Source organism: Psammomys obesus, unplaced genomic scaffold (genome assembly GCF_907164565.1).
Source record: "Psammomys obesus unplaced genomic scaffold, mPsaObe1.curated_primary_1811, whole genome shotgun sequence".
NCBI lineage: Eukaryota > Metazoa > Chordata > Mammalia > Rodentia > Muridae > Psammomys > Psammomys obesus.
In genome coordinates, this window is record NW_026592890.1 from 25,846,373 (window position 1) to 25,918,004 (window position 71,632).

Sequence of the window (71,632 nt, forward strand, 5' to 3'; positions counted from 1 at the left end):
TTTAAGTCACTGCTGCGGGTGGGGACCTCCAAGAGAACTTTCTTTAAGAGCTAAGAAGTCTGAAGCACACGAACCAGCGAGGTAACCTTCTTTCAGTTAATGATCGCTCTGCCAGCCCTCCAGGCTTTTCAGCGGTTGGCCTACCCAGCAGACTGGTTGGAGATGACAATGAGACTCATTTCTCAGGAAAGCAGGACTCGAGAGCACAGCAGGAATCCAGGTTTTCCGTCTTTAATAATAGGTATAATGTGAATACAATACAGCTTTTCAAACGATTTCCAACGTACTTACATATCTATTATCCTATCTTGGAGGACCCGCAGTCAGCTCCCCTTTAAAGTCAGCATCATTACAGACTTGTGCTGGTACCCCTTTAATCATTCTAGCTAGTGCTGCCCAGGGCCTTGCTGCTTAGTAAGATGTAGCTTTGGGGAAAGAAGGCTGTCTCCAGGTGCCCTGACTGCTCTCTGAATCTCCTTTGGCTTCTCTCTGACCTTGCTAAGAAAACAAACTATGCTGATCAGCATTCCCGAAAGACTCTCTGAAAGTTTTAGCCTTAAAAACTTGTATTATTAACATTTCATAAGGCTTTGATTTCAAACTGTAAGATTTTGTTGTTAGAATTTACTATTAGATTTCTTGGGGGGCGGGGAAGGTGTGGATTCAAAATTGGTCTGCTGAGATGGCTCAGCAGATGAAAGCACTTGCCATCACGCCTCATGACCCAAGTTTGACCCCCAGAACCCTTGATGAAAAGAGAGAACAAATTCCAAAAAGCTGTCTGACTTCCACATATACATGGCTATATCACACGCACAAATAATAAAAATAAAAACTTGAAAGTATGCAAAGCCACCATAAATATTCCTTAACCATAGGATACAAAGCTATATGAAAGCACAAGGAAGGAAGGAAGGAAGGCTTTTTGAGTATTTACCGCATACAGGCAGAACTGTAGCTGCTCTCTTTCCTTCGTCTAATCTTATTCCGACAACCTCCCTGGGCATCAGTTCTGTTTCTTCCTGTAGTTGGCTGCTACCAAGTAATGGAACATGCTTAAGGTCATATTTCATGTAAGAGATCCAAACCTAAGTGTGCCTGATTGATACTATACCACACACAAGAACCATGTGACAGCGTGGCACAGATTGGCTTGGCAGTGTTGCTAGCCCCATACTGTGTCTCGGGAACTTGGACAATACCAGTATTCATTCAGAGAATTTCTTTACCCATCCTGGCAAGTCACCATTCTCCGCTTTCTTGCTTGTTTGTATATTTAGCCAAGAGGCTCAGCTGCAAATTTCCCATACCCTAAGTAGAGTGCAGAAATTCACTTGCTTTGTCCTAGCTATGCCAGCACCAGGCAGGGTTCCGCTGGCCCTGCTGTGATGCCTCTTTTCTCGCCTTCCTACCTGCAGCAGGCAGTGTCAGCTGGCCCTTCCCCAGACATGAGCTGGGCTGCTCTTTAGAGAGGTGTGATGGATGGCCCTCGGGCTGTGTTGTCATTTATTGGTTGAATATGTACGTTCTGCAGTGCTGTTACATACTTTCCCCATTTCTTACATTCTGTCTTTTAATCTCTTATCTCATTTTCATGGTGATTTATAGGAGCCTTGAATACAATAATCTAAAAAGTGTGTGTGGGAAGGAATGGATCTTCTATTTACTAGGAAAATATATATATATATATATATATATATATATATATATATATATATATATATATATATATACATTCACCTGCTTCTTTGAAGATTTAACTCAGAAACTGATCATCAGTGAAAGGTTACATGAAGGTCAGAGGCAAGAGACCAACTTCTTAACCTAAAGAGCTTTTCCCACCCTGATGCCTTACCTCCCCAGCTGCATTTTATGTCGTTGCAGAACAAGAATGTGTTTCTTCTCTTTATGTGTATACTGCCTGCACACAGTAGGCATTGAGTGAGTAGTTGGAGATCCAGTGTTTTCCTTTTCCTCTTTCTCTCTCTTTTTTTTTTTTTTTTTTTTTTTTTGAGACAGGGTTTCTCTATATAGCCTTGGCCGATGTGGACTCGCTTTGTAGACCAGGCTGGCCTCCAACTCACAGGATCTGATCCACCTGCCTCTGCCTCCCTGAGTGCTGGGATTACAGGTGTGTGCCATTCAGCCAGCTAGGATTCCTTTCTTTCTTTCTTTCTTTTTCTTTCTTTCTTTCTTTCTTTCTTTCTTTCTTTCTTTCTTTCTTTCTTTTTCTTTCTTTCTCTTTCTCTCTTTCTTTCTCTTTCTCTCTCTTTCCCTTCCTTCCTTTTTCCTTCCTTCCTTCCTTCCTTCCTTCCTTCCTTCCTTCCTTCCTTCCTTCCTTTCTTTTCTGAGTCAGGGTTTCTCTGTGTAGTCTTGGCTGTCTTGGACTCACTTTGTAGACCAAGGTGACCCAAACTCACAGAGCTCTGCCTGCTTCTACCTCCCTGAGTGCTGAGATTACCCACGTGTGCCGCCACTCCGGCCCAGTGTTGGCTTCTTTTTTTTTTTTTTCAATTTCTTTTTTTTTATTAATTACACTTTATTCATTTTGTATCCCCCATAAGCACCTCCCTCCTCCCCTCCCGATCCCACCCTCCCTCCCGTTTCTGCATGCATGCCCCTCCCCAAGTCCACTGATAGGGGAGGTTCTCCTCTCCTTTCTGATCTTAGTCTATCAGTTCTCGTCAAAAGTGGCTGCAATGTCCTCTTCTGTGGCCTGGTAGGGCTGCTCCCCCCTCAGGCGGAGGTGATCAAAGAGCAGGCCAATCAGATTATCTGCTGAACTCCCTTTCGAATGGCAATTTCACTAGAAAAGATGGCATGAGAGGACTGGGAGGATCTACTCAACACTAGTGTGTCTGAGGCTCTGATTCACGTGTCTTTTCAGAGAATAATGCATGAGATATTGGTACCCAAAGACTCAGTTTGGGATCTTAAATTTTAAAAATCTGGATGTGGAGATGCTCTGCTCACATGGTTTGGGACACACAGCTCAAGCTCACTTCCCAGTATCCCCTGAAGCATTCAGATGCTAGCCTTGGTCAGTAAACAGCTGCCCACAGACACAGGAGATGCCCCAGATACTCTTCTTACTGACACAGATCTTGGGTTTTTCCTTTATACAAGGCTGCTTAAGGCTCATAGATCCTTGGTTTGGTTTGCAGGAATGTCATTCACAGAGGAAATGACTGAATGGCTTCACTTGGGAAACCTTGTAAATGAGATGCACAACTACTTTTTTAAACAAGATAGAGAAAACATATCTTTCTCTGATGACTAAGGACATTATTTATAAAACTAGTCAAGTGTTAGGAGAGCTACGATGTTATTGGGAACACTGCTTGCTTGCTTGCTTGCTTGCTATGTTTTAAGACAGAGTTTTGCTCTGTAGCCCAGGTTGGCCTTGAACGCACTGTTGTAGGGGTTTAATGCCTAACACTGTAACTTGAGTCAGTTCTTAAGTCAGCCATGCTTCTCTCATTGGGGTTCAAGGTCAGGTAATGTGTAAAAGGCCAGCCAAAGCATCCCCTCAGGCTGAGAGCTGGCTGGCCAAAGAAGTTATCCTCACATCAACTATTGTAGGAGCCACTGAGAATGAGCACCTTGTTTTAAAGGTCTATTTGAAACTACAGTGGGAGAAATTTATTTCTAGTCACAAAAGAAAACGCTGAGAATATTATTTTACTTTATGGTAGCCTGAGCCTTATAAAAATTAAATCTAAGCTTCCATAGTTTTTAGCTTGGGAGATTTTTATAAAACCTCCATATTTGTGTATATTTAAGACTCAAAGAATCTACTACTTTGGAACGTACTAGAGAGGGATTTTAAACCAGGGAAACATAAGTTCTCTTGGGTTTCTGAGTAAACAAACTGTGGATAACACCAGATTGGAGAGTAAAATCAGTTAGTCCCTGAACTCAAGGAATCTTGACAGACAAAAAAACGCAAGATACTAAAACCAAACACACTTCTTTGGCCACAGACAACAAGCCTTTGACTAATGCCAATGTGCGATCCAGATCACACACTGTTGTACCCAGATGAACTCAGACCCGGCAGCTTTCTCCTTAAAGCATTGCCTGAGAGGGGGCAAAGGCTAGGCAGGTACCTGAGGCCCAGCTGCTGCTCTGTGGCGAGGCTGGCAGCCAAGCTTATGCCCAGCCTTTCCCAAAGCGGTCCTTTGATAACACTGATTACATTTCCCTCACTAGAGCCTGGGGCTGATTGAGCAACAGCCAACTTCTCTGGGTAACAAAGAGGAGGGGAAAGTAATCCAAACACAGGTTTTATTATAAAATCCAGGGAGTGAGAGAAGTATGTTTATTCTGTAAGATAGCACACCTGCTCAGGCCCGGGAGGCTCATTTCCATCAGTTGCCATGGCAAACTCGTTATACTTCAGGGCCATGTGGCTTTGTCTCCTTTTGAAATCTGGTCCTTGTCCTACCTTCCCTAACAACTCTAACACAATGACATGGAAGCCTGCGACAGCATAATTGATTTTTCCTTCTCTCTATCAGCAGTTCACATTTGTCCGGCACAGGCCTGAGTCTGCCGTCTCCTTTGAACTCCTTGCTAAACATGAAGGCATGCTTCGGAAAGCTATCCTCATTACCATTCCAGGTCTCTCTCTTTCCTGTCAGCAATAACAAAGCCTGCATCAATGGCCTCCTTCCTCCCTGCTTTACAGAGTGGCTCAGTTCCACGTTTTGCTGCTGATCCAGGTGCCCAGGCAAACAACTCTGGACTAAGAAGCATGCAGGAGAGAGTAAAAATAGAACAGCAGCTTGGATGCATACCAGAGCAGCTACTTCATCTCCACGAGCTTTGAACACTAAGCCTAATGGGATCCATCAGGCAGGAGTCCTCTCTCTCACTCACCTTCTCCCTCTCTTCCTCCCTCCCTTCTCTCCCCAGCTGCCTTCTTCCATCCTAGTGAAGGGAGCACAGGGAGGTCAGGCGTGGGACAAGAAAGACTTGTCCTAGCGGTTTCAGCTTACAAACCCTGAGAGATCTGGGGGCCCTGATTACGCCCTCCTGGCAAGAGCTTCTAGAAAAGAGTGAACAGGTCCAGAACTCATCACTTCTGCCAGGCCACGCCGGCCCATGCTTCTCATTGTTTAGCAAAGTGTCAACGCTTCCTAAACCATCCAAATAAATGTGACCTAAAACCACACCCAGAAGTTCCCTGAGAAGGTAAATACAGAAGTCAGCTGCTCCAGCATCCCTCCTGCGGGTCCCACCTGCTTGGCCTGAAGCTGTCTCTGAGCAAATCGGCAGTCACACCCCGAGGGACACTGACACCCACAGTGATCTACTCAACGCTGCTCTGGGAATCTGAAAGCATCTCTCAAGGAACAAAAAAACAAAACAAAACGGACGGGTTGGTATAAAGTTAGGAACATGCTGTGCTGCTTAGACACGGGTCTCCCAGAATGCTAACTATTCTGATTGAGTTCTTCGGTGCTGTTTATGCCTCATGGTGAACTGTACTGTTCCTGCAGCCAGCCCCGCCCAGAGCAGACCCAGACATTTCTCATTTCTCCAAGCACCACCTTTGTGCCATCAGAAGGCTGCAAGAAGAAGCATTTTCACAGTATTTAAAGAATAAAACCTTTTTTGTACACTATTGATGTTTTGGAGTTTGGGGCACGGGCATGTGCAAACACACACACACACACACACACACACACACACACTTTGAAAGAACTTGATCTAATCGCAGATTTTTGTCTGGTAGCTTCAGGAAGGTTCTGAGGCTTTTTTCAGCTGGCCTAGGGTCCACATAAAACCACTGCAAACTAAACATGCCAACCCGCTTCAGGAAGAGCCGTACTCCATATCATCACAGCAGTAATTAGTTCCCCGAAGAGATTCTCCCAGCACAAGTTGTGATATGATCATTTACTCTCCCAGCCACCAGAGGATGGAGGCGATCTTCCCTCAGGGCCCCCCTGTTGAGGAGGCTCTGTTTACTTCAGGGAGGAACTCTGTCATTGTCCGTAAGTCTCCCACTAAAACCCAGAAACTTCCACAGGCTCACCAGCCTTGACGCTGGAGCAGTGGGGTTGCCGCCCTGGAGTGAACTTGGACAAGTCACAGGTTTTTTGGATCCTGCCTCCTTCCTGCATGAAACAAAGCCGCAGTGTCCCTTTCAGACTGAAAATTCCATGACAGAACTAAATTACTTGAAAATGTTATTATGTTGCTGCTTTTCCTTTCTTTTTGTTGTTGTTGTTGTTGGGTTGTCTCATATAGAGCCTTCCGTGCCGAAAAATAGCACAAGATTCTCTGTGATGAGAGATGGAGCTGCTTTGTGGCATTTTCCCCAGGTTAATCTACCTTCTCATTTCATCTGCTACTAGGAGAGGGTCTCCCAGATTCTACTAGGTACATTAAAGAGAAACAGAACGATCCTGTGGTTTGAAAGGCTCTTTCTGCATCATTTCAATGATCACAGGACTTGGCAACCCATTTGGCAAAGGTGGTGGTGACAAAGTGGATATGGTGGTTGATGGAGGAAAAATGCTCTTGGCAAAACATCCCGAAATAAGGATGGAAATTGCAAAATGGAGAACTTGTGTCCCCTGTTGAGTTGACTCGGAAAAACTCAAGTCATCGCAGGGGTGATTTTCTTGAGGGGAAAGAAGGTAGAGAGTATATACAGCAATGATTCTTCTGATCACTGAGCTGACAAAAAATAGTCCAGCACTTGATTGTAGCCCTGTGCTAAGACATCTTTGAACTGTATAGAAGTTAAAATAGACAGGCCAGTATTTTGAAGCCAGTCACTGAAATGAAAATCAGCCACTAAATATCAAAAACAATCTAAAAATCTATAACCATTACACCTGTCCCCACACCAGTTTATGTATAACGAACATCACGGGGCCACAAGGTTATTTTTACCAAGTCAGCCCCATCCTTTTCCTACCCTCAAAATCTCTGCAAATGGATACACAAGGAGCAGGAGAATGTTTAAATAAACTAGGTGTTAATCTGAGGATCAGTGTTCTAAAATAATTGTAAAAATTCTTTTGCTAGTGGTGGTTGTCAGATTTCATAGACACTTCAGAGCCATGTTGTCACGTCTGTAGGTGAGCAAACACACACACACATACACACACTTTGAGGGGGTTGGTTGTTTGGCTGGCTTACATTTTGTTTGCTTTGCGACCACTGCTACCAACTGTAACACTTTAGGGATTGTATGTGGCATGGGAAGGACTTTTCTTTTAATCACTTGGGATAGGAAGAATAGAAGGAACCAGTGGCTGAAGGCTTTGGAAAAGTCTTTGAAGGGGGAGGAGGGTTAATAACATTACATTCTAAATCTTTGCAAACTGGAAACATTTCAAGGAAACAATTGCTGGGCTATTTCTGCAGGTGTAGGATCCTCAGTAATGGCCTCACCTAACCCAAAACAATAATGAAGAGAGAAAAAAGATGAAGTTTGTGCTTGGAATGTTTTCCAGGAACTCAGAGTTGGCCAAACAAGAAAATTCTATTAGGTCTCAAATGCCACAGAAGTAATTATTATTTCCATAACATCATACAAAATGAGTACTTAAATTATGCTAGTTTTTTAAAAGCATTTACTCAGTGGTACAGTAGATCAAACTGTACTCTAATTCATTAGCAACTTTTCTTATTTGTAGTTAAAAAGTATCTTTTTCTAGAGTGACATTTGAGGGCTAACTATCTTACAACAAAGTTGAAACTTGTTTACCAAGTTAGGCACAGAAAGGAAGCAATAGCTCCCATCGCCCAAGCATCTTATTATTGACCTAGTGGGCTGTAAAGCATCTTCGTCCTTGTAAAACAAATTAAAGGCCAGCCTGGGCTAAGCAGTTATAGGGCTGCCTGAACTGCACAATAATACTCTTTTCTAAATAAATTAGCAAAACCCATTAAGGTATATTCATTGTTATTTTGAGTCAGTTAATTTTTGTTTTTTAAAAGCTGGTTAAATTTTAAGAAAGAAAATATAGTATGGTGTGGTGATTTGAACAAGAATGGCTCCAAATTCATATATTTGAATGTCTGGTTCTCAGTTAGTGAACCGTTCTGGAAGGATTAGGAAGTGTGAGCTTGTTGAAGGAGGCGTGTCACTGCAGGTGGGCTTTGAGGTTTCCAAGACAGGTCCAGTCTCCTCTCTCTCTGCCTCCATCTTGCGGATAAGATGTAAGCTCTCAGCTTCTTACTACACCGGCACCCTGGTGCCTTCCTGCTGCCAAATATCCTGCCAAGGTAATCACAACTGTAATCCAAAACTGTAGCAAGCCCCCAATAAAATGCTTTCTTTTAAACACAGCCTTGGTTGTAGTGACCAGTAACTACGACACTGGGTATGTTGGTGTCTATCTCTCATCTCAGCACTTGGAAGGCCAAGACAGGAGAATCTATGTAAGTTCAAGGCTGTCCTACCACATATATTGAGTTCTGGGAAAGCCAGAACTACACAGTGAGACCCTGCCTCCAAAAAGCAAAACAAAACAGAGATAAAAAGTAAAATTAAATTTATCCCCTGAGAGATGTGATAGTAAAAACTAAAAACCCAGTTACTTCTCAAAAGAAAATTTAGAGTTTAGGTTCCACATTTCAGATCTTCTAGGTTCATTGGGAACACCTTGGTCCTATAATTTTACAAGTCCCCCCAAAGGGAAAAGGCTTGCTTTAGTCACAGTGCTGCTTAGGACTAGGACAAAGATGAGAAAACTAGACCACAGCTCTGCTGTGTGTGACACATTCCCTGCTACTTCCTACCTGTACTCACACATTTGACGTGAATGGCCAGACCTTGTTCTCTTCCTTCAGTGCTGCGAGCTGAATCCTGGACTTGCTACATGCTAAGTTTTCTACCACTGAGCTACACTCCCTGCCCAATTAGACTGTTTACAACCAGGATTGTTTTGTTAAAACCTCAACTGCCAGAGTAAACCTTTCATTATTACATTGTAAGGACGTTTAACTTTCTGGCTTTCATCTTTTACTACAGAGAAATCTGTCACATTTATCTAATACTATATCTAAGCAGCTTTGTCCATGTCCCAGAGCTGCCCATTTCAATATAAGTTAATATGTCTGTGTCCACTGAGAGAAATGAACCACGTTCTTACAAAGAATTTTATTATTTGAGCACGAATCAGAGTGGTCTAAGGACACACAGCATCTGGCCAGCTCACAGCAGTGAGTTGGAGAATGTGAGAGGAGAGGAGAATGTTTGTGGTCATAGGCGTTTGCTGCCATCCCTTGTAGTGGCCACTTACTAACGTACTGGAGGCCCAGCATGAACAATTCAGACTCAGGCGGACATGGCCACTTGTGTGCACGTGTCTCTCTCTCTCTCTCTCTCTCTCTCTCTCTCTGTGTGTGTGTGTGTGTGTGTGTGTGTGTGTGTTTAAGGCAGGAAATACAGAGCAGAGCAGCCAATGTGTTAGGAGGCAGAGAACCCTGTAGAAGAGGTGTTCTGGGGCCTGAATGCCCCCTACGAGACACTGAAACAGGCCTGAGTGCCAGCAACCAGCCTCAGCCAGAAGAATGTTGTGCGGACAGGCACTGGGGCACTGAGCTGGAGATGGCTGGTGTCACAAGGGTACCACCTGAAGGGTGGGCAGGGGGCCGAGGGGAGGAGCCACATACTCTTCCTCTCGGAGCAGCCGCAGCAGGATGTTTTTCTTATTCTTGGGCCAGCTGTACACATGAGTGTTCTGCAGCCAGGTAGGTACATGCTCCTGCGGAAGAGAGGACAGGAACACATCACGGGAGAGAAGCCTGGACTCCAGATTCAGGGCTCAGTTCCGAACAGCTCTGGCTCGCCCTTCCGAGGCGTTCCCAGCAGGCTGTCTTGGGAGCTGCTGTTTTGCTTTTGGAGGGTTTAACATGCAAAGCACTTTTGGCTTCGGGTGCAAGCTGTGTATGTCATTATGGAAACCACATGTGCGCGGCGTTTTCTGTCAGTCTCCCAGGCTACCTGCCCTTTGCATGTGAACGTGCTTTTCACCACCCTCACATGAAAGGGGTAGGACAGAGGTCACACTGAATGATGGGGATTCCCCTGTGGCTTTGGGGGAAGGATGCCAGGGTTGTGGGCTTAATCTAATTCCTGCTTCTTTCACTCCAACCTCAGGTCTGGCCTGAAGTGCAAGGAGCAGATCTCAGAGCTGGAGTTCCACAGGCCAGTTCCAGCCTCCCTCAGGACTGCCCTCGTGGAGGACACGTTGTGGTGGGGAGTGAAGAGGAGGCTTAGGACACATCTCACAGTGGTGGAAATTGCTGAGCATGTTCAAAAGCAACAAGATCACAGTGGCTAGAGCAAAGCAAGTAAGAATGAGCAGGTGAGGAGGGCCAGAATTCAAGGGGGTGTATCAGTGAAGACCACTGGAAGGTCTTTGCTTTCATTTTGTGATGAGCTGCCTTGGAGACTATAGCACCAGTTTAGAGCCAGCACTCATGCTGAGTGCAGAAGATATTCAAGGAAAGGGACACAACTGTCTTGAGGAGTCAAAAATCTCACGTGGAGGCAAAAATCAGCATAAACTATTTTCCGGGTAATATTATAGCAAGTAGCTAGCATGTCCCAAGCTCTGGAAATAAGAAGACTGTCAAGTGGAATTAAAAAACAAACAAACAAACAATAGTAAACCCAAATATGTATGCATGATCCAGTGATTCTAAGCAATTGATACATACATACTTACATACATATACATATTACTGATTCAAAGTACTGTAAGTAACTAAAGGTCTTAGGGGGAAAGGGACGATGATTTACATAAGCATGAGAGGAAGAAGAACCTTACAGGCTAGAGAAGTTGTAAGAATACAAGGATAAGCAAGAGTTCACTAGGCCAATATGTGTGGAAGGGCATTTTAAGGAGAAGGAATAGAGGGGCAAAGATACCTAGACAGAAAGAACATGAATGAGACTTGCTGACATGGCCCATTTATGACCAAAGCACAGGGCAGCAGATGATACGAAAGGAGAATGAGTTGGTGGACACAGTCCTGTTCCAAAGAGCCTAATGGGTCATGTCAAGGGAGGTAACTGATGTCTTGAAGTCAGTGAGAAATGTGGGAGATACAGATTGGAGTTCTTTCATAGCAAAAAGATGGCTAATATAGGCTCCCAGATGCTATGGGGAGACCAGTAAAGAGACTCGATTAGTCAATGACTACATTTAATCCCTGGACAAGCTAGGGCCAGTGAGGATGAGGGGTCCTTTCATACACATTGTGTGCTGTCCAACCCTGTAGGCCCCACTCCCATGCACTGGGCTCTCCTTCACCAGGGCCAGAGGTTTCAGTGCAGTCCTAACATCTAGGAATCCCCCAGAAGGAGGCTGCGCCTATGCTCAGAGTGCTCCGGTCTGGGTCTCAGGCTGTTTACTTAGCTGCTGTCTTCCTTTTGCCAGGCCTGGAACATGTTCCCTGATGGCTTGGCTTGCATTCTCCAAAGCTGTCAGCATGCCCTTTGGAATATGATAAAAACCCTCATGTGAATCCCAGCAAGATTCACTTAGAGAGCCGTGTGGATTCGGTGCCTGTACTTTACAAATGTGAGGACTGAACTGTGTGCAGCAAAATCTTTATGTGGAGCAGAAAGCAAAGTGCCCGTGCTTTGGTTCTAACAGGTGAGAGGTAAGAAGCTTCAGACAATAAATGCTCTCATGTTCTTGAGTATTTCAGTGTTTGATCCGCAGTTGCTGATGCTGTTTCGAGAGGCATTGAGGTATGGTGAGGCTGGAGGAAGCATGTTACATGAGCCAGCTCTGAAGTTTCCAACGCCACACGCCCTCTGCTTCCTTGTCGTCATTCGGGATGTGAGCCGTCGGCTGTTTCCAGCTCTAGATGCCATGCCTGCCTGTGGCCACACCTCCCCACCATGACAGTGATGGATCTTACCCTCTGGAGCCATATTCCCCAAATAAACCCTTCTATAAGTTGCCTTGCTCATAGTGTTTTATCAGTCATAGAAGACTAATTACGCATAAGCCGTTCGTTTGTGTGGGCAGACTGAGCAATTAGGACAGGCACGGTCCTGCCAGATAACACTTGCAGACCTTTCCAGACCTTACTGCCCAGCTCAGTGTGCCACCTGTTGATCTTTCTGGTATCACTGGTATCTCTGAGGGCTATCAAAGAGCTGAGAAAAAATTTCAACCTAATGTCCCAGGTAGCCATCAAACCAGATTTGAAAAACAACAACACAATTATTTGAGGATTCTTGTTTGTTTACCTTCTTGGCATTTGGGAAGAGCACAGGGATGAATCTGAAATTCATGCTTCCTTGATTTATGAACTCAATCTGCATCTAAAACCAAGCAAATATGAAGACTTAATTCAGGAACCAAGATAAGAAATTGATGTGCCAACAATACTAACAGCCCACATGGCAATTTTATTCTGGGTTGTTTATTTGAGAGCCCTATTATAATTTTAAACTCTCCCCGTTACACACTCTGCCATTTTTCTTGTGTAGACCACTATGATAGTTATCATTGGGTGTGAACTTGACTATATCTAGAATTAACTAAAAACTAAAAATGAGTGGGCACATCCATGAGGGATTTTTGCTTATTTACATCATTCAAAATGGGAAAGTCCATTTCTAATCCAGATCTTTGGGGTGGGTGGGAAGACACACCTTTAATTGAGATCTTTTGAAATGGGAAGACCACCTCTAATCTGGGCCACCTTCTGCTGAAAACCTATGTAAATGGAAAAAGAAAGCCTCTCCCTAGCACATCCATTCCTTCACTAGGCTGGAGCCTGCTTCTTCAGGAGTCCACTGTATACTGAAGGCTAGTAAGACATCTGGCTTCCTGGCTTGAATAACTGCTGAATTCTTGAACCTTCCATTGGTAGACAGCCATTGTTGGACTAGCTGGACCAGAGCCTTTAAGCCATTCTAATAAATTCCCTTTCTCTCTCTCATACATGCATACATACGTACACACACACACACACACACACACACAAATATATATATATATATATATATATATATATATATATATAGAGAGAGAGAGAGAGAGAGAGAGAGAGATGGATTGTCACTAGGATATGAGCCCTCAGTTCCGCTTCCAGCTCTAGATGCCATGCCTGCCTGTGGCCACACCTTGCTGTCATGATGATGATAGATCTTATCCCTCTGGAATCACAATCACAAGCCAAAATAAAATCTGCCATATCCATATATTATATATTATATTATGGAGAGAGCTCTGTTCCTTTAGAGAACACTGAGTAATATAGCCACTTACTAAAGACCTATTAAAAATCACCTTCTGGGGACCAGAAAGGTGGCTTAGCAGGACAGGTGCTTGCTGCCATGCCCAACAACCTAATTTTTACCCCTGGAGCCCACATGGCAGGAGAGAACTGAGTCCTGCAAGTTCTCCTCTGACCTCCATAAATTCATTTTCGTACATGCATGTGCCTGTGCATACACGCATGTACGTGTGTGCGTGCACACACAGATACACACAACACATTCATGAGAATTTTAAGTTATATTCTGGCCTGGACCCTGAATTTCTTCGTTGATTGCTTGGTTTGTTTGTTTGTTTGTTTGTTTGTTTGTTTGAGGCAGAGGCTCACATGTAGCCTAGACTAGCCTGAAATTCACTATGTAGCCCTCGTTGGCTTTGAACTCACAACAGTCTTTTGTCAGCCTCCTGGGTGCTAACTTTGAGTTTTAAAGATTAGGAGTGTGCAGAGGCTGGCTCACCTCGGTTCCCTATGTGTCCCTCTCCCAATTCTGTAGTCAGTGACCTTATATTGTCAGCTTTCAGTTGCTAAGTGTGAGAGTACTAATAACATGGAAATGGGTAAAGTGCTAACACCTAGGATTATTTGTTTGTTTGTTTAGCATTGAACCGCTGATACAATTAAGACACTCTTCCCAGAGCTATTGATCTAGTGAGCACGCAGGAAGGAAAATTACTAGCCAGAGAACAGCATGAAGCTTGTGAGCAATTGTGGGAGCTCGGAATTGGGCCTTTCTGTTCTGCATCAGGGAGTTTGAAGGACAGTAGCAGGAGGGGATCCCAGGGCATGAAGAAGGTTCTGGCCAGGTAGAAGAAAGTGAGGAGAAAGCAAGGGCAGAGAGAGCGTGAGCGCCCGGAGATGAGGAAGGGCATTAGTACGACGGGAGCCACCTAGCAATCCTCTTCTTCTGGAACACAGTTGGGCTTGGCAGTGGGGCTAGGAGGTCCACCATGAAGAGCCCACCCTGTCAGTTTTCACACTCTGCTCCCCAAGAGGACTTAGCTACAAGAACCCTATCAAAATCAGAATTTTCAGTGTCAGGAGTGTTAAAGGTTTCCAAATCCCAAGAGCAGCATGGAACTTTCAGGCATCTGAGGACAAGGAGAATAAAGAATTATGTTTCCTGAGCAATTTCATTCTCTCATTGATTTTTAGAACAGAAGCTTTTGTTGTGCATAAAAATAAAAACAAGAAGAAAGTGAATGTGAAGACACAGACAACTCTCTCTCCAACACCCACTCTCACAGATTCACACAACACATATCCGCCACAGGGCCATCTCCCTTCAAAACAGAAAACAACACCAAAAGCATGTGCCACATTGACTGGAGTACTGTGCACTTCAAGTACCAGCCATGCCATAGCAAAGTAAGCACCTGCAGGAAGGGTATGGGGATCTTCCAAGGTCCTGTGTTCAATTCCCAGCACCCACATGGTGGCTCACAACCATCTATAGTGAGATCTGGTGCCCTCTTCTGGTGTGCAGGCACACATGCAGGTAGAACACTGTATACATAATAAATCTTAAAAAAAATAGTCTCCAAGTGGGTTCCCTAGTAAGGGTAACAGGAGCTGTATCTGACATGAACTCAGTGGCTGGCTCTTTGATCACCTCCCCCGAGGGGGGCGCAGCCTTGCTAGGCCACAGAGGAAGACAATGCATCCAGTTTTGATGAGAGCTGATAGGCTAGGGTCAGAGGGAAGGGGAGGAAGAAGACCTCACCTATCAGTGGACTTGGAGAGGGGCATGGGAGGAGAAGAGGAAAGGAGGGTAGGACTGGGAGGGGTCGAGGGAGGGGGCTACAGCTGGGATACAAAGTGAATAAATTGTAATAAATAAAAAAAGAAATTAAAAAACTGTAAGCAAGCCACAATTAAATGCTTTCTTTCATTAAAAGGGGCTGGGTTTCGTTCCTGTCTTCAAGGGCACTGTGTACTCTATGATTTGTCCACTAGGCTCCCTGGTCTGTCAAGGACTAGCCCTCGGCAGTGTGTTTTTATTTTCTCTCATACTTCTTTCAGATACTGCCTTTCTAATGATGCAGTTTGATTTGTGTTGTAATTACTCATTGGTGCCTGGAGGAGGCCAGGAAGTCACCCTGGGGATATTGGGATACTGATGGCACAGCCAGTCCCTCCTATGATGGGGAAGAGCCAAAGCCATTAGGGCCAGGAGACCAAATTTGGGGACCACATGGTCATTAGGTTGAACTCTGTGTATTACTGGCTAGCCTTGCCATACACCAGCATAACTAAACAAGTTTCCTCCAGGAACTGGTAGGGACCTGGAGTCCTTCCCAAGTACCAGCTGCTTGCTCCTGGGACTGGCAGGTTCTTAGAGATGTAAACAGAATGTCAGTGTTCTGGGAATGTGCAGACATGATACAGACAGCACCCAGAGCCAGTTCTGACCTTTACAGGTCAGCTTATTTCTAGGAGTAGTTTTCAGAACCCTGACCACAGGCTAGCACTGAGTAAGACTGGACCTGAGGCAGACTTAGCTCCACCCTTGAATCTTACAACCTTGCCTCAGCTTCTGCTTTGGGTTGTAAACTCAAACAAGTGGTCCACATTTGGTGGAGGGGGTGACAGAGTTGAAGACTCGGTTGACGAGGACGATGCTTACACACCCGCTCTGCCCTCCTCCTGTGCTCTGGACTCGCAGGATGGATGGCATTTAACTTTGCTTCCTCTGAGGTAAAGGTGGCCTGACGCTACCTGCCTGCTTCCTGCCCTGTGCTGCTGACTTAGTCTAAGTATCTGGGCCACTTCCAGAGATACATTATGCCACGTCCTCATGCAGGATGAGAACCAAGTTGGGCTATGAGTTCAAGTCCAGTGACTTCCTTCTCTTTTCCAAATCTCAGAATCCTTGGTAAATAAACAAGCCAGAGAAAGCAGCTCTAGATTGAGACGCTCAGGGCCAGTCCCACCCAGACGTATAGTTACCTATTAGGCATTCCAGAGGGTGGAAAGTCACAGGGCTATTCTGACTTCCTAGTTAAACAGAAATGGTCTCCGTGGTGTCTCTCAGCCCACAAAGGACACGAAGATAGATAGGCCATAAAACTGCTAGTTCTAAAGCTGGGTGGTATTTTCCTTTAGATGCTGAGCAAGTTTGATTTCTTCTAAGTTTTCCACATGGTTTAAGTTTAACCAGGCCCCATGGTACAGGTTTGACAGTAAAATGCTGCCCACCCATCAAAAACTAAGAACAATCTCTTTGGTTAAATATTTTCTGTGTGCCAAATACTTCAGACATGACCTCATTTATCTTCAGAGCCCTGTACGTAGTAGTGATCTATTTTATGAACAGGATCGCAAAAGGGCAAGATTTAAGTACTTGGGCCATGGTCCCATAGCCAGCCCTTAGGAAGCTCTACTGGTATGACAGAGGTGGCCTCCTTACACTGCATGTTGCTCTTCTGGAAAAGCAAGGGATAGAATATAACAGCTACAGTAACCCACTCACCTCGCCACTCACTCTTCTGTCCTCCTAAGGCCTCACACTTGTTGGTAAACAGCTAAGCGAACAGAGCTCTACTTTCTGTATCCAAGAAAGAGTGGGGTTTCTCTCAGAGTATACAGAGCCATAGCCAAAGTAACCTCCTCACATGGGAGGCCTGAGAGTCTTTCCGTAGCATCCTGTCACCTTGAATGAAGAAGCAGCCTCCCTAAGAGAGGCTGCCTGTCCTGTGGGAGCAGCCAGGCACTGTGGTCCGCTCACCACTCACCAGTCGATGAATGTACTTCGTGTGTAAGCCATGCTCATCGTCGTCCAGCTGCGGCTCAGCGCCTTCCACATCCTGTTTGTATTTGGGGCTGATTGCTACGATTATCATCACTGTCTTCTGTAATGAGAAGGAGAAAAGCATGTTTATGGGAGTGGGAAGTGTGGTTCATTTGGTGAAGACCAGCTGGAAACTGGCCAGCAGGACCATGAGCCGCCCCTGACCTGCCAGTGGGTATAGAGCCAGGGCCCCTCTCTTTGAAAGCAAAAGGCACCAGCCCCCATACAGGCATGCTGTCATCTTCAACCCCCCCCCCCCATGGCCTCTATGCCCAGCACCCAACAAACACGCAGAGCAAGCAGCTCTGAGAGGAACTCTCCCATCTTCCACAACCTTCCCTAATAAACTTCTAATGAAAGCCTAAATCACTGAATCTGCATGGAGGCAGAAAGGCATCGCTGCCGCAGGAAGAGTGCCCTTCCTCCCTGCTGCCTGATGGGAGCTGTCAGTCACTGTGCTCCTCCGCTGCCCTGCTTTTCCTGTGCACATTAGCACAGGCAGCAGGAGCAGACCCTTCAGCACAAAGCCAACACCAGGCTGCAGACAAAAGGAAAGCGGCAAAACCCCAGCCTGCTGAGACTCCCACCCCCAACCCACTCCTGCCCAGCGAAGCACCTGGACCTGGACATGCTGGCAGCAATCAATTTCTATCTTGTTAAAGCACAAAGTGTCCCAGTGGCTAGTATAGATCCTGTCTGTGGAAAACGAATCACAGGGCTGCAAGTGGGTGCCCTGGGGTGGCATACTCTGTAGCTTGTAAGCCTGCCCAGAAACCTCTTTAGCCCAGTCCTACAAAACACTTGGAAAGGCCTCCAATTCAGCTGGATTCTGCTGCCCCCACCTTCATTTCCTCCTTCCCTATTCTGGTCTAGAAATTGTTTGCGCTGATTGTTATCAACCACCTGTGTCTGGTTTGACCGTTATTTCCTGCCTCTGCATGTCCAGGAGGGCGACCCCATCCTTCCTTTCCAAGTCTCTGCATAGCTTCCAACAAGAGAGGCTTTGTCCACACTTCCTCGGGCTCAGACTCTGGGAGAGTATCAGTGTTTCTTCTGTGAAACAGCTTCACAGGCTGATTGTTTTTCTCACCAGCACACATCCTCAGAATCTTGGAATATACTTACATCTCGAAGGTAGCGCTCCATCCATTTAATGATATCGATACCTCGGATTCTATCCTCAAATATATCAATCTACAAGAAAAGGATGTGAGGAAGGGCTCTTAATGAGAGCTCAAGAAAACACGAGAAGTTGCATACACTTGCAACCCTAAAACTAGTGCTCTCTATAAGGAGGAACACGTGAGTCCAAACAATGAAACACGAGTTTGTGAAATACGCCCATTTAAACATTCATAGATATTGAAGTATGTAATATCCATAATTAGGATATAGTGGTTCATTTCAAAATGTGTCTGCAGCTACACAATAATTATGTGTTCAAAAATATGAAAGACACAGTATATCACTAAATTGGATACATCCACAGAGGCTGAAACAGTACATTTATGTACCCATAATTTAAAAAAAATTGAAAGGCAGATTCTGGAACTTTAGTGGATATGTTGGGTGCAAATGCTGAGAAACAACTCTGGTTAGTCGGGTCATGATGGCGGTATTATGCCCAGCTTCAATTATACACTTCAAAAGCGTTGTACGAAACTTGGATGAAAGCCAAGGAACAAAATGACTTAGCTAGTGGGGTGGGGTTAAGGATGAAAGTCAAGGAGAACTCTAAGACGCAGATTAGTATTATTAGATAATACTCCTTCAGGTACTGGAAATGCAAAAACATCAAATCACGTGTCTTATAGAAAGCCAAATCAATCTCTCTCTCTTCCTCTCCCCCCTTCTCTCTCTCCTGGAAGAGTGTGTGTGTGTGTGTTATGTACACAAGGCACCCCTGACTGGAAGAGGGAATGTATTACACACTAGAGTAAAGGTCTTTGGGGGACGGTTTGCTTTATTAGCCTCACTATACCCATATTAATTATCCTAGTGTTACCCTGCTGACCGTCTCAGCTATTCATCAAGCATCCTGAATGAGCTACTATCTTTTCCCCACATGCTCGCTCTACTTCACTTCTCACATTAGTTCTCTTGTGCCCTAACAACACAGCATAAGCCCCTCTGCTCTGTAAGTCACACTGACTTCCTTTTCACCTCACCTAACTCTCACACATTATGGCCACTAGTAGCAACAACACATTATAAAATTCTTTCCTTTACTCCATGTGTCATTTATGACCTCCTTGTCCTCCTAACGTGCTTCTAAGCTCCCTATAGAAAAAGGTTGTGTGTTTACCTAACTGTCCCACCTATAGGGTACACAATACAAAACTCAATGTATTCTTTTACTGATAACATTAAAAATGGAACAGCTTTCCTCTGGGTTGGATTTTTGTTTTCAGACAAGGTCTCACTATTGCCCTCGCTGGTCTGGAACTCACGATGTAGACCAGGCTGGCCTTGAACTCTCAGAGAGCCACCTGCCTCTGCCTCTGGAGTGTTCGAACTAAAGACATGTACCCCTGAACCCAGCTTGCTTTTGTTTTAGTATGTTAACATCCAGCATGGTGGCATGTGTCTTCTATTCCAGGGCCCGGAAAGCCGATGCAGGAGTTTTGAGAGTTTGTGGCTGTTATGTTTTACACTGAAAAAATGTCTCAAGTAGTTAAAAAAAAAAAATCAACCAACCAAACAAAACAAGATAGAAGGTATGTGCTGGTCAAAGACTGCACCCACTCTGTGATGGTGTCAGTAACATTTCCATTTCAGAGTAAAGATAGGCAGCTCTGGTTGTACTCCTGCCTCTGCCAATTTCCACCTAGAGGACTGTGCTTATGAGAACTTACTGGCAACGTAGAAAAGCATGACGTCACCATGCCAGAGATGGTCGCTATTATCCATCATGGAAGCTGTTCCTGTGCTACAGACACAGACATTCTGGGAGGCGTCTGCTTCTCTAGATCCCCATCAGAGTCTACTGTACCTGTCATGACAAGCTTTCCACACTGCTGTTGTTAGGAGCTGAACTGTGTCCCTAGAATGCATATGTTAGCTGGAGGTGGTGGCTAACACTTTAATCTCACCCCTTGAGAGGCTGATGTAGGGGGTTGTCAGTTTGGGCAAGAAAGTGAGACCCTGTCTCAAAAAAGAAAATAAGAATTAATGTATTGAAGCTTTCTCATTACCTCATAATGTGACTGGACTTGGGATGGGGGCCCCTCAGAAGATAGTGAGCCCTACTCCCATAGGTTGGTGTTCATAGAAGAAGAGAGAGTTGGTACACAGCTCTGCGCATACACATGGGAGGGACCATTTGAGGATTGAGAGAGGATGGATATCTCAAGCCAAGAAGAGAGGATTGTGGATAAAACCAACCCTGTTTCAACCGTGTTCTTGACCTTCCGGCCTCTAGAACTGTTGAAAATGAGCTTCTGCTGAAGCCACCTTAGCTGAGTATTTTATGGCTGACTTACACAGCTACGCTCTTCAGGATACAGGCAACATCTCCCTGTCCCTGTCCCTTTAGTAACTATGTCCTGCTAGTGGCAGGGCATGACACTATTCCCTAAGAATTTCCTAAAACCGACCCAAACCTTTATGCTGTTTTTGTTGTTTTAATTAAACCCCCTTATGTGACTCATTGTTTCGTTTTACTAAGAGGATCTCACTGTGTCGATTGTAACACACAGCTGTTAATAAACATAGGCTTCTATAAGTAAGGGTCCAGCGCACATTTAAATTCCCCCTGAACTGCCTCTGACCATGGGTTTTTTTTAAAGGTTAAAAACTACTGTCCAGGGCCAGTCAGAATCCGTGTTTATATTGGGAGAGGAGGAAAAAGTAAGATCTTGTGTGTTGCTTCGTGTCTCATAATTTGATTTTTATGTCAAAGTTGCCCCAGTACTGTCTTATTCTGGAAATGAGAAAGTGAAATGTTAGTCTATAGATCTGTGAAGCTGGATTATATAAATTGTAGGCATCTTAAAAAAAATTAAGTATTTCCATTTTTAAATGTATTATGGGGGGTGGGAAACTCAACTAAAAACTATTAAACAACCAGGCAGTGGTGGCGCATGCTTTTAACTCAGGAGACAGAGGCAGGCGGATCTCTGTGAATTTAAGGTCAGTCTGGTCTACAGAGTAAGTTCAGGGTAACCAGGGCTACACAGAGAAACCCTGTCTGGATAAACCAAACCAACCAGACAGACAAAAAAGTAAACCAAACAAACAAACAAAACAAAACAACCCCCCAAACCAATGCTAAGCAACTTTTTTACTTCCCTCTAACCTTTACTGACTCTTCACTCCTCTCTGGCATTCACTGCTGCTGACGGCCAAGGAGAGGCCTCTGGGAAGGAAGCAATCTCAATGTTTGAGGAGAGCCAGTCTTCCCAGGAGCAACCAGTGATATTTTGTTTATCCTAAGGAAGGATGTGCATGGCCCTAAGCTGCACTGTTTCAGGGCTTGGCAGGGAGACAGAAAGATTATGTGCTTGAGAATTTGGGGGCCAAGATGACAGGGAACCTACAGGAGTGAATCAGGGCCATCTCTCCTCAACCTAGACTCGGCCATGTTTTCTCTGTCCATACTCTTCACTCCTGAAGCAAGCTGTAGAAGGGCAGCTCTGGGCAGTGGGAGCCCAGGTTTCTACTTCAAACCTTGTAACCCAGTACAGAACAGGAGGGTCTGGTTTAGTGCACAGCTAGTTGGTGAGCTTCCAGCTTCCTGTGTCACAGGTTACATATTGTTGGGTATGGGGGGTATGGCTGGTGGGACAGGGTAAAGGGAGAGAGTGCAGCCAAGGCCAGGCCTTTCCTTCAGTTAGGACCAGCCAGACCAAAGGTGGGAATTGCCTCTATTATGGGCTTTTAGAGAAAAAAAATGTTGGAGACTTTGGCTAGTTTACAATGTGGAGGAATACTTGCTCTAGCCTTGACTCCCAGCACCAAATAAATAAATAAACAGATAGATAGAAAACAATTATCCAAATCCATAAGCATTTAGTTCATAATTACATAAATAGTAAAACATTGCTTAAAGCATCAACAACTATTTATACTTTTTCTTCATCATCATTATCATTGTGTTCAATTGAACTGTTCAGTTTTCTCTTTGAATAAAATACTTACTGCAGTTTGGAAGCCATTCACCAGCAAAAAGTTCACAAATTTCACCACCTCCATGGCTGTGTCCATAGAATAAGTGATAAAGACTTTCCCTAAGAGAAAATGTTCATAGTTGTTGAAATTAATCAAATTATTCTATTCTACACCGCAGTTCTAAGTAGTACGAGTTGCCTTATGTGTTGAGGGTGGTCCCCTTTGTGTTGTGATGTGGATTGCTCTCATCTGTGACAAAGGCTGGGACCTTTCCAAGAGAGTGCAGACTGTCCACAGTGAACAGAAGACAGAGGGATAGAGTAACGGCAGTCTGAGACAGGCCTCAGGGGTCCTGGAACACCACGTGAGATGTTAAACCATCTACCACCCACAGTCGGCATGTCCTTTCAGCCCAAGCCACTGCCTCGTTTCTTAGAGACACTTGGCCCTGTGCCCAAGGAAAATACTCTCACAGCAGGCTAAGAAGCTCAGGCTTGCTAAGGGGCCACCCAGCAGTGTCTGCCTTTGATCTCGTGATGCTCTCTGCTGCCCTGAACTCTTGTCTGACAAGACCAAGTAGGGGGTGAGGGAGTAAGTGTTTCCTTGCCCCGCCCCTCCCCCACATGGACTCATTTTGGAGAAAGGTCAGGAAGCAGGCGTAGACTGATGCCCAGATCAGAAATGTTGGTGCAACTTCAGCAGTTTAAAGGGGAGACAGTGCCTCAGGGCAATTCAGCGGTGCAGGCTCCCTCTTTCCTCCGTGAGCCAGCATGGAGCCATAGACAGGACCATTTGGGCAGGCTTTCCCTACCCAGCCAGAGCCGCAGTTTCCTCAGACTAAATAAAGTATGGGGGAAATTACTTCGCTGGCAGTTTGCTGTAGTAGATTCATCTCTACATGTTGCCTTTTAGTCTGGAGTGAACCAGTGAAAGCTCAAGAAACCCTGAGGCAGAGGAGATAGAAAGAGATGCCGAAGAGAAGATGAGTTGGTGTTTATCTGTGCTCAGATTCCTCAGAATGGAAGCACAGGTCTCACATGGAAGCGTGTGCACTGTGTGATGGTGGAAGGAACCAAGCCATCAGGCATGTGGGTGGGGCTTGATCCTTTCCCACCTCCATATGTACTAATTTTACGACTCCCTTCCCAGACCACAGTAAGATGACAGAAGGCTGGGACCGTACTCCATGTCTTTTTTTTTTTTTTTTTTTTTTTTTTTTAATTGAAGTGTATAAGATTTTAAGATGCTCAGGAACAAAACTTTTGCATGAAAACTATAGTGATCATTGCCATAGAGATCCTTCAGAGCTGTAGGTGACTTCAATAGAGATTCAAAAGAAGCAATCAGCAAAGCAAGGGCCTCAGGTTCGGTTCCGAGTGTCCCAGATCATTCTCTAGCCTCTCCAGCCAACAGTGGGCCTCTCTAGCCAACAATTCCTAAGTAGTGACTGGTTTCTTAAGGCTTCCAAAGCTAAGACTCTTAGCTGGCCTCACTCTCAGAACATCCTGGTGTTGTGTCAACATTTCTGGATCTAGCAGCAAAATGTGGGAAACGAATCACCACCTGACATCCAATGAGCTATTTCTTTAAATAAAAGGCTTAAGTTTGCATTGGGATGTGAAGCAGTGTGAGGAACGTAAGGTGTTTTTTTGTTTGTTTGTTTGTTTGTTTTTGTTTTTGTTTTTCAAACAAGACCGCTCACTCCTACAGAAAATGACCTTGCTCTTGATGGCTGCTGCTAATTAACAATGAGACACTAGTTTTCTACCGGCACCACATGAGCATCCCATCCATCTAGCGGGGGCACATCACTGAAGAGCATCACTTAGATGAGCAAAGAAGGGAGGGGGCTGGTTGTTGTTTCCAATTTGTTAAGGGAAATCCAGTGGTAAAGCAGTTCGGGAGCATTGCTTGTGAGGTTAGGATCATGGCAAACACTAAGAAATGGCTGGGTATTTTTAAAGCAAAAAGGGAAAAGGTAAATTCTCTAACTGAGATTTTGGATGTAGTTACTAAGCAAACTCTCAAAGCATAAAACCCGAGAGGAAGAAACCACATTGCAAACAACTTACGTAATTCCTCTGGCAAATTGCTGGTTTTCAGAGTTCCTCTGGCTAAGGGGTTGCTTGGGGGTCTAGGCACAGCTGGTGGGGAGGCAGCCCAGGGACCTTGTGGTCTCAGCTCTGCAGAATGGTCCAAGGACTGGTCAGGAGCTTCAGCTCCATTAGATGTTGGGTGGTAGAGCTGGTCCCTGCAAGGGAGTTTTTATCTTCATTACAAAGGCAAACTCTGGGGAGACAGAAAGACCTTACAAACTGTGGGACCACACCAATGTGTGATCTCCCCTCTGCCTCCATCCCTTATCTGACACAGAAGGAAGAAAGGGTCCCACGGAGTTTCCTTTATAAACAAGGCAGCTGGCTGCCATATGTGAGGACCTGTGCTAGGGTCAAAAGAGGGAAGCAGGATTTGATTTCTCAATTCAAGGTCTGTCTAATTGGGAAAATAAATCCCATGTACAGGTCAGACAAGGTCACCAGCAAAACAAAATAGCATAATGGGTGACAGAGAAGGCTGACATTAAAGGCATTCAGATTAAAAAGACACAACTTTTAGCTCATGATAGATAACATTTGATTATGTTTCAAAAGTTTTTTTGTTGTTTGTTCTTTGATTTTGGGGTTTTCTTTTTCTTTTCTTTTCTTTCTTTTTTTGGTAACAAGGAGAGCTCAAGGAAGGGATGTGTAGATCTCACTGAGAAAGGTAAACAGAATAGTAGATTGGGAGAGGGTACTGGACAGGGCTGAGGTATGGGAATGGGAACAGGAGAGATCAGGTAAGGGGAGGATGGAGGGAGAGAATACTAGGAGAGACAGCCAGAATTTTGGAGGGGGGGCGTGCAGAATCTCTGGCAGGAGCTAGAAACCTAGGGCAAAGGAAATTCCCAGGAATCTATGAGGGCAGCCCTAACTAAGAGTCCTAGCAATGGGGAATACGGAGCCTGAACCAGACAGGACTTCCTGTGGAGGAATTGGGGCACCAACCTAGCCAAATAACCTTTGACCTACAATTTGTCCTGCCTACATGATGGGGGGCGGGGAGGGGGGAAGGTAGCACAGAAATTGTGGGAGTGGTTAACCAATGACTGGCCCAGACTGAGACCCATTCCATGAGAGGTAATCTAGGCCTGACACTGAGCCAGGAACCAGAGGCTGGATAGCCCAGAGACTATGCTAGAAACTCACACACACACAGATATCCTGTTATACTTATAGATTGATGTCTAGCCCAATTGTCGACAGAGAGCTTCACCTAGCAACTGATGGAAACAGATGCAGAGACCCACAGCCAAACATTAGGCAGAGCTTGAGGAATTCCATGGGAGACGTGGAGGGAAGATTGTAGGTTCAAGGATACAAGAAAACCCACAGCATCAACTAACCTGAGCTCACAGGGGCTCACAGACTGACCCACCAACCAGGGAGCCTGCAAGGGCCTGACCCAGGCCCTCCACACATGTCACAGTTGTGTAACTTGGTCTTCTTGTGAGACTCCTAACAGAGGGAGCAGGAGCTGTCTCTGACACTGCTGCCTGCCTGTGGGACCCTTCCCCCTACTGGGCCGCCTTGTCTAGCCTCAGTAGAAGAGGAAGTGCCTGGTCTTACAGCAAGTTGATAAGCCATGGCTGGTTGATATCCATCCAGGCTGAAGAGAGACGAAGGAGGAGTGGGTTGGGGGGGGGGCAGGAAATGGGGGGACTAGAGGGAGGGGAGGGAGGGGAAAACTTGGGTTGGGATATACAATAAGTAAAATTAAAAATTACAAAAGCATTTCTTTTGTTAGTCTGTAAGTGAAAAGCCTGACTGCTGACAGGGCATCTCTATTACTATTGTGCCTGCCAGCATTCCTATGAGGGTTGTGCCGAGGGGAGGGGGGACCATGGCATGCGTTCCTGTGAGCTTTGGGAAACAAAAGAAATGTGGGTCTTGTTCCTGCCACTTCTCCGATTTCTACTGGCAAATAGGCGTGTGTGTGTGTGTGTGTGTGTGTGTGTGTGTTGTCTGCAGAAGCATCCCAGTGTCCCCGAATGTTAAGGACAAGGCGTAGCGTCTCACTTGTGCCACCGCCTAGTGGGTATAGAGTGGCCCCGTCAAGGGGGCCAGCTGCAGCAGTTCGGGAGGAGGAGGCTGCAGCCTGTGGATCAGTCTCTGACCCTCCTCTCTAAGAGCCCAGTCTCCTGTATTAAATCCCCTCTGCCAGTAACAGCTACAAGAGGGCAGGTAAGATGGTGCACAGCTGTGAAGGCGTTTGTGCCAAGGCTGATGACCAGGGCTGGGTCCGTGGGAACCACGCGGTAGGAGGAGAGAGCCAGCCCCACAAATGCTCTGTCCTCCTGCCTGCTACGGCACGCAGACACACACACACACACACAGAAAGACAAGTCAATTAAAAAGTACAGCAGCCAGAACGCTTTCTCTCTTCTCTAACTTCTGATAGGAAAATTAAAACTATACCCATAATGTCTTATTTCTTTTAAAAAACTGGAGGCAAATATGGAAATAAGTTAAAATCAGGGTGGTGGAACCATGGTTGTCACTTATTTTATATTTTCAATAGTTTCACATTCTAAACTTTTAATGTTATCATTATAAGTCTGTGTACACGTCTAATTTCAATAGCTTTTTACTTATGTTTTTACCCAAAAGTAATTTTAAAATTCTTAAATTCATATGTAACATACTTAAAACTTTCTTTAAAAAAAAAATCACAAAATCTCAACTACATTTCTAGAGTTAGAATGTTAGGAAAGTAAGTTATTTAAGTAAGTATCTTAAGTATCTTAAGTAAGTAAATATCTTCTATTTTCATAAATATTGACCAAATAACACCTCTAAAAACATACTTTCAGCTAAAGGAGATTCATTTCCTTATTATTTATATTAAATCTTTTTATACACATAGTTACTTCATTATTATAAAAGATGATTACTTGCTTAAAAAAGAAATGTTAGGGCCTTGATAATTATAATGGCTAGTTTTATGTCAACTTGACACAAACTAGAGTGAGCTGAAAGGAAGGAACCTCCACTGAGAAAATGAGCCTGTAAATTCTGGCTGGAGGCAAGCCTATAGGGCATTTTCTTAATTAGTGATTGGTGGGGGAGGACCCAGCACACTCGGTGGTCCCATCCCTGGGCTGGTGGTTCCAAGGTCCTATAAGAAAGGCTGAGCAAGTCAGGATGAGCAAGACGGTAAGCAGCATGCCTCCGTGGCCTTTGCAACAGTTCCTGCTTTCTTCCCCAAGTTGCTTTGGTCGTGGTGTTTCATCACACCAACAGTAATCTTAACTGACACAACGATGTTCAAAAACTTTCACATATAGATAGTATCATGAGATTAGTGAGTGTGAACTTCTGGTATTAATGTTCTCCTTCCAGTTAGGGGTAGGAGAATTAGCTCCTTAGCTGAGCACTCTTCATCATCCTAAAATGATAACTCAGGGACACCAGAACAGGCTTAAATTAATGCTATAGACGCATTTGCTATGTAGTACCTTTCAACTCCCCTATAAATCTAAATGTTTTGTTCAAAATAAAGGTTTATGCTTATTTTAGAACTGGTTCAGTGTCTCACATCTGTAATCTTAGTCCTTGGGAGGCAACAGCAGAGCATGGCTGGGAATTCAAAGCCAGGCTTGACTGGTGAGTTCTAGGCTAGCCAGGGCTGATGAGTGAAACTCTCCGCTTCTCAGAAAACAAGAACACATTTAAAAGTATAAACCCCTAAGTGAAGATCCTGGCTTCAGAATGGCCCTCCAACTGTACAGAAGTCCACTGAGATGCACAGAGTTTTGCTGGGCAATGGTCAGGGTAGCTACTTTAACATGCCTGCGTTTTTATTTGTGAGTTTTACTGAAAGAAATTAAGCTTTTAAAGTTGACTTGAAAATTTATGATCGCATCCCCTTTTCAACACCAAATTTATTTGATAAAAATGCTTCTGTTTTGCATGGCTTCTTGTAATTTTATGTATTTATTTGTAAGATGTGTCTTGCTATGAAATCACATTTTACTTAATTCCCTTATTTAAACTCTGTATTTAGGAAAGGGAAGGATCCATCTGGAAAGGACTACAAAGACCCGTGGACCTTCCAGCAAGAGGAAGCAGGCATGGGCCTTATTTGCCACTCTTAATAAAATTGGCTTTTTTTTTTTTTTTTTTTTAACCCTCTTTGAATAAAATTTTTGAGCTAATTGCCCATTTCTTTATTTCGGAAAAATCCATTTTAATAGGATTTTCATATCTGACGCTTTTCTATATAAACAGAACTTGAGAGGCAGAGGGAGCTGGATCTCTGAGTTCAAGGCCAGTCTGATCTACAAAGTGAGTTCCACAATAGCCAGGGCTATACAGAGAAAGCCTGTCTCAACAAAAACAAGGAAACAAGCAAACAAAAACAAAAGAAAAAGTCTAAAGTTTGGCACAAAAGTACATGCTATTTGGGAGGGAGACTCAGGAGGACAATGAGTTTGAAACCACCAAGCTTCAACTAACTACATTGTTAGAATCTATACAAAAATCTAACTAAAATAAGGAAAGGGGAGAAGCCTGGTTCCTCATGGGTTTCTCTCTCAGCATACCATGCCGTCTTTCCCTCTTCTTCAGACTCTTGCCATGATGTTATCCACTATGATGGTGCCAGAGCCGAGATGGACTCCCTATCTTGGAACTTTGAGCTAATGAAGTATTTATCAAGTACTCAGCTTCAAATTCCTGGTTTTAGCAATGGAAAACAGACCAAAGCAAAGGGTTAGACAACATTTTGAAAACCCAGCACTATTTTTTCGGGGAGAAGCATAAGAGAGATGAATTTGTATGGATGGTTTTGTTACAAAACCACTCTGTCTCAAAAGAAAATAACAGGAAGCCAGATGTGGGGGTACAACGGAGAACCTTGTCAACCACTTTCTCCTGTGCTCTGACCCGGAAAAGTATGTGCGGGACATTTCCTTATGTGGCCGCACTGGCTTGGGTGGTGTTACAGAGACTCTCCATGCACCCTGTTGCACCGACAATCCTCTTCACGTCAGTACTTGTGGGCATGGGTCTTGCCAGACACATACCTTGGGAGCCTTGGGAAAGAGACGTCTCTCTGTGCAGGCCTCTCTTCTTGGTCCTGGGGGCTGGGGTAATTCAGGATGACCTTCTGCACAGGGTACAGACCTCTCACCCTTGCCCCAGGAAGGGCTTGCCCGGGCAGAGCAGGCTGGATGACTTGCTGGTGGGCTGCTGGAGGACAGCCATGACCATCTGTAGGTGACCACAAATAACAGAGAAGGTTGCCTCAACACCTTCACGCAAAAGACCATGCAAGCTCATTGAACGATTTTCTCTTGATAGCAACCAGGGGGTCCAAATATCAACCCACCTCCACGCTATATGTCATCTTTCCCTACTACTAATTACTTCATAATATTCATGAAACCAATATGCTTTTTTTCCCTATGTAAAAACATCTGTGAAAACACATTTGACATTCTAATTAGAAAATTCAAAGAACATTTTTAAGTCCTGTTTTAATTAAATACTTAGGATGGTCCAACCACGACGAGCCTCTCTCCCACCACTGGTCCTACCATAATTCCCCAGTATCTAGAACCGAGGGCTAGGAGAAATTATACTTGCAATAGGCTTAAGATTATTGTGCTGGATGTGGTACTGCACACCGTTAATCCTAGCACTGGGTGCACAGAGCTCTCAGAGAGATGTGAGTTCAAGGCCAGGCTGATCTACGTATTGACACTCTGTCTCAAAAACAAACAAACAAGAACAACAAAATTACGATGCTTTCCACCACCTCTAAGTGGACACACACACACACACACACACACACACACACACACACTCAGTCTTAATCAGCAAAGTATCTGCCGTGTAAGTATGAGGCCCTGAGTTCAAGCCTCCAGCACCTACTTATATATAGTTGGTCATGGGGCAGCACATGCCCAGTGCTAGAGAGTTGTAGACAGGGGAATCCCTGGGGCTCACTAGCTAGCCAGTTTATTTAGTGAGCTATTGGTTCAGTGACAGGCCCTCTCTTTCTCCAAAGAGAAGGTAGAGAGTGATTGAGGAGACACCTGACATTTCCCTCTAGCCTCTACATGCACATGCATGCACACACACACACACACACACACACACACACACACACACAAATATCAATTAATTATTTTAAAAAAGCAGTGATTAGAGTAAAGCCAGGGCTAACAGGAAGTGATGTCAATATGTAAACCTGAGAGAAAGTTGGTCCTAGGAAGCCCCCAGAGCAACGGGGTCCCAAGAGAAGGCCAGCTCAGCTGACTAGGCAAGAGAAATGGAAAATTCAGAGCTGGGAGAGATGCCTTAGCAGCTGAGAGCACTTGCTGTTCGTCTAGAGGACATGAGTTGTGTTCCCAGCAGCTCACAATGGCCGGGGACCCGGCACCCTCCCGAAGCCTTTGGTACACCTGTGGTGCTCACACACACATGCGCTCTTAAGTAGAAACTTAAGAGAGATGCAAGGGTGGGGGTGGGGGAGGGGAGGGCTCTTCGGGCAGTGCACAGGCCCAGAGGGCTAATGCTCGGGGACTGGAGAAAACCCGTGTGAAGCTCCGCCAAGAGGAGCCCACAAGTCCCTCGTGACCCAAGGGAACCCCAGTGACCCAAGCTGTTACCGCTACTCAGGACAGAAGCAAGATGAGCCAGGAAACAAAAGCAGTTGGGGCAAAAAAGCGTTTTAGTTTTAAAAAAACTATTACCGGTTTTAAATCCTTGCCTGACTTATCATAGTCGTTCTGTTTGCCTGCCAGGGTAACATGTGAGGGAGACAAAAAGAAATAAAACGGCAAAGAAGCAAGATAATGGCCCGGAAGTCTGGAGCAGGCAGGATTCGCCCTGCGTGGTCAAGGTGCTACCCTTGACCTCATCTCAAGTGAAGTACCAGAACAAGGAGGATGGCGTTGTCCTGAGTTTGGCACGCAGTGAGCATCCTTGGATAATTAAAAGGGGTCATTCGGGGGAATGGCGACCTCCAGCACAGAAGAGCAAACAAATACGTATATTTACTGGCATGGCTGTCTCCAAGTTCCCACCGGCTAGACTCAGAAACTTGGTTGGATGACCCTGGCAATTAACTCAAGCTAGCTTATCATGCCTGGCCAAACTCCCTGGAGCCATTTCATTGTTTGCCTTGACCCTCATATCGGCTGTATCCTTCCTACTGTGCTTCCTCTAGCAAAAAAGGGACCATGCCCCTCCGCCTAGGCTGTCTACTGATTTTGACACATGACCCTTGTCCTGCTATTGTTAAGCCCTGACCATTGCAAACAGAAGGTTTGAGGAGAGGGAGAAGAAAGGGATTTGCCCAGGCTTGTCCCAGCCTCAGGGCTGACAAAGGAAACCAGGACTAGAAGGGAGCTCTAAGAATGGGGAGACAAGACCACGGAGACCTCTGTGGCCTAGGACAAGGTCCATCGCTGAGGCTTTGCTCTGACAGCCTTTCTAGAGCAGGCCAGATAGATTCCAGGAGTTCTAGATTGCCAATGGGAGTTTCAGGGCACCAAACACTGTTACTTAGGCTAGAAAGGACCAAGAGTGGTCTTGCCATCATGTGACCAGACAGGAGACCAGCTGGACTTTAGATTAGCTCTGCATGGATTTAGAAACAGCTGTACATCCAGGCCTCTGCTGCACTTAGGATTCAGCTCCCGTGATCAGGTCCCTCCCTGTCACTGCTCTCATTTCCCATAACACTGTCACAGACTTACCACAGCCCACCTTCATCTTGAATATCCCAAGCTGGCCCCCACCACTGGGCCACTGAGCCTACTATCTTAACTCCTCAGAAAGATTTTGCCTTAGATCTTCAGAGATAGCTTCGCCATGGCTCTTTCTACCTGTTCAAGGAGCCCTACCCCTCGCTGAGTTAGCTTCTCCCTTCCCTGTTTCATTTTCCTTGTATGGGTTTTCTTGCTTTGCTTTATTTTGCTTTGCTTTGCTTTGCTTTGCTTTGTTTGCTATCATTCACCAAGCACAGTGCAGCCACATAGGCAGTGTTCAATAAATGAAAACTGAACAGTTAGTTACAAAGCCAACTGGAAGAGGAACCATTTTGAACTGCACAGCCTGCTTGCTAAGTCTCAGTTTGGTAGAGTGCCTACTTCTTGTCTGCTGTTCATTCTTTTAAAACTCAGTTTTGCCCTCCAGAAATGAGAAAGACAAGGTCAAAGAGGAGAAGCTGTTAGGGCCTTGAAAGCTTTTCGAAGGGAGAAGCTGAAAGAAACTTGAGTGAAGTTTTCTCTCTTTGGAGCCATTTTTGCTTCCTATACCATTAATGAGTGCCTAATAACATTTTATTTGCTTTGAAAGGACTAGCAAGCTCTAATCACAGGGTGTGTTCCTTTTCCAGAAGGCGGACGTTAGCGCTGTTAATCAAAAGCCTTTGAATCAAGGTCAGATGATCTCGAGCAGATTATTTCCCCCGCACAACATGTTTTTTTTGTCTCATAGCAACCAATCGTATCATTAAAATCACTAAGCACACGGGCTGAGAGTTTGTCTAGCTGTAACGCTCGGCTCTGAAATGGCCACCTGGGGTAAGATGTTCCACGGTGTATGCGGGGAGATGAAACGATCCACCTTTTTTAGAGTACCGACAACGTAACCCTCCATGTTGTCCCCTCACTTAAAACAAAGCCTGACCACCAGAGGGGCAGCCAAAATGAAGCCTTTCCTCTTGTATGCGGGACTTGGGCTGTTTTTGCCTGGACATTTGGTTAGTTGCACAGAAAAGTTGTTAAGTTAAAAGGTATGTTTGTTAGATAAATAACCATCTTTTCATCGCTCGAGTTTTCCTTTAGTTTGATTTTTTTTTTTTTTTACATTTTAATTTATTGTGCACAAGTACCTACACACATGCATGCTTGGAGGTCAGAGGGCAACCTGTGAGAATTGGTCCTCTCCACCCTGTGGGTCCCAGGGATCAGGCCGGGATCAGTTGAGCGGCAGGCACCCTTACCTGCTGAGCCAGACTGCCAGACCTCACTGCTAAGTTGCAACCATTGTTCCCACTCTGGTGACCAGGCCTTGCGAGATTGAAGCTGAGCACCCACCTAGGTTCTTTACACACAGGGCTACAGGGTCCGAGTTTCTGGTTCTCAGAGAGAGTTGTTTTACTCAGAATGGAAAACAGATCCGTTGCATCTGTCCTTCTCTGGCATATCACTCTCCCTGTTCCACCTCCTCTGGCCCTGCTGCCTTGTTCTTGGCGCCTTGGCAACATCCATCTCCTTGCTTCTTTGCCCTTCTCATTCTTTAGCTTTCAGCTCAACTCTCTGTTCAGTGAGACCCACTCTGGCTGCCTGCTTATTAATATCCGTTCCAGCCCCTGGTATTTCCTTTCTAGCGTATATGCTTTGTCATGTTGTGTGCATATTTCTACTTATTTTCTGTTTCCTCAGCTGGTGTGTTGTATTTGACACTACCTTTGTAGTACCTAGTAGAGAGCCTGGCAGACTTTACTGAGTAAAGTGATAAGTGAACGGGCACGTTCTATTTACAAGTCCGTTTTCCTCCCTTTTTTCTGTCCCTACTACACAATTAAAGATGGCCTTTTCAAAGACTTGATGGTATAAAAAACTCTACTGATGGTTGGAGGGCTTTCCTTTTCCCCAGAAGGGAGCCTTCTTCTTTTTATTCACTCAACAAATATTTATAGAACCTCTACTCCCAGGCACATAGCGAACAAAGATAAATATGATACAGTTCCCTTATGCAGCGCAAGATAAATAGAGACAGAGAGAAATCTGTGTGTCTGTAGGTGTCTGTTTTTCAACACAAACCCACTCGAGTCAGTGTGAGAAGAAGGGGAGGCAGACAAATCAGCAGCTACCCACTTGAGAATTGCTGCTCAAAAATAGCTTCCCACAGACTTGTCTTCTGTGCCTAAAATTCCATCAGGAGAGTTTACTCTGTAGGAGATGGAAGGTGGGTGATGTGATAGACAAATGACTTGCTAGCAGAGAAACTCCTCAGTTCCGAGGCGGTGTTGAGCACAACATGAAAACAGTGAGGATGAAAATCTTGCACAATCCTAAATGAGCACCCAGCACTGCCTGCTGCTCCTCAGTCTCGTGAGCCGCTTGGCCCCAGTACAGACAGTCTTCCTGTCACTGGGCTCTCACCACTTGGAACTGTAAACCAAGCCTTAAATGAGGTTTTCCATGCATCAGGGAAAACAGTCAACATTTTTCTTCCTTATTAAGAATGGTAGTAAAAGCGCTTACGAGGGAGAAAATAAAGTCTGATTTTCAAGTTGTCAAAAAACATCATGATAAAATGCAACCAGTTTAGCCAGGAAACAAAATGGCCAACATAAACTGTTAGAAGCACTGCCACAGCTGTAAGCAGCTGTGGCCCCTGCAAGGCAACTCCTTCCTTTCTCGAGTCTTCCGTCTGGTTTATTTTTCCTTGCTTTAAGTGTGCATGCATTCTAGCACACAATCACAGGAACCTTTTTTTCTTTTGTCCATAGGAGCACTAACCCACCATTATCTTATTCTGCCTCCTTAATAAAGAAAAAAAAATCACATATAAAATGTAAGGGCTTGATAGACTTAATGCCTTCTTTTGCCCACATACATCTGTATTGTGGGCTGTGTCTAGCCACAAGCTTCATCTGCTGACCGTCAGTGGAAAGGTTCTCAGACAACAGAGGCAGACGTTTCCTGGAGCTACAGTGAGGAAAACTAGGCTATTTCATTTCTTGTTTTCATATGCTTCGGAATTTTTTTTTTTAACATGAAAAGGGTGACCAGTAACATTACTTTTGCTTCAACTTTCAAAATGCAAAAAGACACCATTTGCATGGTGATCATTATTTATTTATATATTCATTAACAGGCAAGGAAGCTATGCTCTTCTAAAGCTGAGTGGGAGCGTGTAGCCATGGCTCCCACTGCACAGCCTCCCTCAGGTGAGAGCTCTTTTGAAGTGGTTTTGTTGGCAATTAAGTGCAGTTATAGTCCTGACATGAAAGTAAGCATTTGTCTACCTGTCCTGAATGTTTAAAATCCGTGCCAGCAAGGAATCTGAAAGTGAAGGTTTCCGCAGGGTTGGGCTGCAGGCTCCATTTCTGAATAACACTGATGCTCCTGCTGTGGGCTTGCCAGCCACTTTCCCAGAGCCTTTACTGCATTATCCCGTTGAGTCCTCACAGCAACCTCCCTGGAGTCCTTGCTGCTAGGTACTTCATTAATATTCCAGGACTTCAGCACCCTGCAGAAAACCTTAAGCTCTGGGGTCCCCTGATTCCTTTCCTGTGATCCTGGGGTCTCCCAATTCTTTTCCTGTCATTAGGGCTCTCAGGAGCAAGGGTCAAGGATATGCAGCATGAACTAAGGCAAGCTCAGTTTTATGCATTCTCTTTTTGTTGTTCCTTTTTTTTTTTTAATCATGGGAATGTTTGTTATAAAATAATTAACAAAAGAGTACAAGGAAAAATACCCTTGTCCCCTCTTAGTTCCTTGCTTCCTCTCATGTTAGTACAACCCGTCAGGACTTTTTGAAGGTATAAACTTTTTGAATACGCATGTATGGGGTCAACACTGTATCTTGCTTTCCCCCTTCATCCTTTTTATGTCAGAATGTGGAGAGTGTTTCATGCTTCACAACAGGGACCCAGGAGACCTGTATAAATAAATCATACCATGCAGGTGCTCTTCGGCCTATGCTGAGGGATGTCTCAATACACTCATTATAAACTGAAAATGTCCAGTGAGAATGTATTTCCTGCCCAACCCCCAGAGCATCGTTCCCTTCAAAGCAGAGCACCCTGTGATGGATGTGCTGTTTACCTGCATGAACACACACACACACACACACACACACACGCACGCACGCACGCACACACACACACACACGGCCAGAAAAGAGCATCAGACCCTATGGAGCTGAAGTCATATATGAATCTACAAGATGCCCAGCTTGTTACTTGGGTGCAGAGATCCAAACTCTGATGTTCTTGATTGGGCAGCAAGTACTCTCCATCACTGAGCTATTTCTCCAGCCACCGCAGTGTTGTTGTTGTTGTTGTTTTTAATAGGTGAGTCAGTAGGTGAGGTTGTGGACTTGAGGGCAGGGGCTCTTAAAGGCCAGGGCCTCAGATCTCCCTGGGGCTGCAGTTGTATCCAGTTGTGAACTGTGTGACATGTATGGGTTCTGGGAATGGAACTCGGGTCCTCTGCAAGAACAGAGTGCTCATATATGTCCCTGAGCCATTTTTCCAGCCCCCAGTGTTTTAATAATCATGCTGTTTATATATTTTTGCTTGTTTGATGTTTCTATTGGATAAATTACTAAAAGCAACACTGCAGGCCAAAGGAGAGGACTCATAAAAATTTAATGAATAATGAAATTGTCTTCCAGAATTGCTCCAATTTCTGCTCTTACCAAGACTGTTTAAAAGTACTCATTCTCTTATGCCCACTAACACTAAATATATGCAAGGTTCTTATTTTTGCATCCATCACTACATAAAATGTATTACTGAAGTTTTTGCATTTCTTTTTTTATCGGTGTGTGTGTGTGTGTGTGTGTGTACACCTGTGTACATACGTATGTGACTGCAGGTGTCCTCAGAGGCCAGCAGAGGGCATTGGATCCCCTGGAGCTGGAGTTACAGGCAACTGTGGGCTGAGAACTGAACTCAGGTTCTCTCCAGGAGCAGAAAGTGCTCTTAACCTCAGAGCCATTTCTCCAGCACCTTTTGTGGCATTTCCTAAGCTAGGTCTCATATACTTTGTATGTAAATTGTTCCCATGTCCATCCCAAGTTCTCTTCTGTCTGCCTTTCTTCATCTCTTTGCACTCTTACGATCAAACGCTCCCTTCCAAGCCCCTTTCATAGAAGAGCTAATACAGAGAGCAAGGGAAGGTGAGCTGGCGAAAGCAAGCCAGCTCTTACGTTGGAACAGGAAGTGTCCCTATTTGGATATGTCTGTCTTGAAAGGAGGCTTCCCAAGGGGGGAATGCTTACCTCCAAAGGCTTCACCAGGAAAAGTACTTTCCAGGGGGAAGGTCTTCCTGGGACTCTCGTGATCAGAGTCAGTGCTTGCTTTGCTATCATGAGGTAGCAGTCTCCTGTCACAGGGAAAGGCAACTGCTTGGGGACTCACAGGCCTTTGACTAAGCGTTCACGCTTCTGCACCTTTATCTAAGGAGTTAATCGGAAATGCAGATAAAAATACTTTTTTGTCATATTATTGGTAATTAGACCAGAAAACTGAAAAAACTTTCAATGTCTGACATAGAGAACAGGTTAATGGTAACTCAGCGATATATTTACTGACATGCAATGTAGCATTTATACATTTTATTTAACTTTTACAGTGTGTGCCTGTGCATGTGTGTGTGAGTGTGAGTTCTTGGGTGCCACGATGCACGTGTGGAAGCCAGAGGACAAGTTGCAGAATGGTTCTCCTTCCAGGCTGTGGGTTGTCAGGCTTGGCAGTAAGTGCCCTTCATCCATCAGTGAGCCTTTCCCTAGCCCAGTTCAGCATTTTACAGTGATGCTGGAAGTGCACTCAGTGTCACGGCTGAGTATTTTATATTAGGTACATTTGCAAACCTCCCTCCCCCACACTGGAAGTAAAAAGTAAATGTATCAAAAATCCTAACTGGAAATTCTATTTAGATAAAGGAAATACCCCCTTGTCAACGTCTGGGCATATTTCATTTGGAGGAAGCTACCCACATACTGTGGTCAGAAAAGGTGTCTTTAAGTGAGGAGAAGTAAAATTTCAAAACCTTTTTAAAGTATCCTGGAAACTTGAGAACTAAACCCAGCACCTGCCTTAGCAAAGTTCAATTCTCAATGACTCATAGGTAAGAAATCCACCACACCTGTGCTGTGATTGGCACTCAGCAGGCACCTGGTCCCGCCCACATGCTCCTTTTCTGTTCCTACGACAGAAAAGGAACAGAAAAAGGAAAAGAAAACTCAGAAAGGAGCCCCAAGAACTAAGACAAAGGAATTTTCTAGAAGTCGTCAGGGTCTTCTCTCTGTCCTAAGGAAGGTTTCAATGGCTCAACTTGGGGATCCACTTGGTCCTAAAAGTTACCCAGAGATTGGCCAAGAAAATGCATTCTCTTAAGCCCCCTTGCAAACCAACTGCGTGCTCAAAGGCTCCGCACCAGAGAACTGACTGCTGGTCTCTGGATATCGGCAGTGTTGTGAGGCTTTGTTTCCTCGTTCCCTAGGCCCACATCGTCCAGAAGCAATGTAGATCACTTACATGGCACCTGGTGATAGGGCCCTCCCGGACAATGGTACTGATAGTTCCATGGCGCTTGCGGGGAAGGGCTGAGAGGCAGCCTCTGCCCATACGCTGGATACCTCTGAAGTTCAAACTGAGGGAACTCCCTGGACCTCAGAGGCCCAGGCAGGTCCTGCAGGTAACATGTGGAGGTGAGGGGCAGTGGCCTTTCCAGCTGCCTGATGCCCAGGACATCTTGGGGCTGAGAATCATACCCGGTGTCTATCGTGGGCACATCTGGGGCTGCTGCTCTGTTCCTTGGGGGCTGAGGCCGGGGCCGGGTCATCGTCTCTTGGCCACCAATGGAGGAGTCTGCCAAAGCATTAGGGAAACTTGGGTCCGAATTGTCTGAGTCATGGCCAGTGTCGGGAGAAGCTGCCGAAAGCTGAGATCCCAGCCATCTATTGTGTTTCTCCGTAAGCGTAAAGCGGCAGTATGGAGGAAGAGCTCCGAGCGCAGACTCAGCCTCAGCCTCGCTGGCTTCAGACGAGCACCAAGGAACATCTCTGCCGGGATCAGGGTGCCTTCTAAGGAAACTGGCTTCGCTCTCCTCCAGGACTTTGGTGCGCAGGCAGGCAACTTGCTGTGACACGGGCTGGTGATGCGCAAGTTTCAGGGAAGGGCACTGGAGTGCAGACAGGCTGCTGGGTGCCATGTTCCTTGTATTTGGGGCAGGTGGTTCCAATTCCTCTTCCAGGGAAGGGTCTGCGATTGGTTTCAGCAACTGACTCGGGAATGGCTCTGATTCATCAACCTCCTCCGGAATGCTTCGATTCATTCTAGTTTCTGGAACAAAAGAAAACATGCCAGTCTCAGAAGACAGGTCAGTGCTCGGAGTCCTGATTTTATGACCTTGAAGGACCCGATTCAGGATGTGTTTTAAATTAACAGCAGTGTTGACACCGCTGTGCTTGCAGGGCCCCAATCACATAAAGTTGTTTACTTATCCTCCAGGCAGCGGCATTATGCTTATTAAGATATTTTATCTGGAAGTCGTTCCACGGTGGGGATTGCTTACCAGCAAGGGGAAAGCCTGGGCGAAAATCAACTGTCACGTATTGAGGAGAGAGAAATTGTCTTAAAGCGGGCTGCTTTTGTGTTTGGAATGCGTGATGAAAAAAAAAAAAAAATCCCAGGGACTGATATGGGACTGTCTCCAGGACACAGTGTTGGTTGTTTTTTAAAAGAGAAAGAGCGGGAGGGAGGGAGGGAGGGAGGGAGGGAGGGAGGGAGGGAGAAAAGCTGAACAGTACGGTATAAGGCTGCTATGCATGTGCTGGTGTGTGTGTGTCCTGCTATACGCCTGCAGGATGTGTGATGTACGCAGCCTCACACTAAGGCAGTAGAGAGGCAGGGCGGGAAGAGTTTCACCTTTTGAACTTAACTCCCCCCCCTCCGCCCCCATTTGGTTATTGCTTAACTGAAAACTAAATAAAAGTTTCTTTAAAAAAGAAAGCTTAAAACACATTGAAACAGGTCACGGTGACATTTTCCACTTAACAACCTGGGTCATTTGGAGGATGTCTTTACCTCTGGGCACTGTGCCTTCGACAAAGGTAGCCATGACCAGAGGCTTGTTAAACTGTCCCTCAGCCCCCAGCGCCAAGCCTAGCATCCAAGCAATATGCTTTTATCTCTAAAAATCGGCTTAACACGATGAGGAGGGGGAAAAAAAGCTTCCCTTGTCTGTCTAATCATTAGCTCGTTGCTGCGACGCCCAGCTGTAGGGCAAACAGAGGAAAGCCTGGGAAATAGGGTGCTGTGGGGACACTGGGGGCTCACAGGAGGCCGCAGAGCAAGTGTTGTAAGAGAGTAAGTATGTGTGGGAAATCCCAGCGGTTTATTCTACAGAGAGCCTTTGTACACAGCACACTTCAAATGCTAGAAAGAAGAAGGCTGTGTGCGGAGGGCTGGGCTCCGACTTTGGATCTATGCAGCCTTTGAGCCACCACCGTTCACTGAGAGCCTACTGTGCCCGGAGTCACAGAGTACATAAATTATTGTTCTAAGATGGCTCTTGGAGACCAGAAATGTATTGTCTCCTCCACCCTGTGCCTGCTCCAGGGGACGAAGGCAGCCCTCGAGGAGGTGGTCCCCTTTCACAGGGTTAGGCAGCAGTTTGCTTCTAGGTGGAAGCCAGGGCTTTTCACATAGTGGGCAAACAGCTACCACCGAGCCAGTGCTTTGGTGTCTACCCAGAGGGCTTAACTGTCTACAGAGAGCCAGGCACATCAGCACATGCCTACTGATTGTAATTATTAAGGAGGCTGAGGCAGGAGAATCACTGGAGCCCGGGAGCAAAACACTCGTCTCACATGGCCCCTCAGGTAAACCTGTCACAGCAACGAAAACCCTCTCCGTAAAACGGTAGCATCAGTTATCACTAAAAAATTCAAAGCAACTCTTGGGGCTTTAAATGAGTTCACTGCCAAATACAGGGCGAGCCCTCACTCCACATCATAGGCCCTCCCCAAGTAAAAGCTCAGTTAAGATTGTTTTGCTTTTGAAAATATCTACAAGTGGTACAGAATGAAAGAGGATGGAAGCCTAGACGGTGAAAGCTTCTCTAAATTATTTCTAACAAGTTGGACAGCGCCGCGCTATCTGCAGGTCACTGAAAGCATGTGGCAAGGCAAAGGCAGCCTACCCCAGGGCCTTTGCACATGTCGATCTCCTTTAGAATACTCCTCTCTCCAGATGCCTGCATGGCTCCCCTCCATCCTCCTTAAAGGTCTTTCTTCAACTGTCCCCTTCTAAGTGAGGTCGCCCTGGGCTCCCTTGATAAAGTGTTCCCACTCTCCCTCACCTCTGCCCCCTCTGCTCTTCCTTCCTCTCTAGCAACCGCCCCCCCCACGCTTCCCGCAAAGATACAGCATGTAAATACTGAATCCTGTTTCCAGAGTATAATTCCAGACAGCGTGACTTCTCATCCTCGACACACAGCCGCAGACTGACACCTCGAGCGCCTGGCACTAGCATACGCTCAGGGAAGGTTTTCTGACGGAATAAACGATGGCGTCTGCCGTACAGCGGTGCTCTGCAGCGGGTTGGGCCACTGTCGACAGCGCCCTCTTTTGCAGACATGGCGGAGCCTCCCAGCTCAGGGCCTGGTCAGAACTGGCAGGGCATGGTCAGCCCTGCCCCACCTCCCTGGCAGTCACAGGGAGCAGCTGCACAGGGATTAGTGATGCCGTCTGAACAGCAGTCAAGTGCTGTAAAGTTATGACCCCTTAAAAACAGCCCAGTATTTCACCACCGCTAACCATTTCCCACTTATTTCCTTCTGGGTTAGCCCCAGGTTCCAGTCACGTGACTCTCACCCTGCTGTGCTCTGTACTCCAGTGCGGAAAAATCCCTCTCACCAGCCTTGACCTTGGCAGAAAGGCCCTGACCTCTGAGTGGACAGAAGGCCTGGTGGTCAGCGAGTGGGAGCCCCTGGGGCCTGCGTTGCTGGGGCAGCTCAGAAAGACTGCAAAGCCAAGGCTTGTCAGGCCTGGAGAATAAGAGCATGCCTGCTCCACTGCGGCCCATGAGGAAAGCTGGTGGGCGGGGTCTGGCTGGGGATCCTCTGGGGTTCCCAGGCCAGATGCGCAGGGCGCTGCTTAGGCACCATGATGTGGCAGGATTTCTATGTCTGACTCTAAGTTCCTCAGGTAAACAGATCTCCTCCCCCCCCACCCCCACCCCCACCCCCACTCCCCCCACCTCGCTTTTCCAAGGGGAATAAACTGTCAGAATTGTAAAAGCCCGTGCCCTTTGACAGAGTAATTTCACTTCTAAGAATCTCCTCTACAGAGAAAAGCACATTGTTCCAAATGAAGTCTATAAAGATAAGTGATGCAGCAGAGACTCCAAATAAAACGGCTCTGGGTTTTAAAAGTATGTATCGGACAACGAGCACTCTATCTTTTAACAAATAAGTGCCATGTGAACTGAAGTGGGTACAGTTCCAAATGTATTGTTTAAAAAAAAAAAAAAAAAGGAGAGTGTGCCACATGGCCTCGTGACGTAAGACCGCACATGTGCATCTAATCTCTGAGAAAGCGGAATGGCGGTTACCTCTGGGAAGGGCGCTAGGGGCGGGGACACTCAGTTCTCAGAACAGCCTGCATTTTCCTAATTTGTACTGACTGGATATCTATCTGGCTGACCCTCCCTGTTCAAAGAGTAAAGACTGCGTCACTGACCTGCGTTCACAGAGATTAAGAACCAATACCAGCCCTGACCACCCCCTCCGCATCAGGGAGAGGTTTTAGGATACAAAAACCAAAACCAACCAAAGATGGAGGACCCGCTGGGCCTGGGCACAAGCTGCAAACGGGCTAGGTACCGAACAGCTGCCACAGTGAGCTGCCATGGCTACGTACGTGGCAGGGTCCCATGCCCTCTGCTCTAAACCAAAGACAGCAGCCCCCGTCCTGCACTCGCTGTGTTTCCAGTTCTTCTTTCTCTTTGTGAGAGAGGGTCTCACTGTGTGTTTATCTGTGGCTGCCCAGGAACGCCACCGCCCAGGCTGGCCTTGGTGTAGACCTTGGCCTCCTGAGTGCGGGGAGCTTTGTTTGTTTTGCTTGAAATTACTTTTATGTGTATGAGTGTTTTGCCTGCCTATGTGCTGGTGTACCACATCTGTGCCTGGTGCCCTTGGAGGTCAGAGGAGGACATGGGATCCCCTGGAGCTGCAGCTGCAGGTGACAGGAACCGAACCTGAGTCTTCTCAAGACCAGTGGTCACTTAGTCCCTGAGCCGCCCCTCCAACCCTCTCCATTCTCCTCATCTCTCCATCACTTTCTTCACCTCTCCCAAACCTCTAGCTTTCCTCTTCCTCTCCAACGTCTGAGGCTCACATCCTCTACCCTTCCCCAAACCCCAGCAGGAATGTCTTTCCAGACGAGACCTTACCCAGCACTCATCCACACATTGGCACTCTGCTGACAGCGTGAGCCCCTGCTTTCCCTTCCACAGAACTGTTCACGTTCCTCCCTCCCGCCTCTCTCTGTGCACAGCTCAGCCAGGCTCCCTGAGCTGCCAGCAGCTCCGCTCAGATGTTTTCCCAACACCCACTTCCTACAGCAGCATGTCACAGCCAGCTCACTGCTCTCAGAGAGGCGCCCGTTAGCCTTCACGGCACCCTTGCGATCCCAGCAGGGCCTCTGTCCCTCTGGTCATACTGGCCTCCCTGCTTGCAGGACCATCTGGGGACTTCTTTCCCCTTCCTATTTGAGAAGCAAGTCTCTCTGAGGACACAAGTTAACCAACCTAAGGCTGCATCCTCACAGCTCCCTGTGGCTTTGACGAACAGGCGGCCTTACCCCGAACCAACATGAACTCCTCTGGTGTGACATCTACACAGAACTTAACTGTGTCCAGATTTTGATTGCTTCTCTACCAGCTGTGTAATTAAATGTTATGGCCACGACAGAGTTACTTAACTTCTCTGGGCCTCATGTTCCTCAGCTACCAAAAAGAGGGAATAGTAACTCTCTCCCCTAGGGCCATTAGGAGGCTGAAAGGGTACATCATGACCAGTGCAGGGCCTGGTCTACACCCAACTCTAAGAACAGTTACTGTCACCCCGGCAAGACCCTTGGCTTTGGACTAGGGTGTCTAGATGCTGTCCCCTGCGGGTATACCAGGTACCAGGAGTGTCCCCGGAACCTGGCGTACGGAGACTGTAGCTGTCTAACCAGGAAGTGGTGAAGCCTCCCACATTCGATTCACATCAGCTCATCTGGTCTTGGGCCACAGGCGGGGTGAAAGGAACCATCCTGCTGTTCCTTCACGAGACATATTAAAGAGCTTTTCCAAATCCACACAAGAGTGTGGTGAGGGCAAATCGACCGATGGCTCTCCCAGCAATTTCCACAAACCACTGAGATCCAGGGCTGGCAATTTTTCCCTACAGAGGACCAAATAGTACGTCCTTTCTGCTTTATGGGTTAGATGTTGTTTCTTTCTTGTATTTCACTGTGTCTGCGGTATATGCACAGATAAGTGTGTACGTGCTCGCATGTGTGTATGAGTGTGCATGTGTGTGAGTGTGGGGGGGGATGTACACCACAGAGGCAGAGAAACTGCTCTTCCGTCATTCCCTGAGACAGGGTCTCTCTCGGAACCTAGCCTGACTGGCAGGTGAAGCCCTATGATCCACCTGTCTCTGATCCCCAGCACTAGGGCTACGGGTGTGCACAGCCATGCACAACCATGCACCTCTTTTTCCACGGGTGCTGGGGATTTGAACTCAGGTCTGCACAGCAACTGTTCTTACACACTGAGGCATCTATTAGCGCCTCACTTCTTTCTTTCCTTCTTCCTTCCTTCCTTCCTCCCCTCCGTTTCTTCCTTTCCTAACAACCCTTTAAAAATGTAAAGCTGGGGCCTGGAGAGCAGGCTCAGCGGTCCTGCCAGAGCACCTGCAACCTGGTCCCAGCACCCACGCTGGACGCCTCACAGCAGGCTGTGACCACCTGCAGCTCCTCGGCCCTCACGTGCATATTGCCCCTCCCCCACACATACAATTAAAAATCAATAAAAAGAGAATTACTTAAATTGGTAGGAAAATTAATCGTTTCTCTAGGCTGGTATAGAAAGACCCCGTAGGCTTCCTTTGGCCCCAAGGCTACAGTTTACCAACTGCTGATAAAGATCATGCTGATGTGGCAAACTGCAAACCTAATAAAGTGATCTAGTTAAGAAATATTGCCATCTCTTACCGGCCATTTGTTAATATTTACTGCATGGCTGTTGTGTGTGAAACAGTTCCAAGGATTTTTACACACAGTAACCCATTTGGTTCTCCCCATGACCTGAGTTGATGGGTACTGTTGTTGGTTCTGTTTCATAATGGGGAAACTGAAGTACAGGAAGATTAAAGAACCTTCTCAAGGTCTTATGGCCTGTGGCAGTTCTGACCCAGAGCCTGTGCCTTGAACAGTCCTCACTGATGCCCTGTTTACTTGGGAGGGTGGGCCGCCACCAAGGAACCACTGGCAACTCTGCGATAAGTAGGTTTCAGAGCTTTCGTTCACCTTGACCTGGAAGGGCGTGGACACACACATCCAGTGTTCTGTAAAGTGTCCCTGGGAGAAAGCCCGGGTGTCTTTCCCTCCTGCCATTACAATGGAGAGTGCGATCAGACTGCAGAGGCATCCTGATTTGAGAAAAGCACTTGATTGGATCTCATTAAATTTTAATCATAAACTGAATTCAAAATAAATTGAAACCTGGTTGACAGAGCACAAACAAAGGACGATGATAAATGGCAATGCAGCTAGAAAGGGGATAGCTTCCAGCGGACATCTCTGAGGCAAGGACAGACGGGATTTAATGAAGGTGTTGTGTCCCTGGCAGAAGACAAATAGTACAGACAGGGACAGAGGAAGGGCAGGAGTGAGCAGCCTGAGTAATTAATAAATGGCATAAACAGCTCCTAAGTAATCAAGACGAGCTGATCACCAACTGATTGGATTTGTGTTTTGATTTTTGAGACAGTCTCATGGAGCCTAGCCTGGCCTTGAAATCCCAATCCTCCTGTCTTACCTCCTATATGCTGAGATTACAGCACCCACCACTATATCAGACTGTATTTTTTTTAAAAATTGTATGTGTGTATTGGCTTAAGGCAGAGATATGAGGTACGTGTGTGTGTATGTGTGTGCGCGCGCGCGCGCTCGAGAGCACTTACAGAGATCAACATGGAGTGTGTTCCTCAATTTGCAGGTGAGTATGTGTGGAGGACAGAGTTTGACACTGTATCACTTCGATTACCCCCCACCTTGTATTTTGAGGCAGGGTGTCTCCCCACCTCAATGTTATGGGGAGTTCAGCTAGCCAGCTTGCTCTGAGGTCTCCCTGTCTTTGTCTCCTGCACACTGGGATTCTAGGTGGACTGCTACACCGTCTCACCTCCATAGGTGGACTCTGCTGATCTGAACTCCAGTCCAGTCTGAAGGGCAGCAGACACTTCACCCTACAGGGAGATCTTCCTAGCCCTAAATTAAAAAAAACAAAAAAAACAAAAAAACAAACAAACAAAAAAACACTTTTTGGGTTATTGATAGGTTTGAAGAATCCAAGAGACATACAGCATGAATATTTCAGGTGGACTTAAGAAATAAATATGTACATTTATAATTGGGCACATCCCAAAATCCAATTTGGATCAGATATTTTTAATTACAGATTCTCAAGGTTTTTTTTTTTTTTTTTTTTTTTTTTTACTCTCCAGAGAATATAAAATTTTCTTTTCACATCTATTTGTTGTTTGAATGGTTTTCTGCAGTCCCGTGGCACCCAAGTACAGGCCAGAAGACAACTGGGCAAGAATCTGCTCTGCCTCTGCACCGTGCCCACTCCTGGGTCACACTCAGGTTGTCAGGCTTGGTGGGAAGTACTTTCACATGCTGAGTCATCTTGCTGGCTCCCAAAGAGTAATCTAGTGTGTTTAAAAATCATAGATCTTTCAAAATATCTGTAAACTCACTAATTTCTTTGTCTACGGCCCAAATGTATGCAGATTGTCACAAGATTGGTTTGCCTAGGAGAAGATTGGTCTGGAGTGAACTTTCTGGCTCAGATTCAAACCCGAGTGAACAAATATGTCCAGGCTCTCTTGCAGAACTTCCCTGAGAGAGAAGTTGTTCCATTAGGGTTTGCCAGAGTCTTTGAGCCCTGGAGACAAGAGGACATTTGCTGGACCTTTCACAGAAGGACTCACAGTCATGCTCTGCTGGGACATGTGGAAGTGGCCCTGGGACTCCAGCAACGAGCTCTGAAGGGAGGAGGAGGATTTCTGGGAACAGACTGCCTGCCTACTCACTCAAAGCTGGTAAGAAGAACATTGAGAGAACCAACCTCAAGCCAGCTCAGGCGCTTCTGTTGCTATTGCTTTGTCTGTCTGTTTGCTTGCTTGTTTCACATAAGGTGGTCTTCCTAAAGCACCTATCTGTGATCCCTAATTCAGCTCAGGCCACAGAGTGAAGAGGAAGGGACAGAAAGGATGAGAAGGGTATGAAAAGAGAGAAGGAAGGCAGGAAACTGTTATTACTACGGGAGAAAGACCTTGTAGTCTCTGTGTATTACAGGTACAGGAAAGGTCAGTGGGACTGTGACAGGAAAAAAGCATGAGCGTGCAGAGTGGGCCAGTGGCCAGGACATCTTGGCAGACAACTCAGGATAGGGAAAGTTCAGAGATGGGCATGAGACCTGTTAACCCTGGGAGAGGAGAGGCGGGGCCTGGAAGGCTGGGCCCAGGACTACAACACTGTCAGAGGAGCCAGGTTTCTCTCATCACTGAGGGAGCTGCCAAGGCCTCATGCAGAGTAGCCTTGCAGGGCGCTCGAGGGGGACAGGCTGGGTGAAGGTTTCCCACCCATCCAAACAGCCTGCTTTTGTCAGGAAATCAGGCCAAAGGGGCAGCACGCTAAAAGATGCCACGTGGATGAAAGTCCACCCTTCCTTGGCTGTTTGTAGCCCGTGGTGTCTAAGAAGGCTTGTGTGCACACGAGTACACCAGCAGAGTGAGCAGAGCACACAAGGCTCTGGGAGGACAGGAGAATGCTGGGAGGAAAGGGGAGACCCTTGTTTCATGAACTAAAAATACCTGGGTGACAAAGCATCGGGAGGAAACAGGAGAGGCCCAAAGGCCAGCTTTTAGATTGCAACCATCAGGTGCTTCTCGTGGACAGCCAGCTGGACTGCTTTGCTAAGGAGAAAGGATCAAGCTTTAAGGGTCCTTCAGTTGGATATGAAAGGAGCTGGAAGTTGACCACGCCTCTGTCTATGCTCTTTTCCTGTGGCCGTTCCTTACAGTTCACACGTGTACATCTTTAAAAGCGAATCTAAAATTGCCTGCAGCAGAAAATTATTTGGATGCAGGATCTACATGAGATTTCCATTCTGCAATGGGTAAGACGCTGATTTCATTGGGACAGACTATGCCACCACAATCTATCTTGCTGAATGCCTGTTAGACGATGCCTGGAAACAGGACTTTCTCCTCCTCTTTTAATGTTCGGGGTGTTTGAAAGTCACCAACCCCTTCATCCTGGGAGGTGCAGGTGAGAATCCCTGGGTTGGACCGGTTTCCTTCCAGGCCCCTGTCATGTTGTCCAGACCTCACTTTTGCTTACCCCGCCCCATGCAGGGAGCACATCAGAATGACTGCAGCATCAGTCTCCTCGCACGTGGCGTGCGTGGGATGACTTGGAGGAACAGCATCAGACCAAGGGTGGCTGTGCTGGAGCCTTTACCATCAAATCGAGCCTGGCAGCCGTGCGGCCGCCACCCCAGGTTCGGATGATAAGGCTTCAGGATTTGAAATAAGAATCAGACACTCACCACAAGCAAACATGTTGGAGTCTAGGGCCCTTATTCCAGAATATAGAGAACCATCTGAAAAACACCACGAGGCCTGTACCCTACAGAGAGTTTAGCAATGCCCAAAGCCCCAAATCAGCACATCTCCTCAGGCAGAACCTGCTGGAACTGTGTTGCCTGTGAGTGATTGCTCAAAAGAAACAATAATAATGTTTCTTAAAGCAGTGGTTTGGAAGAGGTTAAGAACCCAGTGTATCTGCCAACTAGTAATGACTCCACTCACAGCCACCAGCCTTACATGGTGCTGGGCTGTGTCTCATGGTTCCTTTCCCCTCCCATTAAAGGCCCACACACGGACTGCCGGGGCCAGGAGTGCCTTCCTGCCCCAGCTCCTGGCCTCTGAAGCAGGATTGCCTGCCAGCTCTGGAGCCTGCCTTGCCTCTCAGCAAACACATGGGACATGAGCTAAATTCAAGAAATCCCATTTCCCCCTATGTGGTTAAAGCCAAAAATGATGGCTGGATTCTAGGCAGCCCTCCTGCAGAGCTGCAGCTGACACCCCCACCCCCACCCCCACCCCCACCCACCACCCCATCACCCCACCCCAGGCTGCCTGCCCTGACAGCTGCTTTACCTTCAGCCTGGAAAGCAGATGAGGGTGGGGAGGTGGAGGGGAGGGGGTGGAATTTAAAGTTTATGTGCAAGGAGACTGAGTACCTCTATGGTGTTTGATAGCATGCCAGATTCCGGGGGCTGGGAAAAAAATACAAGACGCAAAGGCCTTCCTAATGGACTGGTAGCAGGGATAAAATTTATATGTGTGATAATCAGTAAACAAAATAAGTTTTAGAGACCACCCATTACGATGCCCTTGTGGGGCTGCCATGGCCTTATTTTGTTAGAAAGGAATTTAGACATAATCATGTTAGCAACACACACACTCAGGCACACGCACACGCACGCATCCACACAGACTTGCAGATGAAGAAATCCAGGTTTCTGGGAGCCAAAGAGAATTGCCTAAGAGATGGGCCACACAAAGCAGACGGAGAACTTGGAAGCAAGTTTTCTGTCCTCTTTTTAACTTATTAATTTGGTCTCTTCTCACTCCCTAAAAACAAACAAACAAACAAAAAAATTAAAAACAAAAAAAACCCACAAGTCTCTGCGGTCTAAGAGGCCACCTCGAACTACACCACCACAGAACACAGCTTCTAAGATCAAGGCTTCTTCCCTGACGTCCCCAGCACCATCCAGACCCAGCAAATGCCTGGCTGAATAGAATGGAGTCCTGAGGGGGTGTGAGGGTGTGGGAAGGTCTGAGGTGTTGAGCGCTTCCTGATCCAAGAATGGGATCTCGATATTTTTCCCCAGCACAAGGCCAGGATAGAGAAAGACGGAGAGCTGGTCTTCTTCGGGCTCTGTCATTGACGTGTCTGGGGCTGGAAGCCAATTACTGAATCCTTTCTACCCTGGGTCCCTCCTTGGAGAAACAGTTTTGATTTGTTCTAGAGACAGAGTACTGCTATGCAGCCCAGTCTGGCCTTGAACTCACTGCGTAGCTTGATTTCTTGATGGGAGCATGAGGACTGAGGACCGAAACCAGGCAGCGTGGTGGGAGTGTGCGCCTCTCCTTAAAGAGTTAAGCCCAGCACCGCCTGCCTGAAACCCTAAACCAGCGCTACATTCCCGCTGGAGCTCGGTCTGCCCAAACCGGCCTCCGGATGAACGGATGAACTAGGTGAAGGTGAGGACGGGAGGGCAGAGGAGCGTCGAGACCAGAAGGTTCTGGCGACGGACGAGGCGGTGGACTGGAAACCCGGTCAGTGGTTAAAGAGCCCAGGGCCGGCAGGCTCCAGCGAGCCCACTTACCTAAGATGGCCGCAGGCAGGCCTGCCCAAGGGGTGGTCGCTGGCTCTGCGATCAGGGCTCCACCATGGGCCGCTCAGACCTCCCTCGCCCTCTCCAGGCCCAGGTAAGTGGTAGGGCAGGCTCTCAAAGCAGGAAGTGGATGCTGTATGCAAATCTCCACGGGGAGGAAGCCTCTACTCAGCAGTCTCCCTGTGGGCAGTGAATCAACCGCCCAGAAGTCACTTTACTTCTTAAAACAGAAACCTCCTTCATTTACCAGCCAGGGAGCCAGCAACCAATTAGGCTGCATCCTGATTTTACCACCCAGATAAGAAACTTCGAGGAGTGCCCCGGGCCTCGGGCTTACTGCAGAGCCTGAGAAGGTGTCTGAGCTTGACTGTTCCGGCTGCTTGTTCATTGGCAGCTTCGGAGGAGGAGACCAGGGCCTCATAATGGGAAGGAATATGAAGCAAGAGCTTTCGACTGTGTCCTTCAAACTCCCTAAAACAGATTTGCTGTCGTTAACTGAGGAGCAAGGATTCCCGGCTTACAGCCCTTTGCAGAGTGCATAAACACCACACACACACACACACACACACACACACACACACACACACACACGACGTTTGGCTTCTCATTCCACGATCTTAAGTTTATTTCTTCCTTTTCCTTTGTTTATTCAGTAGCCTACAGGATTTATTGCGCAGAGGGGGATGGGTGGAGCGAGGATGACGCCACAGCTGTGTGTGGACGGTATAAATCCAGGTGGCATCCAACGCCTTGGAGGAATGGGAGCCAGTCTGGGTGTGAACCCAGTCAAGCCGGCGGGGCTCTCCACTCCATCCTAGCTGCTGGCCTTGGCCACCTGGAGAAGGTGTCTCAGGAGGAGCCAGTCCTGGAAGATGGCCGCCTCCTTCCACACTCTGACGTCAGAGGCAACTCCTAGAACACCCTCAGCCAGGCTACACCAGGTCTATCCAAGGATGACACTTGAAGCAAATTGTTCCACACATCATAAGCAAAGGGAGTGCGGCTTGTTCTTAAAACAGAATAAAGGTGGTACACGTTGTGGTGCATTTTTTTACAATTGGTTGTTAAAACAATAAATGTTTGTGTTTGTTATTTGTATGAACTAACACGGGAAAGTGGCTCTGAGAAATTGTTTAATGAAACATTATTTTTGACAATATATATGATCACACACACACACACACACAGATGTATGTGTCCCAGCCTCCAGGATACCACCCATGACATTGTAGGCAATCGCTGTACACCTACTGGGTGATAAAGTCAGAAATGCCTGGAGCTGAACCTGGGAGCACATACCTGATATTCCCATATTTATTAGCTCAGTCTTGAACTTCTGCCTCAAAAATTATTATCAGATCTTAGGAGTTGGGAGAAAACAACATTCTTTGTGGAATGGTTGACAACCAGGATAATTTGGGGAGGGGCAGCTATCAGCATTAGAGATGAGAACAGAAAGGAGAGAAGAACAGCATGGAAGGAGAGAGGGGGAGAGCGAGGAGCAGGAGGGAAGAAGGAGTTTCATTTGTCATGGCTGTCTTTAACCGGATTGAGTGGAGCCTCGGACAGGGCTTCTGGAAACTTCTGCTTCTGGAACCCTTTCTATGAGAAGTCAGGGCAGCCTTTTCTTCCAGTCTCCACCCAAGGAGAGCTGTGATCGGAGGGGAGGGTCTGAGGAGAGGCACCAAGCACTCAAGCTCTGTCTGTAGTTCCTCAGCATCCATCCTCTCGAAGTCCCTCCTGAGCTTAGGAAATGGGATGATGGCTCCTTGCTCAGAGCCTCTGGCTGGGCCCCTACTGGAAAGCAGCCCAAGGATGTTTATAGAGAGTCTCCCGTACTGGGAAACATGTCTGAACATGCCTGGTGAGCTTCAACTGAAATACAGATGACAGAGGGCGTGCCTGAGGTCTGAGACATAAACGCCTCCCGTTCCCGGATGCTTCCGCTGCTGTCCAGATGCTCATGAACAGCCTCGCAGGGAGCAGCTCTTCCCTGAGGACCCTCACACACTCGGTCCTCAGTGAGGTGCGCTGGCTATCACTCCCACCGTAGGTCCCTTCGAGAAACGCAGGGCTCCAAGACACGCAGTACAAAGTCTTGAAGGGCACATGGCTGATTTGTGGAGCTGTCAAACTCAGAGCTGTCTCATTTCCATGTGGGTACCTTTCTTCCCTCAGTTGCTCAGCTCTGGGCTGCGTTTCTTACATGTCTGAGTGGAGCTTAGGTAGTTAGCTTTCTTTACACAACTCTTGACAATGCTCAAAATGGGAAGGAAGGAAGCAATAAAGAGGCAGGGCCAGGACCGCGCTAGCAGCTCTGGGCCCGTGTTTACACAGAGACTGCTGTTGGCAAAGGAGAAAGCAGCAGGTTGTGGAGTGGAGAAATGCATCAGCCATCTCCCTCTTAGGAAAAACGTCCAGAGGTGAAAGATTTGTGTTTGCCCGGTTCTAGGGATTTCTGTGGCGTTGTCAGTTAGGGCTTGTCTTGGTTGCTTTCCTATTGCTGTGAGAAGACACCATCACCAAGGCAACTCAGAAAAGAAAGTGTTCAATTTGGGCTCACTGTTTCGGGGGGGGGGTGTTAGAATCCATGATGGCCAACTGAGTGATCATTCCTCCAGTATATCTGTCCTGCCCTGGACATACACCCCAGTCTCCCAACCCCCCAGTAAGTACTGGCTTTCGCCCTGTCATGCACTGGGTGCTGAACACACAAGCAGAAACTTGTCAGCACTTTCTTAAGTCCCCTTCAGATGGACCGGCAGCGGCAATGCAGCAGCTCCGACTGACTGACCACTAGACAAGGCAGAGGGCCCACTGAACTCTGATTCCCTCTTGCTTTGCTTAGCTGCTTCAGTTCAGAAAGGAAGCCAACTCCGGAGCCTAGCCTCACCTCTGCCATCACTACCCAGCCCTGGTTCCTGTTGCTAGCTGTCCAGGTGGCCCTTTCCTTTTGGTGACATGTTTCCTCTCCTGTCGGAAGACTGGATCAGGACCTCCAGAACCTAGAAGAGGTCTTATATCACAGACTCAGAGCAGGAGGGTGGGTCTCAGCCTGTCTTCCTAAAAGGTCTGCACAACTTGAATGTGTCATATCCTGAGACTGGATTGTCAATGAGATGGTGTTAGGAAGGGGTGGTTATTGAGAGCAAAGGATTGCAGAATGAGGCTGGTGAAGTGTGCCCCTCCTGCTGTGTTACCACGTGAGAAGACAGAGAAGGCCCTAACCCATGATAAAGAGGCCCTTGACAGACATGGGATCTACTGGCACCTTATTCTTGGATTTCCCAGCCTCCAGAACTTTGATAAGAAATGTCTGTTGTTTATAAATTACTCAGTCTAGGGGCTGGAGAGATGGCTCAGAGGTTAAGAACACTGACTGTTCTTCCAAAGGTCCTGAGATCGATTCCCAGCAACCATATAGTGGCTCACAACCATTTATAATGAGGTCTGGTGCCTCTTCTGACATGCAGACACACATGCAGGCAGAATACTGTATAAATAATAAATAAATAAAATCTAAATAAATAAATTGCCCAGTCTAGAATAGTCACTTTTAGCCCACAGAAGATACATCCCAAACTCATAAACTGAAACCACAGAATATCAATCCCTGTATATACAGTTGTTTTCCTATGCATACATATCTATGATCACTTAATTTATAAATCAGACACAGTAAGAGATTAACAATGGCTGGTAATAAAATAGAAGTTATACCTCTATAAAATTACCAACATCATGACCTTTGTTCTTTGATGTCATGGCTAAGTAAAACAAAGATTGCTGGATGTGACGGCTTAGATGTGAAATGTCCCTCACAGGCCCCCATATGTGAACATTTGCTGAGATGCTGTTTGGGGAAGGAGTAGGACCTGTGGGGTGGGATTTTTTGGCTTTTGGAGGTGGGTCACTGAGCTCAGGTCTTTCCCTCCCTAAATGTAAGCAGATGCTGAAAGCCCCAGCTGCCCTGCTTCTCCACCCTGATGGGTTTTTCCCTAAACAACCCTCTTCTCTTTCAAGTTGGTTCTGTTGAGCATTTTGTCACAGTGTCCAGATAAGCAATCCATATAGCTGCCACACTCTACCACAAGAATCTGAAAACTGGGCTGCTAAGTGACCTATGGACGTGTTGAATATTCAGAAAGGGATACAGGACAAATTGATGGGACAGGCGGACCAACATCTTACCACACTCTTCCGATGAGGTACAGTTGTGATTTTTAAAATCACGTCTATTTATTTTGTTTATGTGTGTTTGGGGGCAGACATGTGCCACAGAGTGTACGTGGAGGTCAGAGGACAACTCTTGGGAGTTGGTTTTCCCCTTTCACCATGTGGATCGTGGAGACCAAACTCAGGTCATCCAGCTAGGCAGTAGGATCTTTTACCCAGGGAGCCATCTTTCCAGCCCCTGGAATTTAAAATGGAAGAAGCATTCATTTCTGGAAATCTCCATTTCATATTTTCAGGCTATATTTGATGCACATGGCTGCAGGTGACTGAAGCTCAGATAAGGGGAATTACTATAATTTGTTACAGATGCAGGTACACATGAAGATAAGCCTCCTTCCCCTATAACGCTCAGATTTATTCATCTCCTCTTACCAAAGGGGATCCTGGGAACAGCAGATTTGTCAAGCTACAAAATAGCCCATTACACCATTACCCACGGCAATGGGTGCCTTTTACCAAACATTTGCATACTTCAAGGGGAGCATTCTAAAGTTCTGGGGACGAGTGAATGATTACGTGCTCCTGGGTAGCTCTCTGTGGTTACTTGGATCGGAAGTTTGGGGCAGAGTAAGCTCCACACACCAGGCTTCCTGTTAAAACCACCACGTTCTTAGTAGGTAACCTTCGTGGGGCACTTAGAGGGGAGAGGAGGAGAGCTTTGTTCAGTGGTACAGTCATTGCCTGGCTTCGGTGAGGTTCCTTATTCCACGCCGTCACCAAGAGCAGAACGAGAGGTTTCGGAAGATGCTCAAGTACTAGCATCTTGCCTTACACGTGGCCTGTCAGAGTCCCCGTGTGAGGTGGGATCTAGGGAAGGACTCTCTTTGATGAGATTGAGAAATTTATTCTAGAGGGCAACTTTCCAGAAGAAAAGTGGCAAAGAGGTCCTAGGTTCTGCTTCCTAAGAAGGGCTGAACACAGCCAGGAAGGTCAAATGAGAGAAGAGTGTTGGGAAAGAGGCAGAAGGAGGGTGACCAAATGGCCTGGAGCCTGGCAGAGAAGGAGACAGTGAGGCTGCAAGGGCTTTTGTGAGAGGCCTGACATGGAGAAAGCAAGGGGAGCGGTGAGGATCTCCAACCCCCTTTGCCGTATGACCCGAGGTGTGAGCCCTGGCATCCAGCCCTGTATTCTCCCAGTGTTCTTTAGTTGGAGCCCCACAATTGCTTGGCTTTATTGAGTTCACGTAACAAGTTAGGATGAGGTCCGGCAGAATGACGAATGCCTACAGTCCTAGCACCTGAGAGGTGGAGGCTGGAGGATCAAGAATCCAAGGCTAGCCTTGGTTCCATGGTAAGCCCAAAGCCAGCCTGGGCTACCCGAGATGTCGTGACCCCCCCCCCCCCCTAACAAATAATAACAACAGAAAGAAGTCTACAATTAAAAGTAATAAATATTAGTATGTTTACTTGTGGAAACTTGGAATTCTTTTATGCTATAGGTGGGGATGTAAAATGGTATAGTGCTATGGACTCATTTATTTTTTAAAGTTTATTCACTTTACATCCCGATCATAGTCCCCTCCCTTGTCTCCTCCAAGTCCCACCATCCCTCCCCCCATCCCTCTCCCCTAGTCCTCAGAAAGGGGGAGCCCTCCTCCCTTACCAACTGACCCCAGACTATCAAGTCTCACCAGGACTGCCTGTTTCCTCTTCCTCTGTGGCCTGGCCAGGCGCCTCTACCAGGGGGACGTGATTAAAGAACAGGAAATAAAGTCCCTGTCAGAGACAACCCCTGCTCCCCTTACTAGGAAACCCACATGGAGAATGAGCCACCATAGGCTGCATCTGAGCTGGGGGGTCTAGGTCTTCTCCATGCATGGTTCTTGGTTGGTGCATCAGTCTCCACCGGCCCTCAGCATATTCATTTCTAAAGCCACCATATGACCCAGCGTGTGTGTGTGTGTGTGTGTGTGTGTGTGTGTGTGTGTGTGTGTGTGCCCCCACAGGAATCTGAAGTTAATGCTTGTGCAGCTATTCATAGCAGAGCCATCATAGCTCCATCACGATTGCTAACCAAGCAGATAAATGGGTAACAAAATGCAGAGCAGACGTAGAGTAGAATATTGCCGAGACGTAAAAAGAAATGGGGCTCTGACGTATGCCGCAACACGCACGAACCTGAGAACACCCGCTCAGTGCGTAAGCCAGACACGGAAGAACGAAGGCCACATGGACTACTTAGGGTACTCTTTTCAAATGAAAAGTTTTGGATAAATTGCAGTGGTGACGGTCACAGACATATAAAATGACCTGTGCTAGATAATTTCCTGTTGTGTACTTCGTCACAATTACATTAAAACCCAGCCCTTCTCCCCTCCGTGCCCCGTCTCCTCTGCACCCGGCTGTATAGCTCCCACTCGGGGAGAAACTCAGGTCACCAGGCCTATGCCAGCGCCGCAGAGATTGATCTTGGTTAGCCCCAGCCTCTCTTTTCTGTGCCCTTCCTCCAACCCTTGATTTTTCTGGTTTCCTCCCTGCCCTCCCCCTCATCAAAATCTGCCGGGCTGGGGAGGGGAGGAAGGGCACCCGATCACGCATTTATACCTAAAGCACATGGTGTGAATTTGAATGAATGCACTGCCTCTCCAAGGGGTGCTTTAAGCATTTTAAGCCTCATCACCTTCTACGAAATGAAAGGCTTTGTTTCATATTGAAGGACTTTCAGGCATCAGGGAGCGAAAGGGGGTGTTGGGGGGGGGATCAGAGGGGAGCCGTAGCAGGTAGGGCAACCACAACCCAAGAAATGCATTAAACGCCAGAAGCTTTAGGCCGTGCTGGAGGGAGGTGTGTTTAATGGACAGGCAGATCTGCGGGGCTCCACAAAGATGTGAAGTGTAAGGCGGGGGAGCTAAGTGGCCAGGCAGTTTACGCTAAACCTTCCCCTTTGAGCAAGCCTTGGCTCCTGGTTTCCACATTCCAGACTCTGGTTTGTCATCAGAACTATTCACGCCCAGGAAAAAGAATGCAGGGGGCTGATTTCCTGAGGGTATCATTTTTCCTGACAGCTCTCCATTCCTGCTCTCTGCTTGTTGCATTGTAAAATTCCTAGCAGCTGGGCTTGGCAGCCGTACATCTCTGTCCACAGAGCCTGAGCAACGATTTTTTTTTTTTTTATGCACAGCTGGCACAGAATGCCATACAATGTCTAAGGCATACAATGTGTGTGTGTGTGTGTGTGTGTGTGTGTATGCATGTCTTTTAGGTGCTTCTGACTCAAGACCTAGGGAGTCCTAGGGAGTAGGAAAGACGCTGTGCCAACAGTGTCTAGGGTAAGAGCTTGTGTCTGACATAGACCTACTGGTTTAAGACCAGATATCACCTCCTGACTGCAAATGACCTTGGGAAGTATAACATTTTCACATCTCTGTTTCTTGCTCTGTGTAATGGGTAAGAAATGAGGTGTCTGCATCATGGATCAACAAGGCTGCAACTGCACCAGCCTGGCTGTCACTGGCTGTGGGATATGGAGCCGATTCCCGGCTCACAGCTTCCTGACTAAGGGCAGTGTAGCCTGAAGCCCCACCAACTCCCTGACACCCCCCTTGCCAGCACAGACTACACATGTGTACCCAGAAGCCCTTGAGGCTGTTAGGAGAGTAAATGAAATGCCCTGTGTGCTTTGTCTGGTGTTCTACTCGGTGAAGATTAGCTGTGATCACCCTAATAAATATTAAATAAATGCACAGTTCAGCTAGCACACCTGAATCAGATCTGAGTTGATACCGTCAGAGAAACAACTCAACTCAAAACAGTGGTTAATACTAAAATATTCATGCATAGCAATGAGAAGAATTTTTATGCTAATCATTGACTAAGGATTTCTTGAATGTCAGAGAATTTAATATCAATCAGAGGCCTCCAAGTGGACGAGGATACAACTGAAAAGAAGCCAGTTGTGGAAGTGCTAGGTAGCTTTGTTGAGGCCCGCTACGACCAAGTTACTTCATGCTGGCCAAAAGAATTGACTCTGAGTTCTATCTCTGGCCTTGGGTAGAGAATTGACCATCTAAACTGCCCAAATCATTACTGTTACCTTCTCATTTAAGGGGGAATCCAGTCCGACCTGTCAATCACCGAGCCAGGAGACTACCCCTCAGGAAAGCTGATTCACAGAGACTGATGCTACAGAGACGAGGTGGGGTGGGGTGGGGTGGGGTATGGGTAGACATAATCAGCCCCTTAATGAGATAATGTATGTATACCTCCGGAAGCCCCTCCCTCAATTCAGCTGTTTACAGATCTTCACAGCTAAGATGACCTGCATTCCTGTTCTAACTCCAAAAATATAGCTTCTCCTTTTCCCCTTGTCTCTTCTTTGAATACTGGCCAGATCCTCATCGAGCTTGCATTGATTCTCTGCACATTCTCACTCTCGCTCTTTTTTTTTTAAACTTATTTATTTATTTTTATGTATATGGTGCTCTATCTGCATGTACGCCTGCACGCCAGAAGAGGGCATCAGACCCCAGTGTAGATGGTTGCTGGAAATTGAACTCAGGACCTCTGAAAGAGCAGACAGTGCTCTTAACCACTGAGCTGTCTCTCCAGCCCTGTTCTTACTTTTCCTTTAACCCCCTCCAAACCCAGTTGCTTGCTACCCTTCCTTGCTAAACCTGCCTACTCTCTTGAACCCTAACTCAAAAAGCATGTCATTCCCTTCCCTCTTCTCTGTCTCCCTCCTCCAGGCAGCTGTTTTTAGCTTGCTGGCCTTGCGCTTCACTCTCAAGCTCCAATAAAATAGCTCTTCAGCATCCCTCAGAGTCTGTTTTATTAAGGAGACTAAGAACCCACAAAAGGAAACCCACAAAAGCAACATGAGCTGAGTCTCACGAGGGCCTTTGGACTCTCCTTGGCTCTGCCCAGCTTGCCTAGTGGTCCCTCTGGGGACGGGCTCTACCTGGCCCCTCTGGGGACAAACTGCTGGTTGAGATCATAACATGGAAACCTGAGTATCAGCAGAGTCGTCCTCACTCTGCAAGCTTGGTGCCTGGAGACTGATGCCTTCCTAGAAGAAGAAAAAATGTGTATTCCATTAATCTGAGAGATTTCTCCCTCTCAGCTCTGCCTGCTTGGAAGACTGAATGGAGAAGTAAGAGTAAACACAGCCAGCAATGCTACGTGTAAAAGAGATGTTCTTAGCATCGAAGCTTACAAACAGCAGGCCAAGAAGATTACTCTGACACTGAGAAAGAGACAGAGAGAGAGAAGCAGAGAGAGAGAGAGAGAAGCAGAGACAGAGACAGAGAGAGACACAGAGAAAAATTGCACTTTTACCTTATGTATAGTTCCCCTCCCCCTGAACCCCAAAGCTCCTACATTTCTCTGGGAAAAGGCCCTAAGTCCCTCCAGAAACTTAACCCAGAGGCAGGGAGCTAACTCAGTGGCTGGCTTGTGGGCATGAGAACCTGACTTTGATCTCCAGGACCCATGGGAAAAAAAAAAAAGCCAGGTATGGTAATTCACAGTTGTAATTCCAATACTGTGGAAATGGAGACTGCAGTTCTCCAAGCCATTTTGGCCAGGCAGCCTGGCTTACCTGGCGATTTTCAGATCCCTAAGACTCTGGTCTCAAAAGAAGTGGTGGAGAGCCCTCAAAGAATGACACTTGAAGCTGTCCTCTGACCTCTGTATGTACTACTGTGCACAAAAACGAATGCACGGTGCACGCATGTGCACACACACAGTAATGCAAGCTCTTTCTGTTGAGTCCACTTCCATCCTTACAGGAACTATTCAGAGACTTCAAGCATTTGTCTTTCCTTTTCTTTAGGTTTGGACCCAAGAGAAGCCTCTGTGGTATACTTACTTGTTTAGTGGGAACACACCAGGCTTTTCTGACCTCTGTGGGAACAGCCTCCTGTTCCTTGAAGATGTGCCAACGGACCCCCCTATGCTCACCTGGGTCCTCCTGGGAGGTAAGGTGACTGGCTCTTTACCAGGAGGCTAGCAGATGAACCCCCAAACCCATTCTTTACTCCTGCCACAGTACTTGAATAGTAACTCAGCTAAGCTGCTACCCAGGAGAAAGACTGTGGCTGCGAAAGATCAAATGTTCTAGATCAACAAGATCTGCTGCATGGAACCTTGCAGTTACACTGACCTCTTCTCCCTCCCCCATCACAGGCTAGAACAGACATGGAATGGCGGTGAGGAGCTGTTTGAGACCATGTGGTTGACAGCAACATCCCAGGAACCATGGAACAGGATGGAAGGCAAGTGGGTCACTGAAAATACCAGACCCTCTCTCCTTTTGTAACACCATCCACGCTCTGATTTACTTGTCCGGTTGGGATTTTTCCCAGCAAGATGAATCTCTGCAGTTCTCTCTCTCTTCCTTCACCCAATTAAAGGGTATAGTCTCTCTTCTCTCACGACTTTAGTCACTTCCAGCCAAGGGCACTGTGGGCTAAGAATCAGGCATTTGCTGCTGACAGAGTCGGGACAAGGTTCAAATGAAGACTTCATCTCTCACCTTCTCCTCCTTTGCTTCTTAACATCAGTCCTATCTGACATATGAGAACCTTTATGCGTGAACATCTTGGCTCATGCTTAATTTTTATAGTTTTGAGACAGGGTCTCACTAGGTAGTCCTAGACGGCTTGTCACTCACTCTTGGAGGCTGGCTCACAACTCACAGAGATTCACCTGTGAGCCCCCACAGTGATGGACTGAAAGGATTTGATCTCCATAATGCCACCCTCCAAGCCTTTGTTAATGTTTAAACTCTATCCTGCCTGCTTTTGGAGTACTAGTGCACAGAACCAAGGAATCCCCAAGGTTTTACCAGGGGAAGGAGAAGCCCAGTGTAGGTGGATGTCAGAGCGCCCAGGTGGTGCTACTGGATCTTGAAAGCCCATTCTTCACGTTTTGTTTGCTTTTGAGTGGGGCTTCGTTTGTTCATTTGTCTTTTAGACAGGTCCTCAATATGTAGCTTTCTTTGGCTGGCCTAGAACTTGCTATGTAGACCACGCTGGCCTGAAACTCACAGAGATCCTCCTGTCTCTGCCTTCCCAGTGGTAGAATTAAAGGCATTTGCTACCACACCTGGAAGGGGCTTTTGTTTTGCCAAGGCTAGCCTCAAACTGACCGTGTAGCCAAGAACGATAACCTTGAATTCCTGATCCCCCTGCTGTTACCTCCCAATAGCAGGGGTCACAGCTGAATGCCAGCCACGCTGTTTTGACTTCTGGCTGTCAGAAATGAACTACAATAGAAACGGTCACACCACAGAAATCGGCACACACTGCAAATCAGACCTTTTCCCTCTGAAGAGCCAGTGTGCAAGGATGGCACTCTCCATGGCCAGAGAAAGCCTGATCAGAGTCCATTCAGGCAGCAGCTCTGACATCAGCACACGCAGGATCTCTGCAGCGTTCACAGGCAGCAGAGCGAGAAGCCAAGGGAAGAAAGAAGGCAGCTTGGTGCAACACAACTCAGTAGCCATGCTGGTTCAAATTCTGGGAGTCTAACTTCAGTTGGTTTGCTTCAGGCTTATTTAAATACAGCACACTATGGCGGAAGTATTCTTGTAATGATTAATCCAGCGCCGCATTCCCAACAAAGCAGGACTAACTCTTCCTGAGGAACAAAGTAAGTTAGACACATACACATATCGGACTCGACTCCCCAAAACTCTTTGTAAAGAACACAGGACACTTTCCATAAAGATAGGATCCATAGGTTGACTGAGAAAAACAAGTTGATGAGATGGGTCTGGAGGAGGGTCTCACATCTGGAGAGGTCACCAGGCTAAAGCACGTCCGATTCAGCCTTCTGGGCAGAAAACAGGCTTTGCGTTCCTTCCCATTCATTATTCTATTATCATTTTTATTGTTGCTATTATGAATAGCGTGTGCTGTGTGTGTGCTGAATGCATATGAGTGTGGCTGTTCTCGCACCATGGCGTGTGTGTGTGGAAGTCGGGGTACAGCCTGGAGTACAGGTGGACACAGGTGGGCTGGCTCTCTCCTTCCTCTGTGGGTTCTGGGGATTCAACTCAGTTGTCAGGCTTGCATGGGAAACTCTTGCTGCACCATCTCACCGGCCCCAAATACGTATTTTTAAAAGTTTCCTGTATGACACCAGTGCACAGGCAAGGTTACACAGCAATGCTCAGAAACATCTCTTACCAAAATTTAGTGTGCAGGGGCTGAGGACATAGCCCCGAGGGGTCTGCATGTGGCCCTGGGTTCAGCCTCCTGCACTGAGAAAGTGTTTTCTTCTTGTAGTGGATGTATGTACAAATTGCTTGACGACAGATTATAAGTTTAGATGGGGTTGATTTAGGAATGTGGATTCTGTGTGTGTGTGTGTGTGTATAGAGAGAGAGAGCCTATTATGACCTCTCTTTTGCCCTACTGTGGGTCATGTGACACAGCCTCCCTTGAAACATGGGGAATCCCTCTTCTGAGTTGCTATCACACTGATGCAGTGTTTCTTCAGCACTAGGCTGTGGTGGGTGAAGGAAACTTTTTCACGACCAAGCAGGTCTCCCAATTTGGTTTCTGTCGCTGTCATAAAACATGACCCAGAGGCAAGTTGGCTTACACTTTCACGTTGCAGTCCATCATCCAAGGAAGTCAGGGCAGGAACCCGGAGACAGGAGCAGAGGCCATGGAGGGGTGCTGCTTCCTGGCTTGCTTCCTACTTCTGCTCAGCCTGCTTCCTTACTCAACCCAGGACCACCTGCCCATGGCGCACTGCTGGGCTCGCCTCAATCAATCAGTCAGTAATCAACCCCCACAGACACGGCCATGAGCCAATCCTGGATGTCAAGCGTTATTTTTCCTAAAAGTGCCATTTCCCTCTGCCTGCCCTGCCCGCCAGCTTACACCTCCAGAATTCAGGTATACGCATTCAGTGTATTTCATTGTCCTTTCTTGTTGTATTTGCAAAGACTGGGGCCTTGTGAAAATAGTCCTGACCTTTGAGGCACCTGCCCGGAGAACCGAGTGGGATGAGAACAGGGCAGGGCAGGTGGAAGAGGATCTGCTAAGCCAGCACCTCCCTAATCCTTTCTCATCACGGGCTGAGACTTCAGATCCTAAACATGCAGGGCTCTCCTCAGTGCTAGCAAGAGCATTGGGATTTCGAAAGCCATAACCAGACGCTAGAGCACCTATTCTACCTACAAGGCTTCTGTTGCTTAAAGGCTTGTGCTATGTGGTGATCCTATCCTCCCTAAGTCCACACATCCCAGGCCAGTCCCTGCCAAGCTGTGCCTTGGGAGAGAGAGCCTTGTTTGACGGATGTAGTACTCAGGAAGGGCAGGCTAGATCTAATCGTAGCTGCCCAGGGGCTGACTCCCAGTGCCTTGAAACCCACAACGCTCTATCAGGTTGTACATTTGCCAAACTTGTCTTGAAGCAGGGGGTAAGTGGAGGTTTCCTGCCCAGCACGTGACTTGACATCCCTCCACCTCCCACCCCCACCCCTTCGGGTCTGAGGCAGCAGCCAGTGGCTCACGCTCCGCTGTGCAAAGGCCTGATGTTTTCAGGACACCTCGGACCCTCTTAAACCTTCCTCATCTCTGAAGCTGCTCTAAGAGGCTAAGAGCCCCCACCTCACTCTCTACAGAATTTTTGGAGGTCGCTCACAGCTACCTCCCACTCTGAAATCCTGCTACCACAAAATATGGATGCAGCTTCCCCTCACCACTACCAAGAGAGCGCTGAGGGCTGCTCCTTGCCTCTCTGTTCCTGCCATTCTTCCTATTTGCCCAAAGGTCACCATCACAATTGTGTCATACACAACAGATTTTCTCTGGAGGTTTTGAGGGGCAGTAAAGGAGGATTTTCAGTTCCCGGGAGAGCAAGTAAATGGTTTAAAGTGGACTGTGTGGTGTTGGAAGTCAGCCTGGCCTCTCCGCCTAAGCTAGCAGCTCACTGGTCAGCTTTCACCTTGGGTGTTGTCCTCTCTCCTGAGCCCTACTCTTCCTCTCAGGGCCTCGGGTCCACATCTCAGAACCAGACAAGGAAGGCAAGAATTGTGCAGCTTTACCAGCCATCGCCATCCAGTCCCTTTCCTTGATGTTAATGCGTTCCCAACCATTTCTGATGTTTGGCCTGTTCCCAGCCAACCCAAAAAGACAGCAATTCCATAGGCGGCTACCTTAGCACCGAGATCAATACCATCCCTCTGTTTAATTTACTCATAGTGACTAGCAGAAAAATAAATAAGTAGAAATCAGGAAACGGTTTGGTAACTCCACTTCTGGATCCAACCCAAAGGACTGGAAGCAAGCACTTGAACGGTTATTTGTGTGTGCACCCGTGTTCAAAGCAGCGTCAGACTCAATGGCCCAGCAGTGTGGAACGATGACATGGCTACCGGCAGATGGACAAAATAAGGCTCATGCGTACAACGGACTGGGCCCTTAAGAGGAGTTGCCCTCTGCCTCCTGTGACGACACAGAAGAGCATGTAAATGCCGGGTTGGAGAACTGGCCCACTGGGTTAAGGTGCTTACCGTACAAGCTGATCCCAGCCTGGAAGGAAAGGCTCCTGAAAGTCGTCCTCTGTCCTGGACACATACATGTGGTATATGTGTACCTGTAAAACACACACACAGAGTAATAATAATAACTATCAGCTTCCCAGATTCAGGAAGGGGAAATAGCGGCTGCCAGGAGCTGAGGAGGAGAGAAGAGATGAGGACTTCCTGTGAGTGGACCAAATGGACCGTTTGTGCTTTAGTATCGGGAAATGGCGATGGCTCTACCACACGGTGTGGGTGTGCTCACTGCCACTGAACTACACACTTGGAATTGGACAAAGAGCCCCGTGAGGATTGTGTTGCGTATACCTTTTATCACAGCATAACACCACCCCGTGAGGAGTTTGAATTCTTTTATCCTCTACCCCTGCGGGCAAGGTGCTGCCCCACACCCATCCCCCGGGGACCCCTAGATGGGGGCAGGTGCAGAGGTAGGGCCGGGAGGGCCAGAGCAGAGGCGGTGAGTGGCACAGCTGTGCCTGGGCGGCCTGTTTTTCAGTCTGCCTCTCCTTGGGATGCAGTGTCAACACTTGCTCCCAGGTAAGCCCCACCCCCCGCCCCCACCGAGACCCCAAACGCTTTGCTGCTTTCCGCTTTTCACCTGTCTTTTGATGGAGTGGGAGCCAGCTCTCTCCCTGGGATTATTATTCACAACAAGCAGCAAGCGATTAAGTGCAGCAGTTGAAATTTATTGTGTGCTTGCCGTAACTCAGAGCCGGCCTCTGCCGGGTGTTTATTTTTCACGGCTGAAGCACTGCACACGGCAGCCCCGGAGCATGAGAATTTAGAGCACGCGCACCATTGTGCAGCGTCCCTGGCTGCCGCCCTTCCCCTGGCCTCACCCCCTGAAGCCCACAGGGCTGGAATTCTTGGAAGGTTCGTGTTTCTGTGCCCGGTGTGCGTGGCTGGTGACTCAATTCATTTCAGGGGGGCCCAGTCATTAACTCCTGACTAACCTGTCAGCACAGGCCACCCCCACACCCCGGCTGCCTCAGAAACCTCCACGGTCTGAGGCTGTGTCTCAGAATGAGCAGGGAACCGCGTGTGGCCCGGACCCTCTTTCTGGATTACGGGTGCCAAGGGGCAGCTTGGGACTGCTCCAGCTCCTGGCCCCTCCTCCTGTCTCACCCCACTTCCCCTTACCCTACTCCCCTCCCCGAAAAATGACTGTCTAGAGAGGACTGTAAGTATTGGTCCTAACAAGGCAGAACAAAGGCCCGTGTGCTCATTGAGTGCTATTTGGAGTGCGTGACAATTTCAGAGCACAAATGGAAAAAGAAAAAAAAAAAAGGAGAGAAAGAAGGCTTGAAATCTATAGCTGGCTTTTATCAAACCAGAACTTGTAGGTCCTGGCTGACAATCAGCCAACAGCTCAAAACCACGAGGGACCCTTCTCAGGCGCAGCTTCTGGCTGGCTATTAGCTCGCAGCAGCCTTCTGACCCTTTTTCCTGGGAAGTAACAGCTGGCAGCTGGCAAGGGGGCTGGCGGAGTGGGCAGCTTCTGCATCTCTGGGAACGGATGTAAGATTGGCAGGGAAGAAGGCATTTAAAATATGACGATTATAAGCATTTTCCACTCGCCTCTCTTTTATTATGCGTTCGGATTCTGGCTCTGATTGCTAAAATGTATTGTGTGCTAAGGAGCTTTGATGGCACGGCGCGCCCCCTCCCCCCTTAACCATAGCTATCCCAGCTTTTTCTCTGTGACTAACATCAGCCTAGATAATGATGGATTCCGTGAGTGTTTTCTGCTCAGCTCTCTTTCAGACAGTTCTTAGTAACAAAGATGATGGGCAAATGGCTGTGGGATTGAGCTCAGGTGTGGGTCTGGTGACTAACTGGAACAGCTTTAGCTTACTTGGGCCCGTTGGTCAAGGCCTTGTATGGTGTCACAGCACCAGGGACGAATGGAAATTGGGATGGAGTCAAAGGCAGATGGATTAACTGCCAATAGAATGGATAAAGAACAATTTAGCCTGCTTTCTTTCTTGTATGTGCTAAAGGCACTCTGTCTTGTTCCAGAAAGGGTGGAGGTGGGCGCATAGGATGAGAATCCCTGGTGAGCAGCAAGCAGACAGAGCGATTGAATAAGACCCCTCATGCTTCCAAGGACCTGTCCAGTGATGGTAAGGGCATTATTTGTGTAACACCACATGAGGAGGGCTGGTGTTTAGGAATCAGTGGGTATGAGAGAAGCAGATAAGACTCACGACTTGCCATGTGACTTAGCTAGGGTTCCATTGCTGTGAAGAGACACCATGACCATAGCAAGTCATATGAAGGAAAACATTTCATTGGGGTGGGCTCACAGTTTTGGAGGTTTAGTCCATTACCGACATGGCAGGACGTGAAGGCCTGTAGGCAGACACAGTGCTGGAGAAGGAGCTGAGAGTTCTACGTCTTGATCTGCAGGCAGCAGAAGGAGACTGTGTGCCACACTAGGTGTAGCCTGATCATACGAGACCTCAAAGCCTGCCCCCACAGTGACACACTTCCTCCAACAAGGCCACACTTCCTACCATGCCCTATGGGCCAAACATTCAAACATATGAGTGTGGGGGTGGGGCATTTCTGTTCAAACCACCACAGCATGTGCAACTTCTGTATGAACTGTTCTTAGTCATGCTGACACATGGATAAAAAAAACTTGAAGATGGAAGGAACATCTGTCATCTTGTTCCTACTCTGGCCCTGAATCAGGAGCACATAGGCCTTCCAAAGAGAGAAACGGCTTTCCTGTGTCCAGAAGCCCCAGGGAAAGGCCACACTATTCTTCAATGAATAATGGCGCTTCCTTGTTTGAAGGCTCATGGACCAGAGCTTTCTTTGCAGCCAGAAATGGCTGGCACCCTGTCTGGAGGGGCTGATGCATAACCAGGGGACCATGCCAGCCTTGCTCAGGGAAACTCCTTGTCTCATGTGGCAGCACACTTTGATTTTTGACTAATTAATAAAGGAAAAAGGGAAATGTGCTGAACTTACTGAAGCCCAGTGGTTGCCACTTCACCAACTACTTCTTCATTCTCTTGCTGGTGCATGATGCTGACCCCCGGGGAACCGAAGACGTTTCCTGTGAAATAGGGTAGCACTCTGTATTTATTTATTTATGAGCTATACAACTTCAGTTAGCAGAAGTACCACAGAACTGCTGGTCTCCAGCCATGCGTCCTAGGAACGGTTCCCATCAGCCCAAGACCACATGTAAAATAGGCAAAGTTCATTGTTAGAATCTCCCTCCCTGCCCTCTTGCTGGGCTTTATTTCTTCACTGTTTCCCAGCTCACCCCCAAGGTAGTTACCGCTCTCCAGCTCCAGGAAAACAAAATAAACTACTTTATACTAAAGTGTGGTTGATTCCCTGTGACTTCTACCCCAAGGACATCTGAATTCTATGCCTGTCTGGATTCAATCAAGAAGGACAAACTACATTGTAATTTGAATAGGCAACATATAATACAAAGAATTATTCACTATAATAAGGGATTAAACCAACAAAGAATTGGCTAATAAGAAGCAAAGAGAAGTCTAAAAGGTATAAGAATGGCAGACGTAGAGAACAACCCTTGAAGGCAGAGATGAATTTCTCCTGAGGGCCAAGCTCAGACCTTGTTGAAGAGGGCACGGCTTTGGCACAAGATGGCAGAGAAGACTCTGGGATGCTACAGCACAGATGCAGACTAGAACTCTGTCCTCTGGGTTGTCAAAACAGCTGGTGAGATAGCTCACCACAGCTTGAGGTAGCAGAACTACCACGGAGCTGCTGGTCTCAAGTGCTACTGGCCACTGTGCAGCCTAGGAGCCCAGGCTTGAGGCAGCTGGTGCTACAGGAGCTGGAGAGGCACCAGGCCAAGGAAACATCACTTCCCCACTGTCTCTCTAGCACCTTCCACTGAAAAGCTTAACATTGTATTCGCCACAAAAACAAAACAAAACAAACAAGCAAACAAAAAACCACAACCTGATCCCCTCCCCCCCTCAAAAAAAAAAAAAACCATTCAAAGGCCACGGCTCTACTTTTGAAGAGTATTCAACGAAGGACACATGTGGAGCTAAGCGCCAATGTGCTGATAATTAGCACATGCTTTAAGAGCAGGAGACCTGGGTAATGAATGGTTCAGTGGGTAAGAATGCAATGCAAGTGTGAGGACCTGAGTCAAATCCCATCACCCAGGTATGATCAATGTGCCTGTTACCCCAGCATTATGGACCAGTGACAGCCAGGTCCCTGTAGCTCTCTGGCTAGATAGTAGCCGAAGCAGTGAACTTCCGGCCCAGTAAGGAAATAAGGCTCACCGTGACAAGACACCTGACATCTTCCTCTGGCCTCTGCATACACACCCACAGGTACGCAAAACTACACACACACAACCAAAACGACAAAAGGAATGCGCTCCACAGCATGAGTTTCTAGGAGTACAGTTCCACGCTAGGCTGAAGGAGAGCTTAGCCAGGAGCGTGTGTGCACGTGGAGGCTGGAAGATGACCTTAGGTGTCACTCTGAGAAACACCACCCACCTCATCCATGCAAGGTCTCTCTGTAGACTGGCTGGCCAGCCCACCCCAGGGATCCTCTCGTCTCCACTTCCAGCACAGTGATTAAAAGGGAGGGCTGGCATTTCCGCATGAGTTCAGCAGAATGAACTCGGGTCTCCATGCTTACAAAGCAAGAGCTTTACCAACTGCCGGGAACCTCCTTAACAGAGGCCATCTAACGGCCCATGAACCAGCCATGTCGGCGACAGAAAGGTAACTGAGGACTGGGTGAAACGATTAAGTGTTGCTGTAACTCAGGACAGGCCTTAAACTCTCAGCTCAAGTTCATCTCTAGGCCTAGATGATGCTGGGGCCAATTAGATCCCACCAATTTTATTTCTGCTTTTAAACACGTGGAAAGACCCACATTCGATAGCTGCTTTGCTCTGGAGTGTGCACTGAGTCCCATGCATTGGAATGGAGCCAGCTAGCTGCTGACATCCAGGGGAAGACTCCCAAGGAGCCTTAGGAAATAGTGGTTTTGAGTGTGGGAAAGCCTGACTCACAGCCCACGGTAAAGACACTCAAAAAATCTGCCCACCCCACCCTCCATGGGGCTAAATTGCAGTAGGAAGACCCCGAGAATGCTGAGATTTTTGTGACTGGAGCTATTGTCGGACTAGGAAAGCAGAGAATTTGAGGATCGTGTCAGTTCAGACTTACCAGAGCAATGGGGCCCATGATTCCCGTTGCTTGAAGAAGCTGAGCCGTATATTCTCCTTCATTATGGCTCACAGTGGGATTTCACAGGGTGCAGCAAACAGAATGAAGCATGTGCCGCTTGGCCACTTCCCTGTTGCTGACACTGTCATCGATCATGAGGGTCCTAGCTAACCCCATTGGTTGATTAACCCACCTATGAGTCTAGAGCTGCATTAATGGGCTGTTGGGAAGAGGAGCCCACTCAGGAATCAGGTCACTGGGGTGGGGGGTACCTTTGAACCACGTGCCTTGGCCCTGTGTAATGCCCACAATTAACCTGTAAGCCCCACCTGTCCAGGAACTAGGTAACTTCCTAGAATTCTGAGAGTTGTAGTTCTTGGGAAATAACAAACCTATAGGTTTGTCCTTATAAGCCCCTGCAACACATAGCTCGAGGCGATTCCTGTTGGGAAATACGGGAGAATGATCCTGACCCAAAATGGCAGAGTCGGTTTTTCTGGCGAAGAGCAGGATTAACACCCGGGTCTTTCTGTCCTGTGGCCACAGGGAGGTGAGGCCCTGCCTCACCACAGCCCAGAAACAACGGAGCCAGCTGACCAAACCTGAAACCACAAGTCACAGCATTCCTCCTTGGAGTTGTTTGTGTTTGTTTGTTTGTTTGTTTTTTAAATGGTCTGTTTCGGGGAGAGGTGAACATGGGTGTTGCACGTGGTAGTCAGAGAACGACTTTGCAGAACTAGTTCTCTCTTTCCTTCTTTACATGGATTCCCAGGATCCAACCCAGGCTTCTGCAGCAAGCTCTTGACTCACTGTGTTAGTTACAGTTACCATCGCTGTGATGAAACATTCTGACCAAAAGCAACTCTGGGAGGAAAAGGTTTAATTTGGTTTACCTATCCTGAATCACAGTCCACTGAGGGAAGCCGGGGCAGGAACTCAGTCCAGGCAGGAACCTGAAGGCAGGAGCTGGTGCAGAGGCCATGGAGGAGAGC

General features: G+C 47.1%; 1 protein-coding gene across 1 annotated transcript; it reads right to left on the reverse strand.

Annotated features, from left to right (window-relative positions):
• Nucleotides 1-9,108: 9,108 nt before the first annotated feature.
• Traf3ip2 (TRAF3 interacting protein 2) lies at nt 9,109-50,925 on the reverse strand. The gene is made up of 9 exons (XM_055616125.1): nt 50,708-50,925; nt 38,501-39,307; nt 29,295-29,481; nt 24,244-24,422; nt 22,202-22,290; nt 18,188-18,256; nt 17,007-17,123; nt 12,239-12,313; nt 9,109-9,734 (listed from the first exon to the last, which is right to left on the reverse strand). Exons 2-9 carry the CDS (start codon nt 39,297-39,299, stop codon nt 9,588-9,590), a joined length of 1,662 nt encoding a protein of 553 aa, XP_055472100.1. The 5' UTR covers nt 39,300-39,307; nt 50,708-50,925; the 3' UTR covers nt 9,109-9,587.
• Nucleotides 50,926-71,632: the final 20,707 nt, after the last annotated feature.

Bases quoted from the DNA above. Each gene is read 5' to 3' on its own strand.
- Traf3ip2 (XM_055616125.1), bottom strand. From the start codon at position 39,299: ATGAATCGAAGCATTCCGGAGGAGGTTGATGAATCAGAGCCATTCCCG. The intron at 29,482-38,500 runs GTAAGTGATCTA...GGTCACCTACAG, and splicing joins GCCCTATCACCAGGTGCCAT to ATGGTCATGGCTGTCCTCCA. The intron at 9,735-12,238 runs GTAAACAAACAA...TCTCTTCCGCAG, and splicing joins TCTTCCCAAATGCCAAGAAG to GAGCATGTACCTACCTGGCT.